The sequence below is a fragment of the Arachis hypogaea genome, chromosome 4 (assembly GCF_003086295.3).
Source record: "Arachis hypogaea cultivar Tifrunner chromosome 4, arahy.Tifrunner.gnm2.J5K5, whole genome shotgun sequence".
Taxonomy (NCBI): domain Eukaryota; kingdom Viridiplantae; phylum Streptophyta; class Magnoliopsida; order Fabales; family Fabaceae; genus Arachis; species Arachis hypogaea.
Genome location: NC_092039.1, coordinates 105,927,097 through 105,999,185, shown reverse-complemented (window position 1 = coordinate 105,999,185; position 72,089 = coordinate 105,927,097). Strand labels below are relative to the sequence as shown.

Below are 72,089 nucleotides of genomic sequence, written 5' to 3'. Positions count from 1 at the left end.
TTGTGCTATGCAACCTATATCCAGTCTCCTCCACAATTATGGAAGAATTTCACTATAGTTAACAGTATTACATACACCAATTTCTTACTCAAGTTCTATCCTAACTTGACATTGGCTATGCTAAATCCTAACTATTCACTCTTAGTGCTAACCCAACTAAGAAAGGGATACCAAACAGGTACAAGATACAAGACACTTAGCCAACCTAAAGAAATAAGAAAAATAACTCTAGGCTTTTCTCTCAAGTGTATCACTCAGCCTTTTTCCACTCATGGCTTTTACTTGAGTTTTCTCACAATGCCTTTTCTCACTAGAAATTACAGAATGATAAACATTGAAAAGTACATTACAATCAGTAAAACATGAAGGAGATTGACTTCATCAGCAGCCTCTTTGCTATGTGCATAACCAGATTCGCAAACCTCAAATACAGTTCTTCAGTATTGGCCGAATGCTTCTTTGAAAGTAAGCATTATCCAAGTAGAGGAACTTCAGAATACTGTTCTCACACTCTGGTTTTCTCTCCTTGCTTCCTGAATGAACATCAAGTTTCTTTTATCTCCTTGCATGTTGCTGGGTTCTTCTTCCAAGGTCAACACCTTGAGCCTTGAGCTTCACCAACCCACAAGTTCACTTTTCCTCTTTAATCCTCAGAGTAGAAACTTTCCTTCTGACGTCCTCATTTTGACCGAAAGCCATAAAATAGCAACCATAGAAATCTTCTCATGGTCAACTTGATCTTAGCCATTGAAAAACTACTTGGTCCCCAAGTATCACTTGTGACCGTAGATGTGAAACAGAATAGGGCAGAGAACAACTTTCCCTTGAATGCCATTTTCGGATAGAGCAGAGAGTTGGGAAGAAGAGATGAGATCTGATGCATGCAAGATGAAATGGGTTACCTTTAACCTAAGCTTAATTTGGTTTGAATTGGGTGATTTGATATCTGCTTTTCTTGTCTAACTTTCTCTTTCTTTCCTCTTCTTTGAATAGCTTAGGAGCTAAGCACTTTCTCTTGCTTCTGTGATTTGACATGGTCAGAGAGAAAAGAACATTGCTTTGGTAAAAGCTAGTGAGAGGGAATGAAGGCTTCAATCTTGTATGAGAAGCTTGGATCAACTTTGAATTGATGGAACGGGCTTGGATCGGGTTTGATTAGTTTGGCCCCGTTGGTTTCTTTGGCTTCTTTCTTTGCTTTTTCTTGGGCTCTTAATTTTGCTTTCAGCCCACCATCTTTGCTGTTTGCTTTATATTCCATTTGGGCTATTAATATTTGGCCTGCAACAATAAACAATTAGTTAATATGTAGATATAAATGATCAACACTTAATTATTTATTTTATCCAAAAATAATGTTTATCATCACTAATTAATTTAGTTAATTTCTTAACTCAACAATATTGATAATATGTTACAATTAAATAACAATAATAATAACAGTAATTTCTTGATTTCCTAAGAAGGTAAGTATTTTTTAATGCATCATCATTTTACAAATAATTTATGTAAATTGAAAAGATATTTTTTTGTATTTATTTAAAACTAATGACATCAGTCGAATAATAATAATAGTAGTAGCAGCAGCAGCGGTAGTTTTTTCTTGATTTCATAAGAAGGTGAGCATTTTTTAACGCATCGTTTTACAAATAATTATGTAAATTGAGAAGAGATTTTTTATTTTTGTGTATTTATATAGAAGTGATGACATCGGTCGAATATATATATTCGACCGATGTCATCACTTCTATATAAATACACAAAAATGAGAAGAGATATATATATAAAAGAGTAATTTAATGTCTAATTTTGTTTTTTAAAATATTTTTATTATATATAATTTATAAAAAAATAATTTTTTTATTTTCATAACTTGTGTCCAAGACCTCTCACCTAAATTATAAATAACTTGTAACTTCAATTAATTTTATTTTTTTAAATTTTAGCACGTATTTAATATAAAAAAAATAATTAGGAGTCCTAACTCATTTTCTAATTTTTAAATAAACAAAGTTTTGAATTATTTTACCTTTTTGATATTTTGAAAAAAGAATATATATATTTAAATTTTTACCTATTTAAATATTAGAAGGATACAAGAAAAATATTGAGTACTACTAGATTTAGTATTGTAGAGTAATGGCAGACCTACTGTCGGAGTTATCGACGGTAACTACGTCGAATTCGTAAGGTTTTTTAATTATCGACGGATTCTGTTTTTTTACGGTAAATTTACCGGTAATTTTTTGAGGAAAAATAAATTAAATTGGCGCGTCCTTTATCATCGGAATAATCCAACGGTAACTCAATTTAGTGAAACGATACATTTTGATAACCTGCAATAGTTTACCGTCGAAATTTTTCGACAGTAAAGGTAGCGTAAATTCAAATCACGAACCCCTTCCCCCTCATTCGAACCCTCACCACCATCCATCTCTTTCTTGCATTTCAGCCGCCGTTGCCGAGATCACCACCGTTGCCACCCCTTCTCCGTCGCCATCAATCCTCAACGCCGATGCCTCCTTTTTCTCATTCTTTCCCTTCCTCTCAGCACCACTGCGGTCCTTTCCTCCTTCTCCTTTCGCCCTTCTCAGCCTATAGCCTACAGCTCCCTGCTCCGGTGGCTCATGACCGCCACCTCTAGCGCTGGCAACAACCCAATGTTGTCGCCTCCCTCCCTCCTTCTTCGTTGCCTTCTGCACCATGCATTCAAGATTCTCTGTTTGAATTTTTTTTTTCAAATCATGTTAGTTAGTTTTAGTTTATTAGATTGGTTTAATTAGTTTAGTTAGTTTAATTTTCTGTTTTAGTGGATTTAGATGATTAGGATAGTTTAGTTTTGATTTATAGGTTTTGAATTGTTGTTGAAAGTGTTTGGAACTATTTTGAGTTTTCTAGTTGAGTTAATGGAGAAATTGGTGTAGAGTTTATTTTATTAATTGTTTGATTGTGTTCATTCACCGTGTTAACTACTATTTTGTTGTTTTTCTATTTTGAACTAATTAGACTGCTGTCTAATGAATTTGTTATCAACGTTGCTGACTTTTGTTTTTGTGTCATTGATGTTGAATTTTGTGAATTGGTGTTGCACAGATTACTTGTTAATGCTAAGTTACGTTGTTGATAAATCCTATTTTTAGGGTTTATCTTGTATGGAATTTGAGGGTTTTATCAATATTTTTTCACACTTATTCATACAAAATGCATGCTTTTGTGTCTCCTTTCTAATTTTGCTTCATGGTTGAAAACATGCCTCTTTGGCCTCAATTATGCCATATTTTAATCCTCTTTTATTTCCATTCGATGCCGCGATTTGTTTGTTAAGTGATTTCAGAGTTTATAGGGCAAGGATGGCCTATAAGAGAAGAAGGAAGCATGCATAAGTGGAAGGAGCATGAAAATTGGAGCTTTGGAGCATTGACATCGACGCGCACGCATGGATGCGTGTTGCTGGGATTGGCACGCGAACAAATTGGCCCATTCGTGTGGCTAAGCAAGAGTTCCATGGATGCGTACGCGTGCTATGCGCGTACGCGTGGATCGCAAAACGCAAGGGAATCACGCGTACGCGTGACACTCGACACGTGACATTTTAAGTGAAATCATGGCTGGCGATTTCACACAAGCTGCAGGGCCCAATCTGAAGGAACTTTGAGGCAAAAGACCCCAAAAGGACCAAGGGAATAAGGGGAAGACACACATTACACATTGTTAGCTAGTTTTGGAGTTTTATGTTTCTAGGGAGAGAAACTTTAGCTTTTCTCTAGGTTTTGGCTTTCTCAATTTGAATTTCACTTGGATCCTTTGGTTAGATCTATTGTTAATTCAATTTTCCTTTGCTTTTTGGTGCACAAAATTGTGATCACACTTTTCACAACTCCGCACAACTGACCAGCAAGTGCACTGGGTCGTCCAAGTAATACCTTACGTGAGTAAAGGTCGATCCCACGGAGATTGACGGCTTGAAGCAAGCTATGGTCATCTTGTAAATCTCAGTCAGGCAGATTCAAATGGTTATGAGGTTTTGATAATTAAAAGATAAATAAAGCGGAAAATAACATAGAGATACTTATGTAATTCATTGGTGGGGATTTCAGATAAGCGTTTGGAGATGCTTTGTTGCTTATGAACCTCTACTTTCCTATTATTTTCATCCAATCATGCGTCTTCCCTTCCATGGGAAGCTGTATGATCCTCTCAGTGAAAATGGTCTGGCTACAGTTTCTGTACGGCTAATCAACTGTCGGATTTCTCGTCTCGAATGAAAAATACCAGGCACAGCTACTGCAGGGCTAATCATCTGTCGATTCTCACTTGTGTCAGAATAGGATCTATTGATCCTTTTGCACACTGTCACTGTGCCCCACAGTCATGAGATTGAAACTCGTCACAGTCATCCCTTCCCAAATCCTACTCGGAATACCACAGACAAGGTTTAGACTTTTCGGATCTCAAGAATGCTGCCAATTGTTTCTAACCTATACCACGAAGGTTCTAATCTCAGATTCGGAGGCTTTTTTGTCAATAGAGATGATGTAAATTGTGGATCAGAGACCCAAGAGAATATACTCTAGCTGTCATCCAATAACTACGTTGAACATCTTGTAGATCACTTGTGGTTGTCAGGCACGCGGATCTTGGCTAAGCGAGTAATGAAGATAGTGGGTGATTGTCACAGCTCACCCCTTTCATTCTGACTTAACTGAATTAAGTACAAGAGTATATCTTGGAGAAGAAGTAGGCGTGAATTGAAAGAAAAACAATAGTACTTGCATTAATTCATGAGGAATAGCAGAGCTCCTCACCTTAATCTATGAGGTGTAGAAACTCTACCGTAGAAGATACATAAGAGAAGAAGGTCTAGGCATGGCCGAATGGCCAGCCTCCCCAGTGGCATAAGATCATTCAAAAGCTCCCTAATACAATAGTAAAAAGTGCTATTTATACTAAACTAGTAACCTAGGTTTACAGAAAATGAGTAGATAGTGCAGAAATCCACTTCCGGGGCCCACTTGGTGTGTGTTTGGGCTGAGCTTTGAAGCTTTCACGTGCATAGGCCATTCTTGGAGTTAAACGCCAGCTTGGATGCCAGTTTGGGTGTTTAACTCCAGTTCTGGTGCCAGTTCCGGCGTTTTACGCCAGAAAAGAGTCTCTGGTGGGTGTTTGGATGCCATTTTGGGCCATAAAATCTCATGCAAAGTATGAACTATTATATATTGCTGGAAAGCCCAAGATGTCTACTTTCCAACGCAATTGAGAGCGCGCCAATTTGATTTCTTTAGCTCCAGAAAATCCACTTCTAGTGAAGGAGGGTCAGAATCCAACAGCATCTGCAGTCCTTTCTCAGCCTCTGAATCAGATTTTTGCTCAAGTCCCTCAATTTCAGCCAGAAAATACTTGAAATCACAAAAAAACATACAAACTCATAATAAAGTCCAGAAATATGATTTTTGCATAAAACTAATAAAATTATACTAAAAAGTAACTAAAACATACTAGAAACTACCTAAAAATAATGCCAAAAAGCGTATAAATTATCTGCTCATCACAACACCAAACTTAAATTGTTGCTTGTCCCCAAGCAACTAAAAACAAAATAGGATTAAAAGAAGAGAATATACAATAAATTCCAAAACATCAATGAAGCTTAGTTCCAATTAGATGAGCGGGACTAGTAGCTTTTTTGCTTCTGAACAGTTTTGGCATCTCACTTTATCCTTTGAAGTTTAGAATGATTGGCATCCATAGGAACTCAGAATTCAGATAGTGTTATTGATTTTCCTAGTTCAGTATGTTGATTATTGAACACAGCTACTTTATAAGTCTTGGTCGTGACCCTAAGCATCTTGTATTACCACCGGATACATAAATGTCACAGACACATAACTGGGTGAACCTTTTCAGATTGTGACTCATCTTTGCTAGAGTCCCCAGTTAGAGGTGCCCAGAGTTCTTAAGCACACTCTTTTGCTTTGGATAATGACTTTAACCACTCAGTCCCAAGCTTTTCACTTGGACCTTCATGACACAAGCACATGGTTAGGGGCAGCTTGATTTAGCCGCTTAGGTCGGGATTTTATTCCATTGGGCCCTCCTATCCACTGATGCTCAAAGCCTTGGATCCTCTTTACCCTTGCCTTTTAGTTTAATGGGTTACTGGCTTTTTCTGCTTGCTTTTTTCTTTTCTTTTCTTTTTTTCTTTATTTTTTTCGCAAGCTTTGTGTTCTTCACTACTTTTTCTTGCTTCAATAATCAATTTTATGATTTTTTAGATTATCAATAACATTTTTCTTTTTTCATTATTCTTTCAAGAGCTAACAATTTTAACATTCATAAACTTTACTATAAAAAATATGCACTGTTCAAGCATTCATTTAGAAAACAAAAAGTATTGCCACCACATCAAAATAATTAAACTAATTTCAAGATAGAATTCAAAATTCATGTACTTCTTGTTCTTTTGCAAATAGAAACATTTTTTTATTTAAGAAAGGTGAATGATTCATGGAGCACTCATAGCTTTAAGACATAGACACTAGACACTAATGATCATGTAATAAAGACACAAACATAGACAAAACATCAAGCATAGGAAACCAAAAAATAGAAAAATAAGAACAAGGAAATTAAAGAATGGGTCCACCTTAGTGATGGCGGCTAGTTCTTCCTCTTGAAGATCCTATGGAGTGCTTGAGCTCCTCAATATCTCTTCCTTGCCTTTGTTGCTCCTCCCTCATAGCTCTTTGGTCCTCTCTAATTTCATGGAAGATAATGGAGTACTCTTGGTGCTCCATCCTTAGTTGCTCCATATTAAAACTCAAATCTCCTAAAGAGGTGTTGAGTTGCTTCCAATAGTTGTGTGGAGAAAAATGTATCCCTTAGGCATCTCAGGGATTTCTTGATGAGGGACTTCCTCATGTTCTTGTTGAGGTCCATGAGTGGGCTCTCTTGTTTGCTCCATCCTCTTTTTAGTGATGGGCTTGTCCTCTTCAATGAGGATGTCTTCCTCTATGACAATTCCGGCTGAATTGCATAGGTGACAGATGAGATAAGGAAAGGCTAACCTTGCCAAAGTGGAAGGCTTGTCAGCCACCTTGTATAGTTCTAGAGGTATGATCTCATGAACCTCCACTTCCTCTCCAATCATGATACTATGGATCATGATAGCCTGATCTACAGTTACTTCAGACTGGTTGCTAGTGGGAATGATAGAGCGTTGGATGAACTCTAACTATCCTCTAGCCATAGGTTTGAGGTCAAGCCTTCTCAGTTGAACCGGCTTGCCTTTGGAGTCTCTCTTCCATTGGGCTCCTTCCACACAGATGTCCATGAGGACTTGGTCCAACCTTTGATCAAAGTTGACCCTTCTTGTGAAAGGATGAAGATCTCCTTGCATCATTGGCAAGTTGAATGCCAACCTTACGGTTTTCGGACTGAAATCCAAGTATTTCCCCCGAACCACTGTGAGCCAATTCTTTGGGTTCGGGTTCACACTTTGATCATGGTTCTTAGTGATCCATGCATTAGCATAGAACTCTTAAACCAGTAAGATTCCAACTTGTTGGATGGGGTTGGTGAGTACTTCCCAACCTCTTTTTCGAATCTCTTGTCGAATCTCCAGATATTCGCTCTTTTTGAGCTTGAAGGGGACCTGAAGGATCACTTTTTTCTTGGCCACAACTTCATAGAAGTGGTCTTGATGAACCTTTGAGATGAATATCTCCATCTCCCATGACTCGGAGGTGGAAGCAATTGCCTTCCCTTTCCTCTTTCTAGAAGTTTCTCCAGTCTTAGGTGTCATTAATGGTTATGGAAAAACAAAAAGCAATACTTTTTCCCACACCAAACTTAAAAGGTTTGCTCGTCCTCGAGCAAAAGAAGAAAGAAAGGAGGAGAAGAAGAAGAAATGAAAGAGATGGAGGTGTATGAGTGGTTCGGCCAAGGGGGGTTGGGAGTGTTTGTGATGTGTAAAAATAAAGGAGTAAGGAGGGGTATTTATAGGGTAAGGGGGAGAGGGAATTCATGTGATAGGGGTTAGGTTTGGGAGGGAAATGGTTCAAATTTGAGTGGGTGTGGGTAGGTGAGTTGTATGATGGAAAATAATGGATGGATGTGAGTGGTGAAGAGATTATAGGGAAGAGAGTAGGATTTGATAGGTGGATGGTGTTTGGGGAAGAGTGTTATAGAAAGGTGTGAAGAGGAATGAGAGTGAGTTGTGGTAGGCAGAGATCCTGTGGGGTCCACAGATCCTGAGGTGTCAAGAATTTCTCATTTCTGCACTTTTCTGGCGTTTAAATGCCCTCTGTGTGGTATTTCTGACGTTAAACACCAGGCTGACGCCCCTTTCTGGTGTTAAACGCTAGTCTGGCTGCCAGTTCTGACGTTTAACGCCCAAAATGCTGCCAGATTGGGCGTTAAACGCCCATTCTGCTACCCTTACTGGCGTTTAACGCCAGCCAAATACCAGACATCCTTTTCTGGTGTTAAACGCCAGTCTGCCTGCCATTTCTGGCGTTTAACGCCCAGAATGCTGCCAGACTAGGCGTTAAACGGCCATTCTGCTATCCTTACTAGCATTTAAACGCCAGTAAACTCGTCTTCCAGGGTGTGCTATTTTTTTATGCTGTTTTTGATTCATGCTTTAATTCTGCAGCCGTTTTTGTGACTCCACATGATCATCAACCTAAAGAAGACATATAATAACAATGGAAAATAAAAAAGTAATTAATATAGATAAATAAAATTGGGTTGCCTCCCAATAAGCTCTTCTTTAATGTCAATAGCTTGACAGGAAGCTCTTACAGAGCTTCACAGATGCTCAGAGCATGGTTGTGGCCTCCCAACACCAAACTTAGAAGTTGAGTGTGGGGGCTCTATCTGACTCTGTATTGAGAGAAGCTTTTCATGATTCTTCTCCATGTTTACAGAAGAATATCCTTGAGTCTTAAACACAAGGTAGTCCTCATTCAATTGAAGGACTAACTTTCCTCTGTCCACATCAATCACAGCCCTTATTGTGGCTAGGAAGGGTCTTCCAAAGATAATGAATTCATCCTCATCCTTCCTAGTGTCTAGGATTATGAAGTCAGCAGGGACGTAAAGGCCTTCAACCTTCACTAAGACATCCTCTACAAGTCCATAAGCCTGTTTCATTGATTTGTCTGCTATCTCTAATGAGATTCTTGTAGCTTGTACCTCAAAGATCCATAGTTTCTCCATTACAGAGAGTGGCATGAGGTTGATACCTGACCCCAAGTCACACAGAGCCTTTTCAAAGGTCATGGTGCCTATGGTGCAAGGTATTAAGAACTTTTTGGGATTAGGTTTCTTTTGAGGCAATGTCTGCTGAATCCATGTATTCATTCATTAATGAGCAATGGAGGTTCATCCTTCCAAGTCTCATTACCAAATAACTTGGCATTTAGCTTCATGATTGCTCCTAGATACTGAGCAACTTGCTCTTCAACAGTGTCTTCGTCCTCTTCAGAGGAAGAATATTCATCAGAGCTCATGAATGACAATAGTAAGTTCAGTGGAATCTCTATGGTCTCTGTTTGAGCCTCAGATTCTTTTGGTTCCTCAATAGGAAACTCCTTATTGGTCAGTGGACGTCCCCTGAGGTCTTCCTCACTAGGAATCACTGCCTTTTTACTCTCTCCTGGTTGGCCATTTTGGTTATAGTTATGGCCTTGCACTCTCTTTTGGGATTCTCTTCTGTATTACTTGGGAGAGTACTAGGAGGAGTTTCAATAACTCTTTTACTCAGCTAACCCACTTGTGCCTCCAAATTTCTGATGGAGGACCTTGTTTCATTCATGAAACTGAGAGTGGTCTTAGATAGATCAGAGACTATGTTTGCTAATCTAGAGAGGCTCTGCTCAGAATTCTCTGTCTGTTGCTGAGAAGATGATGGAAAAGGTTTTCTATTGCCAAACCTATTTCTCCCACCATTATTATTGTTGAAGCCTTGTTGAGGCTTCTGTTGATCCTTCCATGAGAAATTTGGATGATTCCTCCATGAAGGATTATAGGTGTTTCCATATAATTCTCCCATGTAATTCACCTCTTCCATTGCAAGATTCTTAGGGTCATAAGCTTCTCCTTCAGAGGAGGCTTCTTTAACACTGCTGGATGCAGCTTGCAATCTAGTCAGATTTTGAGAAATCATATTAACTTGCTGAGTCAATATTTTGTTCTGAGCCAATATGGCATTCAGAGTATTAATCTCATGAACTCCTTTCTTCTGAGTCATCCCATTATTCACAGGATTTCTTTTAGAAGTGTACATGAACTGGTTATTTGCAACCATCTCAATGAGTTCCTGGGCTTCTACAGGGGATTTCAGATGAAGAGATTCACCAGCAGAATGGTCCAATGACATCTTGGACAATTCAGACAGACCATCATAGAATATACATATGATGCTCCAATCTGGAAGCATGTTAGAAGGACACCTTTTGGTTAATTACTTGTATCTTTCCCAAGCTTCATAGAGGGATTCACTTTTCTTCTGTTTGAAGGTTTGGACTTCCACTCTAAGCTTGCAAATCTTTTGAGGTGGAAAGAATTTGGTCAAGAAAGCATTGACCAACTTGTCCCAAGAGTTCAGGCTTTCTCTAGGTTGTGAGTCCAACCATGTTCTAGCTCTGTCTCTTACAGCAAAGGGGAAAAGCATAAGTCTGTAGACCTTGGGATCAACCCCATTGGTCTTGACAGTATCACAGATCTGCAAGAATTCAGCTAAGAACTGATGAGGATCTTTCGATGGAAGTCCATGAAACTTGCAATTCTGCTGCATTAGAGAAACTAATTGAGGCTTAAGCTCACAGTTGTTTGCTCCAATGGCAGGAATTGAGATGCTTCTTCCATAGAAGTTGGAAGTTAGTGCAGTATAGTCACTAAGCATCTTCCTTGCATCTCTTGCATTGTTGTTGGGTTCGGCTGTCATGTCTGCTTCTTCTTCGAAATTCTCTAAAAGGTCCTCTCTAGAGTGTTGTGCTTTAACTTCTCTTAACTTCTTCTTCAGAGTCCTTTCAGGTTCAGGATTAGCTTCAACAAGAATGTTTTTATCCCTGTTTCTGCTCATATGAAAAAGAATAGAACAAAAGGGAGTAGTGAAATCTTCTATATCACAGTATAGAGACTCCTTGATGTGTCAGAGGAAAAGGAGTAGAAGAATGAGAAGAAGAAAGATGTGAGTCCGAAAAATTTTTTTTAGATGAGTGGAGGAGGAATGTTAGCAATTAAATAAAATAAATAGAAAGAGATGAGAGAGAAAGAGTTTTTGAAAATTTAAAAGAAATAACATAAAATTAGAATTTAAAACAATTAGTTAATTAAAAAGATTTTCGAAAAAGGGGTTAGTGATTTTCGAAAATTGGAAGTGAAAAGTAGTTAGGTGGTTTTGAAAAAGATAAGAAATAGTAATTAGTTGAAAAAGATTTGAAAATAATTTTGAAAAGATAAGAAGTTAGAAAAAGATTTTGAAATCAAAATTTAAAAAGATATGATTGAAAAAGATTTGATTGAAAAAGATATGGTTTTAAAAAGATATGATTGAAAAAGATTTGATTTCTAAAATTGATGACTTGACTAACAAGAAACTAAAGGATATGATTCTAAAATTCTAAGATTGAACCTTTCTTAACAAGAAAGTAACAAACTTGCAATTTTTTGAAACAAAACATTAATTGTTAGCAAGGATTTTTGAAAATGTGGAAAGATAAGATTTTAAAATTATGATTTAAAATATAAAAATTTGAAAAAAAATTGAATTTGAAATGAAATTACCTCCCCCGTGTCATCCTGGCGTTAAACGCCCAGGATGCTATCCATTCTGGCGTTTAACGCCCAGAATGCTACCTCTTTGGGCATTTAATGCCTAGCCAGATATCCTGGCTGGCGTTTAACCCCAGAATTCCTTCCTTACTAGGCATTTTTCTAAATGCCCAGCTTTTTCTCTGTGATTCCTCTGCTGTATATTCTGAATCTTCATTTCTCTGTATTATTTACTTGAAAAGAGATATTTTTATTTTTTTTGAATTTTTAATGAGGAGAAAGAAAAACAACAAAATAACACAAAACTTGAAAAATTAAGATCAGAACAAGTAATGCATGCAAGAACACTTTGAATGTCAAGATGAACACCAAGAATACTTTGAAGATCATGATGAACATCAAGAACATATTTTTTAAATTTTTTTAGAAAAGAAAGACATACAAGACACCAAACTTAGAAATTTTTAATGTTTAGACACTATGGATTTGAAAAGGCATATGAAAAACAGGAAAAGACACAAAACAGGAGAATTTAAAGATCAGAACAAGAAAAATCATCAAGAACAACTTGAAGATCAATGAAGAACACAATGCATGAATTTTTTTCGAAAACTTGAGAAAATTTGAAAACATTCAATTGATATTAAACTTAGAATTTGACACTAGACTCAAACAAGAAACACAAAAATTTTTTTGTTTTTTTTTGTTTTATTAATTTTTTTGTATATATTATTTTTTTTCGAAAATAAAAATAAAAAGAAAGCTTAAACATAAAATAAAATTACCTATTCTAAGCAACAAGATGAACCGTCAGTTGTCCACACTCAAACAATCCCCGACAATGGCACCAAAAACTTGGTGCACGAAATTGTGATCATACTTTTCACAACTCCGCACAACTAACCAGCAAGTGCACTGGGTCGTACAAGTAATACCTTACGTGAGTAAGGATCGATCCCACGGAGATTGACAGCTTGAAGCAAGCTATGGTCATCTTGCAAATCTCAGTCAGGCGGATTCAAATGGTTATGAGGTTTTGATAATTAAAAGATAAATAAAGTGGAAAATAACATAGAGATACTTATGTAATTCATTGGTGGGGATTTCAGATAAGCGTTTGGAGATGCTTTGTTGCTTCTGAACCTCTGCTTTCCTATTGTCTTCATCCAATCATGCGTCCTCCCTTCCATGGCAAGCTGTATGATCCTCTCAGTGAAAATGGTCCGGCTACGGTTTCTGTACGGCTAATCAACTGTCGGATTTCTCGTCTCGGATGAAAAATACCAGGCACAGCTACCGCAGGGCTAATCATCTGTCGGTTCTCACTTGTGTCGGAATAGGATCCATTGATCCTTTTGCACACTGTCACTGCGCCCAACAGTCGTGAGTTTAAAGCTCGTCATAGTCATCCCTTCCCAGATCCTACTCGGAATATGATAAACCCATATTTTATGATATATTTTGTGCCTAATTTAAGTGATTTATTCAATCCTTCACTCACTTATTCATATAAATTGCATGATTTTACTTTCCCTTTCTTATTATGAGATATATGTGAAAAACATGTTTCCTATGCTTTAAAAATAATAATTTTAATTTTCCTTCATTATCATTCGATGCCGTGATTCATGTGTTGAGTAATTTTAGATCTTCTAAGGCAGGAATGACTTAAAGGATGGAAAGGAAATATGCAAAAATGGAAGGAAATCATAAAGCGGAGTTTTTGAAGAAACTGGCAGCGACGCGATCGCATGAGCGACGCAGCCACATGCCAGCGCGAAATGGGAGTGACGCAACCGCGTGATTGACGCGATCGCAGGCCATAAGGGAAATGTAAATGATGCGGACGCATGACTGAAGCGACCGCGTGACAAGGAAAACTCAAAATGACGCGACCGCATGACCCACGCGGACGCATGACAGAGGCCACGCACCAGAAATTACAGAAAACGCTCCCAACGATTTTTGAAGCCCCTTTTGGCCCAAATCCAAATCTAGAAGGCGCAGATCAGAGGTTATAAAGTGGGGGAATGCATCCGTTAGAAAGAGAATCTCCAAGTAGTTACTATTGATGAATTAGATCTAGTTTGGAGGGAGAGGTTCTCTCCTCTCTCTTCTAGGATTTAGAATTAGGATTTTTTTTGCTTTCAGGATTATCTCTTTTCATCAGGTTCCATATTCCTTTTTATTTATCTTCTCAATTTAATTTATGAATTCTCCTATGTTACAGATTATTCTTTGAATTAATGTTATTTGAGGTATTTCAGTTTATTATTACTCTCTTTTATTTATGTTACTGTTGCTTCCAATCCGAAGACATTTTTATTCCAGTAGATTTACTTTTCTCCTTTTGGTCTTGGTTAAGAAATCAATAACTCATGAGTTATTAGACTTAACGTGATCGATAATTGCTATCTTTGCTAATTAGCTTGAACTTCAATAATCCCAATCTTTTTCTAGGAATTAACTAGGATTTGAAGATCAAACTAATTAGTCACTTGACCTTCCCTTGCACTAGCAAAGGTTAACTAAGTAGAATTAAGATTCAATTTTCATCATCATTGATAAGGATAACTAGGATAGGACTTCCAATTTCTCATACCTTGCCAAAAGTTTATTTTACAGTTATTTATTTATTTTACAGTCTTTTATTTATTTTTTTAATTGCAATTTAAATGACTTGTTCCTCATCTTTAAAACCCCGATTTATAATCTTCATAACCAATAATAAAAACATACCTCCCTACAATTCCTTGAGAAGACGACCCGATGTTTAAATACTCGGTTATCAATTTATTTAGGGGTTTGTTACTTGTGACAACCAAAACGTTTGTACGAAGGTATTTTCTGTTGGTTTAGAATCTATACTCACAACGTGACTATATTTTATAAAATTCTTTACTAGCAAAAATCCTAACGTCAGAATACCACAGACAAGGTTTAGACTTTCCGGATCTCAGGAATACTGCCAATTGTTTCTAGCGTATACCACAAAGGTTCTAATCTCAGATTCGGATGCTCTGTTGTCAGTAGAGATGATGCGAATCGCGGATCAGAGACCCAAGATAATATACTCCGGCTGTCGTCCAATGACTACGTTGAACATCATGTAGACCGCTTGTGGTTGTCAGGCCCGCGGATCTTGGCTAAGCGAGTAATGAAGATAGTGGGTGATTGTCGCGGGTCACCCCTTCATTCTAACTTAATTGAATTAAGTACGAGAGTATATGTTGGAGAAGAAGTAGGTGTGAATTGAAAGAAAAACAATAGTACTTGCATTAATTCATGAGGAACAGCAGAGCTCCTCACCTTAATCTATGAGGTGTAGAAACTCCACCGTAAAAGATACATAAGAGAAGAAGGTCTAGGCATGGCCAAATGGCCAGCCTCCCTAGTGGCCTAAGATCATTCAAAAGCTCCCTAATATAATAGTAAAAAGTGCTATTTATACTAAACTAGTGACCTATGTTTACAGAAAATGAGTAGATAGTGCAGAAATCCACTTCCGGGGCCCACTTGGTATGTGTTTGGGCTGAGCTTTGAAACTTTCACATGCATAGGCTATTATTGGAATTAAACGCCAGCTTGGATGCCAGTTTGGGCGTTTAACTCCAGTTTTGGTGCCAGTTCCGGCGTTTTACGCCAGAAAAGGGTCTCTGGTGGGCGTTTGGACGCCAGTTTGGGCCATTAAATATCAGGCAAAGTATGGACAATTATATATTGCTGGAAAGCCCAAGATGTCTACTTTCCAAACGCAGTTAAGAGCGCGCCAATTGGTCTTCTGTAGCTCTAGAAAATCCACTTCGAATGCAGGAGGGTCAGAATCCAACAGCATCTACAGTCCTTTCTCAACCTCTGAATCAGATTTTTGCTCAGGTCCCTCAATTTCAGCCAGAAAATACCTGAAATAAAAAAAATACACAAACTCATAGTAAAGTCCAGAAATATATTTTTTTTTATAAAAACTAATAAAATATACTAAAAAGTAACTAAAACATACTAGAAACTACCTAAAAACAATGCCAAAAAGCATATAAATTATCCACTCATCACTTTGATTTGTAGATCTAATTCTTCTACTCTCAATTTAGTGATCTTGTTGCTCTAGTTATTTTAGATCTTGGATTTGGATCTTGTTACTTTGATTTCTATTAATGCATTGAGGAATTTCATGTTCATTGTTGTTAATTGCTTGATTGCTATTAGTTGTTTCTCTTAGATAACTTTGATTTGAATTTCTTCTCAATTTCACAATGTCTTTCAATTTTGTTAACCAAGTGTTTGATGAATTTTCAACTATAGTTATGGAAAGACTTTTCACTCTTGGCTTGGGGGTTGGGTAATTGGAGACGCTTGAATTGTCAAATGTCTTTTGTTGATTTGTAATTGGAAATTGCTAGTTGATTTGTATGCCACTAAAGCTAGTCTTTCCTTAGGATTTGACTAGGACTTGTGGACTCAAATTGATTATCTCCACTTGACTTGTCTTCATAGTTAGAGGCCGACTAAGTAGAGTAATAACCAATTATTGTCACAATTGATGGAGATTATAATGATAGGACTTCCAATTCTCACCCCTAGCCAAGGCTTTTACATTGATTGATTGTCATTCACCTTTATTAGCTTGATTTCTTGATATCTTGTTCCAATTGCTAATTGCTCATTGTTTCAATTCATGCTCATCTACTTTTCTTGTACTCAACTCCAAAACACCAAGAGAACTCCTAACCAATGATGTGCATCTTAGAGCTACTCCTAGGGAGAACGACTCGGGATCCTACTCCTGGTTATTGATTTGAATTGTGGTGACACATTTTCTAAATCTGATGTGAGGATTGCGTGTTAGTTTAGACTATACTCACAACGAGATTTTATTGGTAATTTTTATACCGACACAAAAACCTTCGCATCAGTTGTTTATGACTTTGGTTGCCAAACGTTTGTAAATATGCCTCAAAAAGCTTTTTATTGAAAATTTAGGTCAATCTCTTGAAATCATTGCTTGTTCTCCTCTTGTTTTGACTATTTGCATTGATGGAATTTGATTTTTTTTATTGATTTGAGGTTTCTTACCTAATATTGATACACATTACCTTATGGAATTTGATTTGTTTAATTTTAGTTTAATTTAGTTTAAGTTTGATTAGAATTTCAATTTTAATTTTCAATCAATTTCAAAGTTAGTTCAGTTTTGTTTTCTAATCTTAGTAGATTTGGTTTTCAATTTTGAATTGTTGAAGTGTTTAGAATTGTGTAATTTTGTTAATTGCTGCGTTGATGACTGTTTTGTTGAGAAATTATTGTTGAGATTGTTTGATAATTTGATATTTGCAGACATATCAACATGTAGAGGTGCTGCAGATCAAAGTATTGGTTGTGGTCGTAGCTGTGGTCAGGGCAGAGGGAGGATTTCTTCCGGTATCTCTGGAACTTCTGGCTCCTCTTCCTCTAATCTAACCACCCTGGTGACGCCACATGTTACGGGTTTAGCGGACCAGCCGTTCATCATGGTCCCTAACCCCCAACTATGTGCCTCCATCTACGGCGATGACGCCGTCTCCTACCGCTCAGTAACCTGCATCCACATTAATGTCGTTTCTACCGATGGATATCGCGGCCTCAGAGTCTAGCCATGGCAGTAAGCCAACAGCTGTTGCCCCACCACCACCTCCCATTGTACGATTGAAGATTTGGCCTGATGGCGATACGGGGTAAGTATCAAATTGACGAGTCTTATGTATTTTCTGTTTATAAACTGAAAGTGCCTGAAAATTGATTCTAGTTTAGCAGATTTAGGTTTGTATGATGGCTTATGTTTTTAAGTTTCCATGATTGTGGTTAACTTTGTTGCTAAAAGTTCATGATAATTGATTCCTATATAGTGGATTTAGGTTTATTTGGTTGCCTGTTTAGTGTTTCTTGTTTCAATGATTATGGTTGTTGCTGAAAGTTCCTGAAAATAGACTCCTTCTTAGTGGATTTAGGTTAATTTGGTTGGCTGTCTTGTGTTTTAAGTTGCAATGATTATGATTAACTTTGTTGCTAAAAATTCTTGATAATTGATTCTTGTTTTGTGGATTTAGGTTTATTTAGTTGCCTGTTTAGTGTTTCTTGTTTCAATGATTATGGTTGTTGCTAAAAATTCCTGAAAATAGATTATTTTTTAGTGGATTTAGGTTGATTTGGTTGGCTGGCTTGTGTTTTTAAGTTTCAATGATCATGATTATTTTTTTGCTAAAAATTCCTGATAATTAATTCATGTCTAGTGGATTTCTGTTTATTTGGTTGCCTGTTTAGTGTTTCTTGTTTCAATGATTATAGTTGTTGTTGAAAGTTCTTGAAAATATATTATTTTTAGTGGATTTAGGTTGATTTGGTTGGCTGACTTGTGTTTTTAAGTTTCAATGATTATGATTAACTTTATTGATGAAAGTTCCTACTAATTTATTCTTGTCTAGTGGATTTAGGTTGATTCTTGTTTGTGGGTTGTTAGATTTACGTCGAACAATGCATGTACTCAGGAGATGACCAATGTCATGAAGCTGATGTAGGACCATCCCTGGCCCAATTACACGAAGATTCCCGCTGAGACAAGGGAGCAATGACTTCAGAAATGGGCGGTAATTAATATTTTTTATGTTCAAATCTTTTTAGCTAGTTTATATATTCTATCTTGCTTAACTAATTTTAAAGTTTCTTTGTTGCAGATGCACTTTAGGTGGGACGTTGAGTACGACCTTACCATCAGGAAGATATTCGACCATAGAATGGGTCCGTGGCTCCAGCAGATGCTGGATGATATTCGTCACGGGCAGGACCATCGGACACAATGGCTCCGATAGGACATAAAGAAGGCTCTGTTTATTCATTTGGAGACCGATGAGTGGTTCTGGCATCAGCGTCTTACCAACAGAGTTAATAGGGCTTCGGCCAGGTCGTCCAAGTATACTGACAGCTCAGCTACCTTCATGAAGACGAAGGTCAGACTGGTATGTAAAGTGACTTTAATTTTGTTAAAAACTTAGTTATATTATTCTGCATATCAATACTAGGCATCCTAATCATATTATTTCAATGCAACATCTGTAGTCGAAGTCACTGGGTCACGAGGCGACATTGGTGGAGACGTTCAAGTACACCCACATGCTGAGTGAGAACAAAGAGACATTTGCTGATTAGCGTTCTTAGGACCAATATGTGAGAAAACTTAAATCTGATTATCTTCTGCTATAAAATTATTAGAGATTAGCTGTATATCTGTCGGTATACTAATCACAATAACGTGTGTTAATTACACAGGAGTCCTACACACAGAGACTAGAGGCCGCGACTCAGTAGTCTCAGCAAGGTGGGGATGACGCCGTCAATGGGTCTGCAGTTGCAGTCGTCGAACCCGATACTATTTGGCATGAGACCGCCTCAGTGCCGTACAAGATGCCCGTATACAAGATGGGATTGTTCTTAGTCAGCAGCCTCTGCACATCCACGTTGAGGCCATCGTCATGCTAAGCTCCACCATCAGTCGAGCCTTCAAGCTCAAGGAAGGCGTGGATTTGAGGCTGTAGGTGCTGGAGCTCCAATGCAGTCTTCAGCAGCAGGCTCATGAACTTAGCGATTATCAGGAGAGGTATCAGGAGATCCTCAATCGCGTGATATCTACGGATGAGCTCAGGTTGGAGTGGAGGGAGTCAATAGATCAGATGTAGCGTATGGAGGCTCAGATGGAGGTGTACCAGTCGTAGATGCGCGCCGCTGGCATCGACCTTGCTGGTGGCAGCGGTCCTGCTGGTGGCATATGGACATCACCGCCTTCTGCGCCGGTGACGTAAGGCCACAAGACCGATGACGATGATTACCTAGATCTATAGTTATTAGTTTTTCGTTTTATTATTTCATTGTATTTATTTGATGTACTTGACTTTTTATTTATTTGAACATTGTATTATTTATTTTAAATAAAAGTTTTTCATTATTTATGAATGGACCATGATGAGCGGATATTTTATACGCTTTTTGGGGGTAATTTCATGTAGATTTTAGTATGTTTTAGTTAGTTTTTAGTATAATTTAATTTATTTTTAGGCAAAATTTATATTTTGGACTCTACTATGAGTTTGTGTATTTTTCTGTAATTTCAGGTATTTTCTGGCTGAAATTGAGGGAGCTGAGCAAAAATCTCATTTAGGCTAAAAAAGGACTGCTGATGTTGTTGGATTCTTACCTCCCTGTACTCGGAATGGATTTTTTGGAGCTACAGGAGTCCAATTGGCGCGCTCTCAATTAGGCTGGAAAGTAGACATCCAGGGCTTTCCAGCAATATATAATAGTCCATACTTTGCACGAAGATAGATGATGTAAAATGGCGTTTAACGCCAGTTCCATGTTGCAGTCTGGCGTTTAGCGCCAGAAACAGGTTGCAAGTTGGAGTTCAACGCCAGAAACAGGTTACAACCTGGCGTTCAACTCCAGAAACAGCCCAGGCACGTGAGAAGCTTAAGTCTCAGCCCCAACACACACCAAGTGGGCCCCAGAAGTAGATTTCTGCACCAATTATCTTAGTTACTCATTTTCTGTAAACCTAGGTTATTAGTTTAGTATTTAAACAACTTTTAGAGACTTATTTTGGATCTCATGACATTTTTAGATCTGAATTTTATACTCTTTGACGGCATGAGTCTCTAAACTCCATTGTTGGGGGTGAGGAGCTCTGCAACGTCTCGATGAATTAATGCAATTATTTCTGTTTTTCCATTCAAACATGCGTGTTCCTATCTAAGATGTTCATTCGCGCTTAACTATGGAGAAGGTGGTGATCCGTGATGAGCGAATAATTTGTACGCTTTTTGGCATTGTTTTTAGTATGTTTTTGGTATGATATAGTTAGTTTTTAGTATATTTTTATTAGTTTTTAGTTAAAATTCACTTTTCTGGACTTTACTATGAGTTTGTGTGTTTTTCTATGATTTCAGGTATTTTCTGGCTGAAATTGAGGGGCCTGAGCAAAAATCTGATTCAGAGACTAAAAAGGACTGCAGATGCTGTTGGATTCTGACCTCCCTGCACTCGAAGTGGATTTTCTGGAGCTATAGAAGCCCAATTGGCGCGCTCTCAACGGCGTTCGAAAGTAGACATCCTGGGCTTTCCAGCAATATATGATAGTCCATACTTTGCCCAAGATTTGATGGCCCAAACCGGCGTTCAAAGTCACCCTCAGAAATCCCAGCGTTAAACGCTGGAACTGGCACCCAAATGGGAGTTAAATGCCCAAACTGGCACTAAAGCTGGCGTTTAACTCCAAGAGGAGTCTCTACACGAAAATGCTTCAATGCTCAGCCCAAGCACACACCAAGTGGGCCCGAAAGTGGATTTTTATGTCATTTACTCATCTCTGTACACCCTAGGCTACTAGTTCTCTATAAGTAGAACCTTTTACTATTGTATTTTCATCTTTTGATCACTCTAGATCTCTAGATCATCTTTGGACACCTAGTTCTTAGATCATTGGGAGGCTGGCCTCACGGCCATGCCTAGACCTTATACTTATGTATTTTCAACGGTGGAGTTTCTACACACCATAGATTAAGGTGTGGAGCTCTGCTGTACCTCGAGTATTAATGCAATTACTATTGTTCTTCCATTCGATTCCGCTTGTTCTTGTTCTAAGATATCACTTGTTCTTCAACTTGATGAATGTGATGATCCGTGACACTCATCATCATTCTCACCTATGAACGTGTGACTGACAACTACCTCCGTTCTACCTTCGATTGGGTGAATATCTCTTGGATTCCTGATTGCACGATGCATGGTTGATCGCCTGACAACCGAGTGCTCGCCTGACAACCGAGCCAACCATTCCGTGAGATCAGAGTCTTCGTGGTATAGGCTAGAACTGATGGCGGCATTCAAGAGAATCCGGAAGGTCTAACCTTGTTTGTGGTATTCTGAGTAGGATTCAATGATTGAATGACTGTGACGTGCTTCAAACTCCTAGCAGGCGGGGCGTTAGTGACAGACGCAAAAGAATCGCTGGATTCTATTCTGGCCTGACCGAGAACCGACAGATGATTAGCCATGCTGTGACAGAGCATAGGAACATTTTCACTGAGAGGATGGGAGGTAGCCACTGACAACGGTGAAACCCTACATAAGCTTGCCATGGAAAGGAGTAAGAAGGATTGGATGAAGACAGTAGGAAAGCAGAGAGACGAAAGGGAAGGCATCTTCATGCGCTTATCTGAAGTTCCTACCAATGAATTACATAAGTATCTCTATCTCTATCTTTATGTTTTTATGCGTTCATCACCATATCCATTTGAGTTTGCCTGACTAAGATTTATAAGATGACCATAGCTTGCTTCATACTAACAATCTCCGTGGGATCGACCCTTACTTGCGTAAGGTTTATTACTTGGACGACCCAGTGCACTTGCTGGTTAGTTGTGCGAAGTTGTGTAATGCCATGGTATTGAACACCAAGTTTTTGGGGTTCATGACCGGGGATTATGAGAGTTGTGAAAAGTATTGTTCACAATTTCGCGCACCAAGTTTTTGGCGCCGTTGCCGGGGATTGTTCAGTTTGGACAACTGACGGTTCATCTTGTTGCTTAGATTAGGTATTTTTTTCTTCAGAGTTCTTAAGAATGAATTCTAGTGTTTTAAGGTGATGCTCTTATCATCACCAAAGCTGATTGATCTTCATCAATTTAGCTCTTGAATGCAATGTTCTGCTGAAGCTTGGCTGACCATGTCTAATTCCTTTAGACTGAAGCTTTAGACTAACATTGCATGATTCCTGGAATTCTCATTAAGAATTTTGATACCTTTTTCCACTTTATTTTCGAAAAAAAGCACAAAAAAAAATTTACAAAATCATAAAAACCAAAAATATTTTATGTTTCTTGTTTGAGTCTAGAGTATCATTTTAAGTTTGGTGTCAATTGCATACATTCATTCATGTGTCTTAAGGATCTTCAAGTAATTCCTGATGATTTCTTACTCTGATCTTTGAATTCTTTTGACTTGAGTGTTTATGTGTCTCATTAGTGTCAGCAGTATACAAACTGCTAAGTTTGGTGTCTTGCATGCATTGTTATTTGATTTTAGTTGCATTTTGATTATTCTTCATTATCAAAAATCCAAAAATATTTTTAATTTGTGTCTTTTCAAGTCAATAATACAGAGAATTGAAGATTCAGAACATTCTGTAGAGGAATTGCACAGAAAAAGCTGGGCGTTTAAAACGCCCAGTAAGGAAGACAGACTGGCGTTTAAACGCCAGCCAGGGTACCTGTCTGGGCGTTTAACGCCCAAAAGGGTAGATTTTTGGGCGTTAAACACCAGAATGTGCACCATTCTGGGCGTTTAACGCCAGGATGGCACAAGAGGGAAGATTCTGTTTTTTAATGCAATTTTTTCAGGTTTTCAAAGTTTTTCAAAATCAAATCTTTTTCAAATCATATCTTTTCAATCATATGCTTTCAAAATCAATTTCTTTCCTTTTTCAAAGATACTTGCTATCAATTAATGATTTGATTCAACATTTCAAGTATGTTGCCTTTTCTGTTGAGAAAGGTTTAATGTTTGAATCATACCTTTTCTTGATAGCCAAGTCATTAATTTTCAAAATCAAATCTTTTAAAATGTTTTTCAAATCATATCTTCTTAACCACATCTTTTTCAAAATAATTTTCAATCAAATCTTTTTGATTTCTAATTTCAAAATCTTTTTCAAAAATCACTTGATTTCTTTTCCACTCTTGGTTTTCGAAAATCAATTAGTGTTTTTCAAAATGTTTTCAAAATCTTTTACTTAATTTTCGAAAATTGCTTCCCTTCTTCTCACATCCTTCTATTTATGGACTAACACTATTCCTTAATGCAAAATTCGAACTCCATCTCCTTTGATAAGTTCGAATTTTCTACTTCTGTCTTCTACTTTCCTTTTCCTCTGACACCTCAAGGAATCTCTATACTGTGACATAGAGGATTCCATATTTTCTTGTTTTCTTCTCTTTCTTATAAGCAGGAGCAAAGACAAAAGCATTCTTGTTGAGGCTGACCCTGAACCTGAAAGGACCTTGAAGAGAAAGCTAAGAGAAGCCAAAGCACAACTCTCTTTAGAGGATCTGACCGAATCCTTCAAAGAAGAAGAACTCATGGCAGCCGAAAACAATAACAATGCCAACAATGCAAGGAAGGTGCTGGGTGACTTTACTGCACCTACTCCCGACTTCTATGGGAGAAGCATCTCTATCCCTGCCATTAGAGCAAACAACGTTGAGCTTAAGCCTCAATTAGTTTCTCTAATGCAACAGAATTGCAAGTTCCATGGACTTCCATTGGAAGATCCTTATCAATTTTTAGCTGAATTCTTGCAAATCTGTGATACTGTCAAGACTAATGGGGTTGACCCTGAGGTCTACAGACTTATGCTATTCCCTTTTTCTGTAAGGGACAGAGCTAGAACATGGTTGGATTCTCAACCTAAAGAAAGCCTGGACTCTTGGGAAAAGCTAGTCAATGCCTTCTTGGCAAAGTTCTTTCCACCTCAAAAATTGAGTAAGCTTAGAGTGGAAGTCCAAACCTTCAGACAGAAGGAAGGAGAATCCCTCTATGAAGCTTGGGAAAGATACAAACAATTAATCAGAAAGTGTCCTTCTGATATGCTTTCTGAATGGAGCATCATATGTATTTTCTATGATGGTCTCTCTGAACTATCCAAGATGTCTTTGGATAGCTCTGCAAAAGGATCTCTTCATCTGAAGAAGACGCCTACTGAAGCTCAAGAACTGATTGAAATGGTTGTAAATAACCAATTCATGTACACTTCTGAAAGAAATCCTGTGAACAATGGGACTAGTCAGAAGAAAGGAGTTCTTGAGATTGACACTCTGAATGCCATATTGGCTCAGAATAAAATATTGACTCAACAAGTCAATATGATTTCTCAAAGTCTGTCTGGAATGCAAAATGCACCAAGCAGTACTAAGGAGGCTTCATCTGAGGAAGAAGCCTATGATCCTGAGAACCCTTCAATGGAAGAGGTGAATTACATGGGAGAACTCTATGGAAACACCTATAATCCTTCATGGAGAAATCATCCAAATTTCTCATGGAAAGATCAACAGAGACCTCAACAAGGTTTCAACAACAATAATGGTGGAAGAAACAGGTTTAGCAATAGCAAGCCTTTTCCATCATCTTCTCAGCAACAGACAGAGAGTTCTAAGCAGAATAACTCTGACTTAGCAACCATGGTCTCTGATCTGATCAAAACCACTCAAAGTTTCATGACTGAAACAAGGTCCTCCTTTAGAAATTTGGAGGGACAAGTGGGTCAGCTGAGCAAGAAAATTACTAAACTCCCTCCTAGTACTCTTCCAAGCAATACAGAAGAAAATCCAAAAGGAGAGTGCAAGGCCATCAACATGGCCGAATTTTGGGAGCAGGAAGAGGCAGTGAACGCCACTGAGGAAGGCCTCACTGGGCGTCCACTGGCCTCCAACGAGTTCCCCAATGAGGAACCATGGGAATCTGAGGCTCAAACTGAGATCATAGAGATTCCATTGGACTTACTTCTGCCGTTCATGAGCTCTGATGAGTATTCTTCCTCTGAAGAGGATGAGTATGTCACTAAGGAGCAAGTTGCTAAATACCTTGGAGCAATCATGAAGCTAAATGACAAGTTATTTGGAAATGAGACTTGGGAGGATGAACCCCCTTTGCTCACCAAAGAACTGGATGACTTGTCTAGGCAGAAACTGCCTCAAAAGAGACAGGATCCTGGGAAGTTTTCAATACCTTGTACCATAGGCACCATGACCTTCAAGAAGGCCTTGTGTGACTTAGGGTCAAGTGTAAACCTCATGCCTCTCTCTGTAATGGAGAAGTTAGGGATCTCTGAGGTACAAGCTGCAAAAATCTCACTAGAGATGGCAGACAACTCAAGAAAACAAGCCCATGGACTTGTAGAGGATGTTCTGGTTAAAGTTGAAGACCATTACATCCCTACTGATTTCATAGTCCTAGAGACTAGGAAGTGTATGGATGAATCCATCATCCTTGGCAGACCCTTCCTAGCCACAGCAAGGGCTGTGATTGATGTTGATAGAGGAGAGTTGATCATTCAAGTGAATGAAGAGTCCTTGGTGTTTAAGGCCCAAGGATACCCCTCTGTCATCATGGAGAGGAAGCATGAAGAGCTTCCCTCAAAACAGAGCAGAACAGAGCCCCCACAGTCAAACTCTAAGTTTGGTGTTGGGAGGCCACAACCAAACTCTAAGTTTGGTGTTGAACCCCCACATTCAAACTCTAAGTTTGGTGTTGGGAGGTTCCAACATGATTCTGAGCATTTTTGAGGCTCCATGAGAGCCCTCTGTCAAGCTACTGACATTAAAGAAGCGCTTGTTGGGAGGCAACCCAATGTTATGTTTTACATATTTTTCTTTTGTTATTTTATCTTTTTTGTAGGTTGATGATCATGAGAAGTCACAAAATTAATGAAAAAAGCAAAAACAGAATGAAAAACAGGAAGAAAAACAGCACACCCTGGAGGACGCACCCACTGGCGTTTAAACGCCAGTGAGGTTAGCTGTTGGGCGTTTAACGCCCAGTCTGGCACCATTCTGGGCGTTTAACGCCAGAAAGGGGCACCAGACTGGCGTTAAACGCCAGAAATGGGCAAGAAGCTGGCGTTAAACGCCAGAAATGGGCACCAGCCCGGCGTTTAACGCCAGAATTGGCACAAAACGAGATTTTGCTTGCCATTTGGTGCAGGGATGACTTTTCCTTGACACCTCAGCATCTGTGGACCCCACAGGATCCCCACCTACCCTACCACTCTCTCTCTCTTCTTCACCCATTCACCAATCACCTCAACACCTCTTCCCCAAAAACCCTTCACCTATCAAATCCCATCTTTCTCTTCACCACTCACATCCATCCTTCATAAAACCCCACCTACCTCACCATTCAAATTCAAACCACTTTCCCACCCAAACCCACCCTCAAATGGCCGAACCTACCCCTCCCCCTCTCCTATATAAACCCATCTTCACTCCTTCATTTTCACACAACCTAAACACCACTTCTTCCCCTTCTTGGCCGAAAACAAAAGCCATTCCCATCTCCTTCATTTCTTCTTCTTCTACTCTCTTCTTTCTTAATTTGCTCGAGGACGAGCAAACCTTTTAAGTTTGGTGTGGTAAAAGCATTGCTTTTTGTTTTTCCATAACCATTTATGGCATCCAAGGCCGGAGAACCCTCTAGAAAGAGGAAAGGGAAGGCAAAAGCTTTCACCTCCGAGTCATGGGAGATGGATAGATTCATCTCAAGGGTGCATCAAGACCATTTCTATGAAGTTGTGGCCTTGAAGAAGGTGATCCCCGAGGTCCCTTTTTCACTCAAAAAGGGTGAATATCCGGAGATCCGACATGAGATCCGAAGAAGAGGTTGGGAAGTTCTTACCAACCCCATTCAACAAGTCGGAATCTTGATGGTTCAAGAGTTCTATGCCAATGCATGGATCACCAAGAACCATGACCAAAGTGTGAACCCGGATCCAAAGAATTATCTTACTATGGTTCGGGGGAAATACTTGGATTTTAGTCCGGAAAGTGTAAGGTTGGCATTCAATTTGCCTATGATGCAAGGAGATGAACATCCTTACACTAGAAGGGTCAACTTTGATCAAAGGTTGGACCAAGTCCTCACAGTCATATGTGAAGAGGGCGCCCAATGGAAGAGAGATTCAAGAGGGAAGCCGGTTCAATTGAGAAGGCATGACCTCAAACCCGTGGCTAGAGGATGGTTAGAGTTTATACAACGCTCAATCATTCCCACTAGCAACCGATCCGAAGTTACCATTAGACCGGGCTATCATGATCCATAGCATCATGATTGGAGAAGAAATAGAGGTCCATGAGGTTATAGCCCAAGAACTCTATAAGGTGGCGGACAAGTCCTCTACCTTGGCAAGGTTAGCCTTTCCTCATCTCATCTGTCACCTCTGTTATTCAGTTGGAGTTGACATAGAGGGAAACACCCCCATTGATGAGGACAAGCCCATCACTAAGAAGAGGATGGAGCACACAAGAGACCCCACTCATCATGAGATCCCTGAGATTCCTCAAGGGATGCACTTTCCTCCACAAAACTATTGGGAGCAACTGAACACCTCCCTAGGAGAATTGAGTTCCAACATGGGACAACTAAGGGTGGAGCACCAAGAACACTCCATCATCCTCCATGAAATTAGAGAAGATCAAAGAATCATGAGGGAGGAGCAACAAAGACAAGGAAGAGACATTGAGGAGCTCAAGCACTCCATAGGATCTTCAAGAGGAAGAAAGAGCCGCCATCACTAAGGTGGACCCGTTCCTTGATTTCCTTGTTCTTTATTCTTCTGTTTTTCGAATTTTATGTGCTTATGTTTATCCATGTTTGTGTCTTGAGATCATTAGTGTCTTAGTTTCTATGCCTTAAAGTTATGAATGTCCTATGAATCCATCACCTTTCTTGAATACAAACGTGCTTAATTGAAAAGGAAAGAATTGCATGAATTTTGAATTTTATAACAGTTTAATTATTTTGATGTGGTGGCAATATTTTTGTTTTCTGAATGTATGCTTAAATAGTGCATATGTATCTTGAATTTGTGGTTCATAAATGTTGGCTCTTGAAAGAATGATGAAAAAGGAGACATGTTACTGAGGATCTGAAAAATCATTAAAATGATTCTTGAAGCAAGAAAAAGCATTTCTATTCAAAAAAAAAAAATTTCGAAAAAAAAAGAGAAAAAGAAAAAGAGAAATAAAGTTGTGATCCAAGGCAATAAGAGTGTGCTTAAGAACCCTGGACACCTCTAGTTGGGGACTCTAGCAAAGCTGAGTCACAATCTGAAAAGGTTCACCTAATTATGTGTCTGTGGCATGTATGTATCCGGTGGTAATACTGGAAGACAGAGTGCTTTGGGCCACAGCCAAGACTCAATAAGTAGCTGTGTTCAAGAATCATCATACTCTACTAGGAGAATCAATAACACTATCTGGATTCTAAGTTCCTAAAGAAGCCAATCATTCTGAATTTCAAAGGATAGAGTGAGATGCCAAAACTGTTCAGAGGCAAAAAGCTAAAAGCCCCGCTCATCTGATTAATACTGATCTTCATAGATGTTTTTGGAATTCATTGCATATTCTCTTCTTTTTATCTTATTTGATTTTCAGTTGCTTGAGGACAAGCAACAAATTAAGTTTGGTGTTGTGATGAGCGGATAATTTGTACGCTTTTTGGCATTGTTTTTAGTATGTTTTTGGTATGATATAGTTAGTTTTTAGTATATTTTTATTAGTTTTTAGTTAAAATTCACTTTTCTGGACTTTACTATGAGTTTGTGTGTTTTTCTGTGATTTCAGGTATTTTCTGGCTGAAATTGAGGGGCCTGAGCAAAAATCTGATTCAGAGACTAAAAAGGACTGCAGATGCTGTTGGATTCTGACCTCCCTGCACTCGACGTGGATTTTCTGGAGCTACAGAAGCCCAATTGGCGCGCTCTCAACGGCGTTGGAAATTAGACATCCTGGGCTTTCCAGCAATATATGATAGTCCATACTTTGCCCAAGATTTGATGGCCCAAACCGGCGTTCAAAGTCACCCTCAGAAATCCCAGCGTTAAACGCTGGAACTAGCACCCAAATGGGAGTTAAACGCCCAAACTGGCACTAAAGCTGGCGTTTAACTCCAAGAGGAGTCTCTACACGAAAATATTTCAATGCTCAGCCCAAGCACACATCAAGTGGGCCCGGAAGTGGATTTTTATGTCATTTACTCATCTCTGTACACCCTAGGCTACTAGTTCTCTATAAGTAGGACCTTTTACTATTGTATTTTCATCTTTTGATCACTCTAGATCTCTAGATCATCTTTGGACACCTAGTTCTTAGATCATTGGGAGGCTGGCCTCACGGCCATGCCTAGACCTTATACTTATGTATTTTCAACGGTGGAGTTTCTACACACCATAGATTAAGGTGTGGAGCTCTGCTGTACCTCGAGTATTAATGCAATTACTATTGTTCTTCCATTCAATTCCGCTTGTTCTTGTTCTAAGATATCACTTGTTCTTCAACTTGATGAATGTGATGATCCGTGACACTCATCATCATTCTCACCTATGAACGTGTGACTGACAACCACCTCCGTTCTACCTTCGATTGGGTGAATATCTCTTGGATTCCTGATTGCACGATGCATGGTTGATCGCCTGACAACCGAGTGCTCGCCTAACAACCGAGCCAACCATTCCGTGAGATCAGAGTCTTCGTGGTATAGGCTAGAACTGATGGCGGCATTCAAGAGAATCCGGAAGGTCTAACCTTGTCTGTGGTATTCTGAGTAGGATTCAATGATTGAATGACTGTGATGTGCTTCAAACTCCTAGCAGGCGGGGCGTTAGTGACAGACGCAAAAGAATCGCTGGATTCTATTCCGGCCTGACCGAGAACCGACAGATGATTAGCCATGCTGTGACAGAGCATAGGAACATTTTCACTGAGAGGATGGGAGGTAGCCACTGACAACGGTGAAACCCTACATAAGCTTGCCATGGAAAGGAGTAAGAAGGATTGGATGAAGACAGTAGGAAAGCAGAGAGATGGAAGGGAAGGCATCTTCATGCGCTTATCTGAAGTTCCTACCAATGAATTACATAAGTATCTCTATCTCTATCTTTATGTTTTTATGCGTTCATCACCATATCCATTTGAGTTTGCCTGACTAAGATTTACAAGATGACCATAGCTTGCTTCATACTAACAATCTCCGTGGGATCGACCCTTACTCGTGTAAGGTTTATTACTTGGACGACCCAGTGCACTTGCTGGTTAGTTGTGCGAAGTTGTGTAATGCCATGGTATTGAACACCAAGTTTTGGGGTTCATGACCGGGGATTATGAGAGTTGTGAAAAGTATTGTTCACAATTTCGCGCACCAATCCGTGACACTTATCACCTTCCACAATCCATGGATGTGTGTCTGACAACCATCTTTGTTCTACATCAGATTGAATGAGTATCTCTTAGATTTCTTAATCAGAATCTTCGTGGTATAAGCTAGAATTGATGGCGGCATTCATGAGAATCCGGAAAGTCTAAACCTTGTCTATGGTATTCCGAGTAGGATTCTGGGATTGGATGACTGTGATGAGCTTCAAACTCGTGAGTGTTGGGCGTGAGGACAAACGGAAAAGAATCAATGGATTCTATTCCGACATGATCGAGAACCAACAGCTGATTAGCCGTACTATGACAGAGCATTTGGACCATTTTCACTGAGAGGATAGGAAGTAGCCATTGACAACGGTGACACCCTACATAGAGCTTGCCATGGAAGGAACTTTGCACTTTTGCATGAGAGGAAACATTATGTTACAGGAATTCAGAAGACAAAGCATCTCCAAAACTCCAACATATTCTCCATTATTGCACAACAAGTAATTATTTCACGCTCTTTTATTTTTTAGTAATTCAAACTGATAATTATAATTGATCTCCTGACTAAGAATAATAAAATAACCATAGCTTGCTTTAAGCCAACAATCTCCGTGGGATCGACCCTTACTCACGTAAGGTATTACTTGGACGACCGAGTGCACTTGCTGGTTAGTTGTGCGGATTGCAAAAGTGTGATTGCAATTTTGTGCACCAAGTTTTTGGCACCGTTGCCGGGGATTGTTTGAGTTTGAATAACTAAAGGTTTATTTGGCTGCTTAGATTAGGAATAGAGTATTGATGCTATAAAGTCATTAAATTTGAGTCCTTTAATTTCTCTTCAAAAATTTTTCAAAAATATTATTTTTCCTTAATAATTTTTAATTTTTCGTGAGTTAGTGTCTTGTTCTAAGTTTGGTGTCAATTGCATATTTTATATTTTCCTTTTAAATTTTCAAATTTGTGTTCTTTGATCTTTAAGTTGTTCTTGTTTATTTTTCTTGTTTGATTTTTAGTTTTTCTTGTTCTATGTCTTTTCTTGTTTTTCTTGTTCTTTTCCAAAGCATTAGTCTTCCAAATATATATATATATATATATATATATATATATATATATATATATATATATATATATATATATATATATATATATACCTCTTCAAAACAAGTGTTACCTTTACTGCCCAATTGGCTAGAGCATTGGTCTATGTTCTTAGTAATTGGGTATCTTCTTTTTAAAATCTTTTTCAAAAATATTTTTTCTTTGATTGAATCTTGTGCCAAACTTTAAATTTGGTGTTTTATTGTTAATCTTTTTATAATTTTCGAAAATTTTATTGAAGTTTTCTAAAAATTTTAAGTTTGGTGTTCTTTCTTTTGTTCTTATTGTTCTTTTGAATCTTCAAAGTGTTCTTGAGTCTTCTTTGTGTTTTGATCTTAAAATTTTTAAGTTTGGTGTTCCTTGGTGTTTTTCCTCCAAAATTTTCGAAAACAAGGAGGATTAGATCTAAAAATTTTAAGTCTTGTGTCTTTTGTGTGTTTTTCTCTTTCATCATAAAATTCAGAATTCAATTTCAAAAATATCCTAACCACTTTCTCTCTCCTCATTTTTTCGAAAGTTTTCAAATAATAATAATAATAATAATAATAATAATAATAATAATAATAATAATAATAATAATAATAATAATAATAATAATAATAATAATAATAATAATAATAATTTTTTTATTTTTATTTTTTTATTTCAAAAATTTATTTCTTTTTATTTATTATTTTATTTTTTATTTTATTTTATTTTGTTATTTCGGAAATTAATTTTTTTTATATAATAAAACAAATAAAATTTAAATCCACATTACCTCCTTTACTCTAACATGGACCTAAGTGGAAATGAACAGTCCAGAAGGACTCTGGGGTCATATGCTAACCCCACTACTGCTTCATATGGGAGTAGTATCTGTATACCCTCCATCGGAGTCGGTAGTTTTGAGTTGAATCCTCAGCTCATCATCATGGTGCAGCATAGTTGACAGTATTTCGGTCTTCCACAAGAAGAACCTACAGAGTTTCTGGCACAGTTTTTACAAATTGCTGACACAGTACATGATAAGGAGGTAGATCAGGATGTCTACAGGCTATTACTGTTCCCATTTACTGTAAAAGACCAAGCTAAGAGGTGGTTAAGTAACCAACCTAAGGACAGCATAAAGACATGGAAACAGTTGTCAGAAAAATTCCTGAATCACTATTTTCCTCCAAAACGGATGACACAGCTAAGGCTGAGCATCCAAGGCTTCAAACAAGGAGATAATGAATCTCTTTATGATGCTTGGGAGAGATACAGAGAGATGCTAAGAAAATGCCCCTCTGAAATGTTTTCAGAGTGGGTGCAGTTAGACATCTTCTACTATGTGCTTACAGAAAGAGCTCAGATTTCTCTAGACCACTCAGCTGGTGGATCTATACACATGAGAAAGACAATAGAAGAAGCTCAAGAGCTCATTGATACAGTTGCCAGAAATCAGCATCTGTACATAAGCAGTGAACCTTCCATGAAAGAAGAGGCTAAAACAGTAACTGCTAAACTGAGTCCTACAGAACAAGTTACTGAATTCAATCAGCAACTGGATTTTCTAACAAAACAGCTAGCCAAATTCAAGGAAATACTACAATAAACAAGAATGACTAATATGAATATGGAAGTACAGTTGAAGCAAACAGAACAACAGTTATCAAAACAAATAACAGAAGAGTGCCAAGCAGTTCAATTAAGAAGTGGAAAAAAATTAAATACCTCACTTCAAGATAGCAGGAAGCCAAGAAATGAGCAAACTAACCAAAATCCCTCTAAGGACAGTAAGAGCCCAGAGAGGAATAATTCTGGCGCTCAAACGCCAGAGAATGGGTGGAAAGCTGGCGTTGAACGCCCAAACCATGCTCAGTCCTGGCGTTCAACGCCAGAAACAAGAAAGGATTTAGCGTTGAACGCCCAAAGGGAGCACAGTTCTGGCATTCAGACACTAGAAACAAGTAAGGAGTTGGCGTCTAACGCCACTCCAGCTTCCATCGCTGGCATTCAAATGCCAGTGGGGGATCAGACACATACAAGTACTGATAATAACCCATCTAAAAAGGCTTCTCAACCCACATCTGTAGGCAATAAACCTGCAGCAACTAAGGTTGAGGAATACAAATCCAAATGCATTATCCTCAAAAACTCTGCCAAGCAGAATAGGATAAGCAATTTGCCCGCTTTGCAGACTATCTCAGGACTCTTGAAATAAAGATTCCGTTTGCAGAGGCACTTGAGCAAATACCCTCTTATGCTAAGTTTATGAAAGAGATCTTAAGTCATAAGAAGGATTGGAGGAAAACTGAAAAAAGTTTACCTCACTGAAGAATGCAGTGCAGTCATTCTGAAAAGCTTACCTGAGAAGCTCAAAGATCCCGGAAGCTTTATGATACCATGCACATTAGAGGGTACTTGTACCAAGCAAGCCCTATGTGATCTTGGGGCAAGTATCAACCTAATATCTGCATCTACTATCAAAAAGCTTGGTTTGACTGAAGAAGTCAAACCAACCCAGATATGTCTCCAACTTGCTGATGGCTCCATTAAATACCCATCAGGCGTGATTGAAGACATGATTGTCAAGGTTGGGCCATTTGCCTTTCCTACTGACTTTGTGGTGCTGGAAATGGAGGAGCACAAGAGTGCAACTCTCATTCTAGGAAGACCTTTCCTAGCAACTGGCCGAACCCTTATTGACGTCCAAAAAAGGGAAGTAACCCTGAGAGTCAATGAAGATGAGTTCAAGTTGAATGTTGTCAAAGCTATGCAGCATCCAGACACTCCAAATGACTGCATGAGCATTGATATTATTGACTCTCTGGTAAAAGAGATAATATAACTGAGAGTCTCGAATCAGAATTGGAGGATATCTTTAAAAATGTTCAGCCTGATCTGGAGGAATCAGAGAGAATAATAGAACCTCTAAAAATCCCTCAGGAAGAGGAGAAACCTCCTAAACCCGAGCTCAAACCATTACCACCATCCTTGAAATATGCATTTCTGGGAGAAGGTGATACCTTTCCTATAATCATAAGCTCTACCTTAGAGCCACAGGAAGAGGAAGCACTAATTCAAGTTCTAAAGACACACAAGACAGCTCTTGGGTGGTCCATCAGTGATCTTAAGGGCATTAGCCCAGCCAGATGCATGCACAAGATCTTATTGGAGGGTGACGCTAAGCCAGTGGTTCAACCACAAAGGCGGCTGAATCCAGTGCAGAAGAAGGTCACTAAATTACTATAGGCTAGGATTATTTATCCTATTTCTGATAGCCCCTGGGTAAGTCCTGTCCAAGTCGTCCCTAAGAAGGGTGGCATGACAGTGGTTCATAATGAAAAAAATGAACTGGTTCCTACAAGAACAGTTACAGGGTGGCGTATGTGTATTGATTACAGAAGACTCAATACAGCTACCAGAAATGATGATTTTCCTTTACCATTCATAGACCAGATGCTAGAAAGACTAACAGATCATGAATAGTACTGCTTCCTGGATGGATATTCAGGTTATAATCAAATTGCAGTAGATCCCCAGGATCAAGAGAAAATAGCATTCACATGTCCATCTGGAGTATTTGCATACAGAAGGATGCCATTTGGTCTGTGCAATGCACCTGCAACCTTTCAAAGGTGCATGCTCTCAATTTTCTCTAATATGGTGGAAAAATTTCTGGAAGTCTTCATGGATGACTTTTCAGTATTTGGAGACTCATTCAGCTCCTGTCTTGACCATCTAGCACTTGTTCTAAAGAGGTGCCAAGAGACTAACCTGGTTTTAAACTGGGAGAAATGTCACTTTATGGTGACTGAAGGAATTGTCCTTGGACACAAAATTTCGAACAAGGGAATAGAAGTGGATCAAGCTAAGGTAGAGGTAATTGAAAAATTACCACCACTAGCCAATGTTAAGGCAATCAGAAGCTTTTTGGGGGCATGCAGGATTTTATAAGAGGTTTATAAGGGATTTTTCAAAAATCACCAAACCTCTAAGTAATCTGCTAGCTGCTGACACGCTATTTATCTTTGATAATGAGTGTCTGCAGGCGTTTGAGACTCTGAAAGCTAAGCTGGTCACAGCACCAGCCATCTCTGCACCAGACTGGACATTACCTTTTGAATTAATGTGTGATGCCAGTGACCATATCATTGGTGCAGTGTTGGGACAAAGGCATGACAAGCTTTTGCACGTCATTTATTATGCCAGTCATGTTCTATGACGCACAGAAGAACTACACAACCACAGAAAAAGAGCTACTTGTAGTGGTTTATGCCATTGACAAGTTTAGACCCTATTTAGTAGGATCAAAAGTGATTGTGTACACTGACCATGCTGCTCTTAAATATCTACTCACAAAGCAGGATTCAAAACCCAGACTCATCAGATGGGTGTTACTTCTGCAAGAGTTTGATATAGAAATAAGAGATAGAAAATGGACAAAGAACCAAGTAGCAGATCACCTGTCCCGAATAGAACCAGTAGAAGGGGCATCCCTCCCTCTTATTGAGATCTCTAAAAACTTTCCGGATGAGCAACTCTTTGCCATCCAGGAAGTGCCATGGTTTTCAGACATTGCAAACTACAAGGCAGTGAGGTTTATACCCAAAGAGTACAGTAGGCAGCAATCAAAGAAATTGATCACAGATGCAAAGTACTATCTTTGGGATGAACCATATCTCTTCAAGAGATATGCAGACGGAGTAATCCGTAGATGTGTGCCTAAAGAAGAAGCACAGAAGATCCTCTGGCACTGCCATGGATCACATGATGGAGGACATTTTGGAAGTGAGTGAACAGCCACAAGAGTCCTCCAATGCGGCTTCTACTGGCCTACTCTCTATAAAGACTCCCGAGTGTTTGTACTTAACTGTGACAGTTGCCAAAGATCTGGCAATCTGCCTCTCAGTTATGCCATGCCTCAACAAGGGATCTTGGAGATTGAGTTGTTTGATGTATGGGGTATTGACTTCATGGGGCCTTTCCCACCATCATACTCAAACACTTATATTCTAGTGGCAGTGGATTATGTATCCAAATGGGTGGAAGCTATTACAACACCCACTAATGACACTAAGACAGTGCTAAAATTCCTCCAGAAACACATCTTCAGCAGATTTAGTACCCCTAGAGTATTGATCAGTGATGGGGGTACTCATTTCTGCAATAAACAGCTTTACTCTACTTTGGTTCGTTATGGAGTTAGCCACAGGGTAGCCACTCTATATCATCCACAGACAAATGGGCAAGCTGAAGTCTCTAACAAAGAACTTAAAAGAATCCTGGAACAGACTGTAATTAACCGTAGAAGGGATTGGGCAAGAAGCTTGGATGATGCTCTGTGGGCATACAGAACAGCATTCAAGACTCCCATAGGAACTTCTCCATACCAGCTTATGTATGGAAAAGCCTGTCACTTGCCAGTGAAACTGGAACATAAGGCCTACTGGGCAACCAGGTTCCTAAACCTTAATGCCAAGTTAGCTGGAGAAAAACGTTTGCTCCAGTTAAATGAGTTAGAGGAATTCAGACTCAATGCTTTCGAAAATGCAAAAATTTACAAGGAGAAAGCAAAAAGATGGCATGATAAGAAACTGTCATCCATAGTCTTTGAGACAGGGCAAAAAGTTCTGCTATTTAATTTTAGACTCAGATTATTCCCCGGGAAATTGAAATCCCGGTGGAGAGGACCATATGTGATTACAAGTGTGTCACCATATGGATACGTAGAGCTTTAGGATAATGATTCCAAAAAAAAGTTCATTGTTAATGGACAGAGAGTCAAACATTATCTTGAAGGCAATTTTGAGCAAGAATGCTCAAAACTGAGACTTGATTAAAGCTCAGTAATTGTCCAGCTAAAGACAATAAAGAAGCGCTTGCTGGGAGGCAACCTAGCCATTTACAAAGTTTATTTGATAATTAATTGATTTTTACAGGTATATGTCAATTATCTTCAAGGTAAAATAGCAATTCCTTGAGCTCACAGAGTTATAGAAGGATTCAAAGGATAAAAATAGCAAAAAGAAGTTCACTAGTGCGAAAACACCAGTAAGAGCTGTTTTGGGCGTTCAATGCCAGAAAGAAGCATCTTCTGGGCGTTGAACGCCAGAAAGAAGCACCTTCTGGGCGTTGAACGCTAGAAAGAAGCACCTTCTGGGTGTTCAACGCCAGATTTACAGCGTCCTAGGCATTCAGAAAAATGTCCAGTGACAAAGGAGTTCCTGGCGTTCAACGCCAGAAAGAAGCAACAGCTGGGCGTTGAATACCCAGGAGAAGCTGCACATGGGCGTTAAACGCCCAAAACATGCAGCGTTTGGGCGTTTAACGCCAAGATGGTGGGGAGGAGGTAATTTTATTTTTACTTCACAAAATTTTTTAAATTTTTTACGTTTCAAATCATGATTTCTTGCATAAACATGTTACAAACTCTCATCCTTTAATTCCAAAAATTTTAATCCTAATTTCTAAAATCCCTTTTTTAAAAATATCAAATGTATCTTAATCCATAAACACAAATCTTTTTCCAATCCAATCCAACTCTTTTTCAAATCTTTTTCAACTCATCATATCTTGTGAATTTCAAAATTGCCTCTCCCTCTATTCCTCTCCTTTCCTTTCTTTTGCTTGAGGACAAGCAAACCTCTAAGTTTGGTGTTGAGATTTGCCATGATCACTGAGCTAAAACTCATCAAGATCATGGCACAAAGGGAACAGGAAGAGCAACGATGTGACTTGAAGGAACTGAAGCTTCAGAAATTATCTTTTGAAGGATCAAGCACCCCATAGACTAGAGGAACACCCACTTCCCAAAATAAAGGTTGTTGAGTCCTAATCTTTGCCTTAACTCTGTGATAACTGTTCTTATTATGAATTTACCTTAGAAGCTACATATTAGTAGTAGTAATTAGTATCTCTATTTTGACGTTATTTCCAATTAAGTTATAATTTATTTTTCTCATCATCATCAAACATGAATAAAATAGTAGATTTTTAGAATAAAGAGGCAATTTAATTTTTTCGAGTTCTTAATAACGAAAATTCTAATTATTTATATGTGGTGGCAATACTTTTTGTCTTCTGAATGAATGCTTGAACAGTGCATATTTTTATATTGAATTTTATGAATGTTAAAATTGTTGGCTCCTGAAAGAATGATGAACAAGAGAAATGTTATTGATAATCTGAAAAATCATGAAATTGATTCTTAAAGCAAGAAAAAGCAGTGAAAAACAAGCTTGCAAAAAAAAAAAAAGCAAAAGAGGTAGAAAAAGCCAATAGCCCTTTAAACCAAAAGGCAAGGGTGAAAAGGATCCAAGGCTTTGAGCATCAATGGATAGGAGGGGCCCAAGGAAATAAATCCAGGCCTAAGCGGCTAAATCAAGCTGTCCCTAACCATGTGCTTGTGGCATGTAGGTCCAAGTGAAAGGCTTGAGACTAAGTGGTTAAAGTCGTAATTCAAAGCAAAAGTGTAACACCCTACCATACAGAGTCTTATGCTTAAGTCATAATTCAGAGATGGCAAGGTATTACGACCTCTAAAATAAAAATTTAGTACGTATAGTAGTATGAATGATTGATTATAACTAGGAGCCTTTGTAGAAAAAAAAGGGGTAAACAAAAATCGCAACTCGAAAACGCAACACTTCGATCGATAACATAACGAACAAGGATAACCAACGCGTGATTATATATATACAAAGGAGTGTCAAAAACAGGAATATCAAGACTCAAAATCCGGCTGCGAAGATAACTGGTCCGAGCATAGCAATATATACATATGATAAAAATAAGGAAAACCCCAAAGGAAACCCAAAGGGACACAAATACATAAAACCTATTCTCCAAAATCTCCCATAAGAGGAGTCATCACAGTTTGTATTATTTAATGGAGATAAAAGTATCTAAGCAAAACATATAAACCAAAACATAGCCCCGAGAACAAAGGATCTTCGCAAATCTCGAAGTCTCCAGCATGCCTCAGCGGAAAACCTCACGTCCTGCATCTGAAAACCACAAAATCCGCATGGGTGAGAACCAGAGGTCCCCAGCATGGTAACAGCTTCCACATATATAATACATAATAATGGAGGAAAGCCAAAGGCAATCCTAGAACTTCCTCCAGATAATTCAAAGCTTATAAACAAGCTAAACCATATAAGGGTATCTGACTAAAGATCCTTCAGTCTAACTAATACTTCCCTTTCCAATTCCTTCTCACCTCCCAACCACCAGCAGGAGTATAATGTAGCAAACACAATTATATCAGACAAGAAATATACAAATAGGGACAAATAAGGCAGTTAGACAATTAGCAAGTAATATGCAGTCAAATAGGCAATCTCAAACAATTCATATAGTATGCATATGATGAATGCCTGTCCCTAGTGGCTGATGATATCATCTGTCGGTTATAGAGCCAACCCGACAAGTCCTGGCAGTTAACCATTGGACTGTCCCTCTGTCGTGTCTCCCCAACTTGAGTCATACTCAAAGTAAACTTGATCATAATCATGATCCATATCCATCACCCTCACTGGTGAATATTTATCCATCACCATCACTGGTGAATATTTATCCATCACCATCACTCGTGAATATTTTTGGGGGTGAGCTCGTCCGGGAATTTCACAGTGCCCGGCCACCCTGACGACATAGGGTCAAAAGAGCTTCAAGTCTCGACCTGGAGCACATGGTGGCTAGCCACTGCTTTCTCCCAGGGAAACTCTCATCTCCGATAATGGAAGTGCAACATTCACAATTCATTCAACAGCATATATATGCATTTATACATAGCCATAATCATGGCTCCGCCGTAACACGGCAATAATCCAGCCATCCGGCTCACGGTTAAATCCATAACCAGCCGTTTCATCAACAATTACAGCCTTTCGGCCCATGGCATAACAAGCACTTCCACCACCATCCTCCGCATCTCACATAATCATGCTTGATCCTCATTGATCATCCATTTTCCCCTTGCTTCACTCGCAAGTTACCACATTCACTAGCCTTTCTTCTCATAGCTAGACATATCATAATGATTTAAGATATAAGTGGTGAGATCAGAGGCTTAGAAGTATGAGATTTGGCTTTTAAAACTCAAAAATCAACTTTGGGATGAAAATAGGTCCACGCGTACGCGCACCCCACGCACACGCGTGGATGGCCTCGAAAACTCATCGACGCGTAAGCGTCATGCACGCTAACGCGTGGATTGAAAACTATCCAAACGACGCGCACGCGTCAACCACGCGTACGCGTGGGTACTCTCGTGCCCCAGGCACAAAACTGGCACAGTTCTGGCATAACTCTCTGGAAAATGGCTGGGCATTGGGTGCAGCACATCGGCGCGCCCGCGCACATCACGCGCACGCGTGGATGGCGCTTTCGAGAAGAACAGCACGTACGCGCCAAGTGCGCCTACGCGCGGGGGGTCATTCTGCTAAAAATTTTTCTAAGTTAAAAGCTGCAGAATTCACAGTTTTAAACCCCAATCTTCCAACGGACATAACTTCCTCATTTTAAATCATTTTTCACCCGTTCTTCGAACGGCATGGACATCCCGGATCCAATTTCATTTCTAAATAGATTTGGCACAAAACAGAGATTCGTAGTCCAAGTTATGTCCCGTCAAAGTATGCCCAAAAACCATGTTTTTCATAAAAACCACAAAGTGCCATTTTCAAACAGGCCATTTTCAACTCTTTTCAAAATCAATCAACACATGCCAATTTCATGCCTTTTCTTTGAAATCAATCAATATATATCAAATTCAATATCAAGCCTCCTCAACTCACACATTGACACATTACCATAAATTACAAAATCACTATCTCATCATTTTAACCCACTTCACCCAAGTGGCTCAAACTCAAACATATTGACATATCATATACTCTTCCTCATGCCAATTCTCAACAACACCAATTCCAATAAATCATCATGGTATACAATTAATATCATACTCACCATCAACATGGTTCAACCCACAATTCAACCATAACTAATCATCAAGCATATATCACAACATGCATATTTCTCATACATCATACCATCAAGGCATCATTAATCATCATCACATATATGACCACATCATATATCTCAATCATTCAACAACATCAACCATTCAACGCCTATCTTAGGGCCTCTAGCCTAAGTATTTCCTACCACATTACATATTAGATACGGGAAACCGAAACCATACCTTAGCCGATTTCCCAAGCTCAACCGGAGCACTTCCAAACCACTTATCCACAAGCTCTCAAGGCCTCAATACCTCCAAGAACAGATTTTTTACCACCAAATCCCTTTTTCAAGCTTTTCAAAATCACCAATCAAGCTCCAATATTCACATATACACAACCTAAGTCACAATCATCATACCCATACACAACATCTCAATACCCAAACATCATAGAACAACAAAATTACACTAGGGTTGAGAATCTTACCACACCCAAGGTCCAAGGAGACAAGATTAACCTTCTCCTTCAAGAGAGTTGGGTCCTATAACATCAAAGAGCCCAAAATCTCAACATTTTTGCTCATAAAACTCGAAAACAAGGCTGGAATTTCGAAGAGCAAAACGTGGCTTACCTCAAGATTAATTGTATGGGTTTTGTAGAGCTCTCCGCGGTGAACGCGTGGCCGCAAACAGAGCGGCAATCGGAGCTCTAGATCAAAAGTTATGGTGGTTTGAAGATCAAGTGAGAGAAAGAACTTGAGAGAGTGTTCTTCCCTCCATGGCCTCCATTTTCAGCATGTGAGTGTGTAGTGTGTTTAGTGAGGAGAGAGAATGCTGAAAACTAGGGTTTTGGTTTAGTTATGTTGGGCCAAGGGCCCACTTTGGGTCCGGTTGGCCCGGTTTGGCCCGTTCGGTCCAATCTTGGCCCGAATTCTATAAAATTTGTACCAAAATTCTCATCTCAATCTCCTCTATCATATTTAGCCACAAAAAATCATATTTTGGGCTTTCTAGAATAAATTCTCATTTATAGGCTAATTAGCCATTAATTAGCCGGGTTTTACAAAAAGAGTGTGCTTAAGAACTCTGGACACCTCTAATTGGGGCCTCTAGCAAAGCTAAGTCACAATCTAAAAAGGTTCACCCAGTTATGTGTCTGTGGTATTTATGTATCCGGTGGTAATGCTGGAAAACAAAGTGCCTAGGGCCACGGCCAAGACTCATAAAGTATATGTGTTCAAGAATCAACATACTAAACTAGGAGAATCAATAATACTATCTGAATTCTGAGTTCCTATGGATGCCAATCATTCTGAATTTCAAAGGATAAAGTGACATGCCAAAACTGTTCAGAAGCAAAAAGCTACTAGCCCCGCTCATCTAATTAGAATCTGAGCTTCACTTAAAACTCTGAGATATTATTGCTTCTTAATTTCTTTTTATCCTATTTTATTTATCTAGTTGCTTGGGGACAAGCAACAGTTTAAGTTTGGTGTTGTGATGAGTGGATATTTTATACGTTTTTTGGGGGGTAATTTCATGTAGATTTTAGTATGTTTTAGTTAGTTTTTAGTATAATTTTATTTATTTTTAGGTAAAATTCATATTTCTGGACTCTACTATGAGTTTGTGTGTTTTTCTGTAATTTCAGGTATTTTCTGGCTGAAATTGAGGGAGCTGAGCAAAAATCTGATTTAGGCTGAAAAAGGACTGCTGATGTTGTTGGATTCTGACCTCCCTGCACTCGGAATGGATTGTTTGGAGCTACAGAACTCCAATTGGCGCGCTCTCAATTGGGATGGAAAGTAGACATCCAGGGCTTTCCAGCAATATATAATAGTCCATACTTTGTGCGAAGATAGATGACGTAAAATGGCGTTCAACGCCAGTTCTATGTTGCAGTCTGGCGTTCAGCGCCAGAAACAGGTTGCAAGTTGGAGTTCAACGCCAGAAACAGGTTACAACCTAGCGTTCAACTTCAAAAACAGCCCAGGCACGTGAGAAGCTTAAGTCTCAACCCCATCACACACCAAGTGGGCCCCAAAAGTGGATTTCTGCACCAATTATCTTAGTTTACTTATTTTCTGTAAACCTAGGTTATTAGTTTAGTATTTAAACAACTTTTAGAGACTTATTTTGGATCTCATAACATTTTTAGATCTGAATTTTATACTCTTTGACGGCATGAGTCTCTAAACTCCATTGTTGGGGGTGAGGAGCTCTGCAACGTCTCGATGAATTAATGCAATTATTTCTATTTTTCCATTCAAACATGCGTGTTCCTATCTAAGATGTTCATTCGCGCTTAACTATGGAGAAGGTGGTGATCCGTGACACTTATCACCTTTCTCAATCCGTGAACGTGTGTCTGACAACCACCTCCGTTCTACATTAGATTGAATGAGTATCTCTTAGATTCCTTAATAAGAATCTTCATGGTATATGCTAGAATTGATGGCGGCATTCATGAGAATCCGAAAAGTCTAAACCTTATCTGTGGTATTCCGAGTAGGATTCTGGGATTGGATGACTGTGACGAGCTTCAAACTCGCGAGTGTTGGGCGTGATGACAAACGCAAAAGAATCAATGGATTCTATTCCGACATGATCGAGAACCAACAGCTGATTAGCCGTGCTGTGACAGAGCATTTGGACCATTTTCACTGAGAGGATGGGAAGTAGTCATTGACAATGGTGACACCCTACATAGAGCTTGCCATGGAAGGAACTTTGCACTTTTGCATGAGAGGAAACATTATATTACAGGAATTCAGAAGACAAAGCATCTCCAAAACTCTAACATATTCTCCATTATTGCACAACAAGTAATTATTTCACGCTCTTTTATTTTTTAGTAATTCAAACTGATAATTATAATTGATCTCTTGACTAAGAATAATAAAATAACCATAACTTGCTTCAAGCCAACAATCTCCGTGGAATCGACCCTTACTCACGTAAGGTATTACTTGGACGACCCAGTGCACTTGCTAGTTAGTTGTGCGGATTGCAATTTCGTGCACCAGACCACTAATTGTGTGAATACAAATTTATATTTAAAATAAAAATTGACCGTTTATTTCAAATTTAAAAAAAATAAATAAAAATTGACATTACTGTCGAAATTATCGTAGGAATAATCCGATGGTAATAGTGCACGAAACATTTTTTTGGCACTAATAACACGTTAAAAGAATCTGCCGGTATCTAATTAGTTTTCCGAGCCAATATCCGTTGTAATTTCTAATATTAATTACCATTGGACGAAAAAATTCTGATAATAAACATTTATCGACAAGATTTATACCGTTTGATTGTTTCTGACGATAAATTCGAAGATAATTAAATTATCCGTCAAATTTTATATATTTTTTCGACGGTATTCAACATTTTTTTTTATAGTATAAATTAGAACTTTTAATCATCACTCTTTAATATAGAAAAAAGGATCAATAGACACGTTAGTGTCCGTTGAACATATCTATTGATATATATTCATATATATATATATATATATATATATATATATATATATATATATATATATATATATATATATATATATATATATAATTCACTTGATTTATATGTTAAATACAAATCAATTAACACCTTATACAGCATATTTTGCTACAAATACATAAGTTTGTCTGGACACACTCTCTTAACTTTTTACATACTCTTATAAATGATTACAACATGTGTTATTCTGATGCATATTTTAAAAATTAGTTTTATTACCATAATTTAAAATGTTACAACTCAATTGATTTTATATGTATAGAAATGATCCAATCATGAAAATTTCTCTAGTAAAATAAAAAGAGTGGAATTGTGATAGATGAAGAAGAATAGACAAAGTTTAGAAAAGAATGAAAAATAAAGATAAAAAGAATGAATATATTCTCATATCGTCTCTAATTGTATGTTAATAAATAAAACTATGTTAATATATTTATTATTTAAGGATGGCCATCCGTTTAACTTTCCGCCCAACTTTGGTTTCTTTCAGGTCATAAGGCACTTTTAATAGATTTCAAAGCTTTATAAATTGCAAGTAAAGTTAATTATGGTGTAAAATTTAATTTACCAACTTTGTTTGAAAAGTAACATGTATGCTTTTCCTTTATTGATCTCTCTCAAAGAATTTTCAAACGACACATATATTGTTTACATCAATGTCAGCTGACCCATTACATTATTAATGTAAAGCTTGGTAATTGGGGAGCTGTCACGCCATGGAAAATCCTATATAGCTTCATTGTTCTATTGTTTTGATTTGATATGGTTTGGGTGATTATTGAGGTGTATGGATTAAGAAATAAAGAGCAGAGTGATAACTTAGTTTCTTAGAAAGAAATTTTATGCTGGATAAATCTGCTCTTGAAGAATGGAAAGTATTAAAGAGAGAGTTTTATTAGATAGACAATAATTTTTGTAAATAATGTGAACAATGAATTTTAGAATTGGTCCAATAAAGTAAAAAAATACTCAACTTTTAAATTATCTTCTAAATCCTAATATTAGGATAATCATTCGCAATTCCGGACACCTAATGAATTGAACATCCACTAATTATTAATTGTGTATGAGTAAATCGAATCAAAATAAATAATCATCCAATTAAAAATAATGAACATAATCATATGCATATCTATTGAATTGAACATTCGATATATCTATTATTCACATTGTTTAGTATTCTCGTTATCTACCTATACTTTTCTTTAAAGAGATTATTGAAGTTTGATAGTTTGCTTTTGTTAGACATATCAAGTTCTTCTAAAAAACTATTTGATGCCATTAGTAAACAGAAATTAATTTATCTAATTTTAAAATTTTGAAGAAATAATATATTTAATTTTAAAGTTTAGAAAGACTAACATATACATTAATTACTAGTTCTCATAAAGAAATTGAATTTAAATTTAGAACTAATATTATAAATCAGGTATGCTATATAGACAAGCCTTTTTGACTTACAAGTTTTACAAGTTGACACAAACTCAACAAAATACACGTGCATTACACTCCCACATTAAAAGTAAATACACGTACGTTACTCAACCACTTCCTGTTTCCAAAGCGTGCTACTCACCATTATGAATGACTCTTCTTCTTCTTCCTCGATGAAAACCAATACCGTCATTTTTCTTCGCGTTTCTGCTCCTCTTCCTCTTCTTCCTCCTTCTTCTCCTCCTTCTTTGTGTTTGTCCTCCTTTTTCTTCGCGTGTTTCATCTTCATTGTCGTGTTTCTCCTCCTTCTTCTTTTGATTTTGCAACATTATGTATTTTTTTCTTCTTTGTTTGATTTTTCCTCCCAAAAAGAATTATGAGAATATGAAATAAGAAGATGAAGAAGAAGAAGCAGTAAAAGATGAAGAGGAGGAAGAGGAAGAGTTCTGAATTATTCAGAACTCATCAGAATAAAAATACACCCAAATATCTTCATTTTACACCCAAATATCTTCGTATTACACTAAAATATCTTCGTTTTTACACCCAAATTTGCTGCAGATACAGAAATGAGTTATGTTACGTGTACACAAAAATCAGCCATCAAAGTCAGCAAAGACTGCAAAATATACCACAGAAGGGCTACAAAATACACCCAAAATACACCATATTAAAACAAGCATAAACTATATATAGAATGCAAATACAACTATAAAACCATCATAAAAAATAACAAAAACCAGATTCATGAATCATAACTAAACAGAAATTAAAACAATTCAATTAAAAGAATAAGACAATTCACCCTCCGTCAGATGAAAAGTTATAAACTGTAAATACACCCAAGCTTTTATAAAAATATACCCAAATATTCTTGATCTACACCCGAACGTCTGATATAAAATGGACAAGATTATATTAATTCTAATCAGAACTAGTACATTAAATTCAATTTAAACAAGGAAGAATTAACAACAAATTAAATTTCAAGGGCAAGGTTCACACACTGGTTCATATGATAATCTAAAGTTGAATTATCCATTATTTTCAAAAACGATTTCAGAGATTGATGTTAAAAAACAATAAAAATCGAGAATAACGAAAAAAGAAAATAGAGAGAGAAAAACACGTAAATGAAAAAGGAGAAATAGAAGGCAAGAAATTCGAAAAAGGAAACGGAATCCTTTCAAAAATTAAAAATCTGTTAGAGGTGCGTGAAACATATGTGCATAACAAGCGCGTTTAAGCGTAATATCAATTATAGAACTTGTAAAATTTGTATAGCAAAATCACTTGTAGGTAGAGATTAATCCATTATAAATTCCACCCAAGATACTTTTACTCCATTTATTTCTGTTTTTTTTTCTCCAAATTAAACAAATAAATATCTATAACTAATGACGTCAAGTGATTTTTAACAGAAATTTGACTTGTCCAACAAAAATAAACGTCAAAGATCCATTAGATGCTTTTTATTTTTTAAAGGCAAATTTGTTTGATGTAAATTTTTAAATGACTAATTATTAAATTGCCACTTTACTATAAATACCCACAAAAATAAACTATAAACGAAATTACTAAATTGAACATTAGATATTAACTGGCACATTATTGTTTGATAATATGGATTTTGTTTATTAAAAATTATAAAAAAAAATGGTTGTTAAAAAATTTCCATTGTATTTTAATTTTTATATATATTTAACGAGTGCCAAGAGCCCAAGACAAAGTATCTTGGCTAAATATGGTTGTGAGTTGTGACTTGTGACGATGGTCGGAGGAAGACATAAATGCGATGATGGATCAGAGAATGTCGAGCACATGCATAGGGTAAGCACTTTTAGTAGCTAGAAGGACAATAGTGTTCAGTGTTGACATTTCTCTATTTATGAGTAACCAACAATGGCTTGCTAGAAGTAAAAAATAATCATTGTCAGAAGTCAGAAACATTATTATCACTTCATTCTAAGGGTTTTACTTTAATCTCAACTGTTCTATTTAATCAATTAGTTAAAACTATTATTTTCTCTAATCATAGTATCATACTTACACACGTATATCTCTTAAATTTGATATTTATAAATAAATTCTTTAATATTATGAATTTTTTTATTCTTTAAAATTTTTAATTAACTCGATCAAATTAGTTGAATTATTATTTTTTTTATCAGATAGATTTGACAATCCTTAATCTTAGACTTTACATTACAAACACACTCACACGCCCAACATTAAAAAATTTCACTACTGGGTCTATCCCAAGTCATATTAAGAGGCACAAAATTTTGTCACTTGAACTAAATTTCAACTGCGATTTATTTTCTTAAAATATTATAATACTACAGTTTTGATATGAAATTAAAGGCCCAAAACACTTTTGTTTTTTCAGAAAACACACAGTTTGTAAATAAAGCGATCCAATAAAGAGCCCCAACTACAAAAGATTTAGTCTATACAAACTAAGATAGTCCATGACCAGAAAAAAAAGGATACAAATACTTTGACAAAAAAAGGGATACAAATAGGTTGAATTTTTTACTTATCAACTATTTTTCTAAAATTATTTACCAAATTGCCACTTTTGCAAATGAAAAAGTATAGAAAACAATATTTTTTTTAACAACATAAATAATAAATTAAAAAAAGTTAATCTTAATTTTAAAATTTAAATTTTAAATTAATTAAATTTATTCATATGTTAATGAATTTTAGATATAATCTATTATCATCATTTTTGTTGTTTATCTAGTAAAATTGTTTTCAAATATATTACCTAATTGCCATTCTTTTACGTGGTTGACTTGAAGGAGCCGAATTGACTCGTAAACTTAACCAAAAAACGCTGAACAAAGGGCTAGCAAAGTGGAAAACACTGACCTGGATGGTGCCTCCCAGAAAGAATATGCTGACGTGGAAGGAGGCGTGGATAGGTTTATTTGACACCACATGTGAAGGAGGCATGGACCAATTTGGCACCTCCATGTTAGAAGCGTTGGGCGCTTTAGCAACCCCATCCCCGCGCTAAATAAACAAACCAGACTATCATTTTTTTTCTCTCTCCATCATTTTACTTCAAATTTATATTCTCTCTCTAGAGTTTTTCTCTCAACTATCTCTTTAATCACATTCTGGTTAGTTATTCTTTTTTGTATGCACTATTTTATTTTCAGTTATAATTGTTTGCAATAGTATAAGACCTATTTATTAGGGTGAGTATGTGTATGTTAGTAGAAATTTAGTAGACATATGGTCATATTATTTTGTCTTATTTGTCCTCATAATACCTATTTTGTGGTTGATATTATTTAGGACATTATTGATAGGTCCACTTATTATGTTAATTCATTATAATGGTCAGCTAATAGATGATGAGAGCATAGAGAACAATGATCTCTACGACGGTTCAAAGTTGAAGGCCATTAATATTAAGAGTTCATTTACCTTAGATATTCTTAAGAATTGGAGAGAATGTTACGGAGGCTCCCAACACTGTAAACACTCATTCATCTCAAATTTTAGCTGAGAGAATTTCTGATACATCTATACCTAAAAAGCATGAGACACTGTTTTGAATCTAGTAATCCTTTAATGAAAGATAAACAATTGAATGCAGAAATGGGGAGGAAGACATGGAAGCCACCCAAACGCCTCCTATTATGCTGGACATGGAGGTTGCACCCCAGTAAGTCCAAGTTGTTGTGCCACCCAACTCTTAATTTTTTTATATTAATTGGGATGTCATGAGTCATGACTTTTCAGAAATGAGAAGAGAAGCACAATAGACTCCAAAGACAGAGTTAAAAGTGGAGTTAAAGTGACAAACAAAGAAGCAGGTAAAACAGACTTTTCGAGACTATTCAATTAAGAGACATCAACCTTTTAGGATGGAGGATACTTACTCAAAGAGACTGATTGTAAAGTGTCCAAAGTTTTGTAATAGTTGCAATTGGAGGGTACGAGATATATGTAGTAAGGGGTCAGGATCTTGGGAGATTAAGTTGTACAACAGACCTCACACATATGTTAATGCTACAATTCCATAATATCATGATAAATTAAGCTCTACATTGATTTGTTGTACTGCTTTAGAAATGGTTAGAGTTAAACCTGAGGTTCCTATGAAGTTGATTATTGAGAGAATTCAGGATGAGTAAGGATATAATGTTTCTTATAGGAAAGCTTACATGGTAAAATGAAATGGCGATTCTGAAGGTTAGTTTTTGGTGATTGGGACCAGTCATACAACTTGCTTTCTAGCTAGATAGATAGAGGCGATGAAAATATGCATGCCAGGCACAATTGTGTTACTTCAAATTGGTGATTTTGTTTACAGCATCTGTAGTGATCCTTTTTTTTTTTGGACTTGTGTGTAGTGATCCTTTAAGGCAGGTGTTAAAAGAATGTTTTGGGATTGATGGGTTTAGGTTTTGTAAGCCCATTATACAAATAGATGACACTCATTTATATAGTAAGTATGACCATATGATATTAATTGCAACTACTCAAGATGGGATATATGAATCTTTTGCTACTAGCATTTGTCCTTGTGGATGGTGAGACTAAAGTTTCATGGTCATTGTTCTTAGCTTTTTTCTGATATCTAATCGACGTAAGAGCATCAAAGTAGGATGTCTAATATGGGCTCAAAGAAGATTATCCTTGAGGTGGATTCAAAATTTGTTGTGGACATGCTTAAAAGGACAACAAACTTGAAGGAGCAACCTGAAGCTATTGTGAGGAAAACTAGGATGACTCATACATTCAAGGAAAGTAATAAAGAGGCTGATTGCATATCAAATGAAAATTTAAAAGCTAAACCATATTATCATTTTATTGATTAATTTAGTCCTAAATTTATAATTATATTTGCTTATGACTATAGAAGGAATGTCTTATTCTGATTAATTTTTGTTCTGTAATTTTATTCGATGAATCTTTAGTCCTGTTTAAATATAAAAAAATGTTGAATAAATTAACATTAATTAACAAGAAAGTCTAGGGCAAGTGCTTTCATTAAAATTTTGTTATTATTTAACCAGTAAAAAAAATGAATAATTTTACATCATTAAAAATATTAATAATAATTAATTAAATACTACAAATTACAAAACCTAATGAGTTCCTAATACTTCTCTTAACTAATCTTATATGACATCAAGAGCACGTCTAAAACCTAGTCCTAGGCCATAAGCAAGAGTTAATTTGGCTTAGACAGTTTGACTAGTAATACCGATTAAATCAATAATATAATAATCCAATGCGGTAATGAAATCGAGTGTTGAGTTGATTTTGATTAGAAAATATATTTTATTCCATTCGTATTTATATAATAAAGAAGAAGAGATGAGTATTGCAAAATGAATATTCAAAACATAACATGTTTTCACATTTTTATTTTCATTCGTCCACATTGTGGAAAGAGTTTGAATGCCCTAACTAGGTTTTAAGTTTCTGTCAACTCTTGACTACTTCAACTTATGAAAAATCTATTGCAGTAACCTCGTCTACATACTCCCTTTCTTTCGGAGCATAACACGAATGACCTGTTTATTAGCATAGGTTGCAACTATCATTTTAATCGTTATTTTAGCATGACATTGTAGTGTATTTTTTATTTTAGCTGAAATTTGTTTCAGTTATTTCATTAAAATGTTTGCAAACTTTTTAATAATCAAATAAGAATTACGGAGAAACGAAACACGATATCACATATAAACAAGATGATTTTTCCTAATAGGCGCTGTTAAAAAATTGATATGTGTTATATAGAAATAAGTAAATAATCATTTATAAGCTTCTTTTATGATATAGTATCAAACTTTCTATAATTAAAAGATCTAAAATTCTATCTTTATTTAAAAAAAAAGCATAAAATAATTAAAAGATAAAAAAATATAAAAACTCAATCATATTAAAAAAAACTCTTAAAAAATATGTTAAAAATATAACAATTTATATATTTTTTATTTTAAAAAAAATGACATCAAAACAAAATATCATATCGTTTAAAATGGTAAAGCATTTATTTTATTGAGACATTTTGTGTCTTAGTGTTGTATATATTATATTTTTAATGAAATATTTTTTTATCACAATTGGTAATATTATATATAATTAAAAATAAATTAGAATTCTTTAAAGAGAATAAATATATTGATTATCGAATATGGTTGAAGCCATAGTTTAGAAATCAAAAGAAGCCATAACTTGAAGCGATAAAAGAAGAGAATAATGACTACTAATTAATCAATTATATATATATATATATATATATATATATATATATATATATATATATATATATATATATTTGTTATTACTATCTACATCTGGCAGAATTTTAGACAGTCTATTGCAAGAAGCCAAGAAATTAAAGCTTTGCTCAGGCTAGACGCTTCAACATGGTTTGGAACTTGGCTAGTTATAGAAGTCAATAAGGTAAGGTGGACTCTCTATCTGCACCATCCATCAAACATCATGAGTCCAAAATATCAAATGTGAACATCAAGCCAGCGAAGCCACTTAATAATGCAATTTTAATTTGTTATACGAAATTCCAAGGAGATTTTTATAAGATATTTTTTCTATGTACATATATATACATGGCTTGTTAGTTTTCTGACTCTTTGTTTTTGCTGGACCTCTTGTCTTGCTCCACCTTTTAATTTTGAGCTTGACATGTTTACTAATAAAAAACAAGAACAAAATTTTAATACCACTTTCATATTGTGGAATTGTAGCAAAGAGGAAAAAAAAAAACAATATACTATATACAAACATTTCACGTTATTAACATAATATCTAAAAAAATTATATTCAAATAGTGTATTGTAAGTCTAATTAGATAATTGTATCATTGTCTAATTCTATAATTTAAATTTGTAATTTTGAGATTAAAAAAATTATTAAAAATATAATTATATATATATATATATATATTTTATCAACTTAATCTTTTTTTAAAAAAATACTTTCATAATATAATATCAGATCTTTTATGATAAAAAGATTTAGAATATAATCTTCGTTAAACTTTAAAAAAATTTGTATAAGGCAAATAAAAATAAAAGGTAGGCCTAGGTAAAATTCATACAAACTCAGAAAATTAATTAGACATGTTAAAGATATAATTATTATATTTTATCCTATAAATTTAAGCTTTAAGAAAATGATTTCATAATAGAAACAACTCAATTGTTCTAAAATTCTTTTGTTACTATAAGAAAAATATTTTTAGTGAAAAACTTTTAGTGATAATAATATAATGAGTTAATGACTTTGGTATATCTTATCTAAGTTATGTTTTTATAACAATTATATGTTTACTATAGTATTAAATGTTATAATAGTAATTATATTCTTTTTACAACTATTAAAAATGTCTTTAGCGGCTGCTAAAATTTTTTAATAATAAAGTATGAAACGGCTAATGTTTAATTGTTGACAAATATATTAACAGCTAAAAATAAAATAAATAATCAACAAAAGTAATTTTTTTAATAGTGTTCATGACGTGTCGTAATAAAAAAAATCATATAATTGTACACAAAAATTCTATGAATAGTGAAGAACTAGATAAGAACATTAAGCTGAAGACTCAAAAGGAATACTACTTTGGCGCTGTTGTGCAACTCAGCATATCAGTGATTCCCTTTTGGTAAATATAAAATACATGCATGGCGGCAACGGTGATCTCAGTTATCAACTCTGATTATTGTGTTCCTAATTCTATCAAACTAAATATTGATATGGATAAGGGAGTCGCATACATCAACGATGAAGTCATTTTTCGTGTTAAAGAACCTTCTATCTCACTTCGCGATCGCCGTGCTGTTTGTGATGTTTCTGGGAACCCCATTTTCACTCTGCAGAAAAAGGTTTAATTTTCTATCTTTGCTTTTATGCATGTCACCGGCTGTAGTCACAAAATCAACCAATATATGATTAAAAGAAATTTTAGGCCAACAAATTATTTTTGTAACTAAATCTACTCATTTTTTTATGTCTCTTCTCTTTCTCCTGGTCTTCTTCAAGTAAAATTTCTCGTTATAATCCTTAAGCTACTTTTTAGTTTTTTGATAAAAAATAAAAACAATATATCAAGGTTTTCATCAGATTGGTTATTAGTACCAATAATGTCACATGAATACAAAATATTAGTTACTATAGAGAAATAAATATTTATTATTTATAAAAAAATTAATTATACTGATATAAAAAATTGATTATTATGTTATGATAACTGTGATTACTCTGCCAGTCAATTATTTTGTTAGAAAGTATGTCACACTTATAAAATATACACAGATATGGCTTGATTTTTTTTTTTTTTTTTTTGTGCATTGAGTATTATTTATAGAGTTTAATAAAACTACTCGGTTATCCAATTAGATCGATGTGTTTAAATGATTTTTTAACTTGTAAATTTAAACATTAGCTATTTTTATTGATGCCAAAATTCACTACTAATTTTGTGAGGAATACTATTTGCGCAGCTAATAACGTTGCATGGGCGATGGGAAGTTTTCAAGGGAGCTAGTACAGATTCCGGTGATTTGGTCCTTTCAGCAAAGAGATCGTCGATATTAGTTCCACACAAGAAGAATATTGATCTTGATGTCTTTCTTGCTAAGAATACCGAAGAAATTGTTTGGGACTTTAAGGTTTCTGCTGGAGCTAACAAAAAAACTGCCGATATTTCTGCTCGTGGATCTTCTACCATTCTTGCAAAGGTAATAAAATTTTTTAAAACAGCAGTGCTAGAGCCAAAATATTTTTAAATTTGTAGCGACTAATTAACCACAATTAATATATCTAATAGTATAAAATTATATATTCTTTTTTTGATAATTAAATATTAATTAAATTTTAATGAAAGTACTGTTTCTCATCCTCAAATATGTTGATTGATTTCATTTTAGTCTAATAAGTTTATATGCATGTCTAGATTTAATTTATAGTGTTTATAGCGTTAATAAAAAAAATAATAATTTTTTATAACTTCCTTTCTTTTCAGGGGTGGATTCTTGTAGTTTAATTATAAATGTTATTAGTTACCAAAAACAAATGTTATTATCTTTTATAAAGTATTGATTCTCAACTTCTCATCTTAAAAAAAACAACCATATTATATATATCATCAAATAAAAATCAATATTAAATATATATTAAAATATAAAATATATAATAAAAATAAATTAAATAATATATATAACTACATAATAACTGATTTAGTAATTGATTTTAATATGTAATAGTATTTTTGTAATAAAAAGCATTATTAGCACCAATTGAGTTACGGTATTGAATAATATTTTTCACGTTACAAATTTTATTAACCTTATTTATAATAAATATTATAATATCCCTACGTTATTAACAGCATATCTACCAATTTTTAGTAATTTTTTATTTATAATTATGTTTAATGAAAGTGTCTAATAAAAATATTTTTTTTATTGTTGTGTCTAATGAAAGTATCTTTATAGATGTATTTTTTAGATGTGTCTTTTTATACATGTGTTTAAAATATAATAATTAATTATTATTGACAATAAATTGATAGATAGTATATTAATACCCTATACTTTTTCTAAATATTATTTTTCTAAAATATTTGTGAGTGCATATGAACGTAGATGAAAAATAATCGTGGCATGTTTGAAGTAGAGGTTCAACCGAATGTGGACTATGGCTTCATCATGGCACTGCTAATGATGGTTGACGAGATAGATCATTTAAAGTCTGGTCATAATAATCATAATACAACTGAGGTTGCAGCGGAGGCTTTCGGAGAAGCGTCGGCTCTAATTGCCATTGATGCGGCTGTGACCACGGATGGCGATGACGTAACTGCAGATCAGCCATAATAATAATAATAATAATAATAATAATATCATAATTAGTTTAGTTTGTTAGAGTAAGGTATGTTTGTTAGGGCGGTAGGTTAAGTTTGATAGTTTCTATTCACTTGTATTTGCTTTTGAGAATAATCTATTTATATTTATGTGAACAATATTTGTTCCGTGATCAGATTATACCTTTCATTTGTTATTATTGTATATTTAAGTTACTTCTTGATGGAAGTCTATATTCAAAAACTTCTAGACAAAGAGCTTCTATGTTATTCCTGCATGTTTTTCCTTTTTTATTTAGCTACTCTGTTATTAGTTAGTAGAAATTATGTCTGGCTCTGCTAGTTGTTTCCGTTGTATATATAACCTATCACTTGTATATTATCGATAATATTAGAGAGATATATAAAAAAAACATAAATTTACTTTATTTAGTATTTATTAATTTTAATAATAATTAATGAATATTAAATAAAATAAATTTTAATTTTTTTTATTAATTTTTTTATTATTAAATATTTTTGTGTATATTATATTCTGTTATTATATGCTCTCAATAATCAACAGAATTTGTTGCCTCTGATTTTATTGGGTGAAAGAGTGGCATGACAAGCTCTCAAATCGACTTCTTCTTGTTGAGGAGAGTCGACCGAAAATTTTGCATTAACTGTAAAATTATTCCGGGAGAGAGTTTGACAACACAACATAGGGTGCTCGTCATGGATTTTCGCATTGAGCAAAAGTTGAGGAAAAGACATCATACGAAGAATCCAAGGACGAGGTGGTGGCGGATGAAATGTGAGGAATAAAAAAGCTTCCTAAGACGGGTAGGAGAAGAGGCAAAGTGGGATGGGAATGGAAGCGCGGAAGAGATGTGGAGGGAGATGGCAGAAGTTATTAGAAGAACAGCGAAAGAAAGTTTTGGTGAATCTAAAGGAATAGGACCAAGAGACAAGGAGTCCTGGTGGTGGAATGCGAGTATACAAGAAAAGATAAAGATAAAAAGGGAATGCTTTAAAGAGTGGTCTTTATGCCGCAATGCAGATAACTGGGAAAAATATAAGGCGGCTAAGAAAGAGACAAAAGTGGCTGTAAGTGAAGCAAGAACAATAGCATATGAGGGTCTCTACCAGTTTTTGGGCACGAAAGAAGGAGAAAAAGGTATATATAGAATCGCAAAGAGCCGGGAAAGAAGAACGAGAGATTTGGATCAGGTTAAGTGCATAAAGGATAAGGATGGAGAGGTGTTGGCTCAAGAGGAGAAGATTAATGAAAGGTGGAAGAGCTACTTCTACGAGTTATTTAATGAGGGACAGAAAACTCTTCCGAGCTTTGGTCGATTATGTACAAGGGAAGAAGATCAAAACTTTGACTACTATCGAAGGATTCGAGACTTCGAGGTAAAAGAAGCTCTAAAGCAGATGAAAAACGGTAGGGCAGTAGGACCTGATAATATCCCGATTGAGGTTTGGAAGGTTCTTGGAGAAAAAGGCATCAACTGGTTAACCAATCTTTTTAATGAGATTTTAGGGTCAAAGAAGATGCCTGATGAGTGGAGAAAGAGCACCTTGGTACCTATCTACAAGAATAAGGGGGATATACAAAGTTGCGGAAACTATAGAGGGATTAAGCTTATGAGTCATACTATGAAGTTATGGGAAAGGGTGATAGAACGGAGGTTGAGAAAAGAGACACAAGTAACAGAGAACCAATTTGGATTTATGCCAGGCAGATCTACCACTGAAGCGATATACCTATTAAGAAGGATGATGGAGAGGTATCGTAATAATAAAAGGGATCTACATATGGTGTTTATTGATTTGGAAAAAGCGTATGATAGGGTACCAAGGGAGGTCTTATGGAAGGTTTTAGAAAAGAGGAGAGTAAGGATCGCATATATTCGGGCAATTAAAGACATGTATGATGGGGCCACAACTAGTGTGAAGACTCAAGGTGGTGCGACAGAGGAATTTTCTATTGGTATAGGATTACACCAGGGATCATCCTTAAGTCCATACCTTTTCACATTAGTCTTGGAAGTACTCACAGAGCACATCCAAGAGCCTGTGCCATGGTGCATACTTTTTGCCGATGATATCGTCCTTATGGGAGAGTCAAGAGAAGACCTAAATAAGAAGTTGGAGTTATGGAGAGAAGCTTTAGAAGTGTGTGGTCTGCGCATAAGCCGTAGCAAGACGGAATATATGGAATGTAAGTTCAGTCTGAGAAGGGAAAACCCCAATATAGAGGTGAAGATTGGAGAAAACATCCTACGAAAAGTTAAAAGTTTTAAGTATCTAGGGTGCATCATACAAGATAATGGAGAAATTGAACAGGATGTAAATCATAGGATCCAAGCAGGTTGGTCAAAATGGCGGAGTGCATCTGATTTTATATGCGACAAAAAAGTGCCTTTAAAACTTAAAGGTAAATTCTATCGCACCGCTATAAGACCGGCCATGCTGTATGGTACGGAGTGTTGGGCGGCTAAAGGGGAGCACGGACATAAGTTGAGTGTGGCAGAGATGAAGATGTTGAGATGGATGAGTGGCCATACGCGATTGGATAAAATAAGGAATGAAGATATAAGGGAGAGAGTTGGAGTAGCACCCATTGTGGAAAAGATGGTTGAATCACGTCTCAGGTGGTTTGGACATGTGAGAAGAAGACCGATAGAACATCCAGTCAGGAGGGTGGATGAGATGGAAGATGGACAAAGGACGAAAGGCAGAGGAAGACCTAAGAAGACCATCCATGAGGTGGTCAAACGAGATCTACATGTAAACGGTCTCTCTGTAGACATGATACATGATAGAGCATAATGGCGTCATTTGATTCATGTAGCCGACCCCACTTAGTGGGACAAGGCTTTATTGTTGTTGTTGTTGTTTTGTTGATTTTATTGGGTTAGATAAAACCTCTGTTATAGTAACTAAGTAGTTGTATATTTAATTGGTTAGAGAAATTGATATGGCAAGTTAGTTATTGTACCAGAAAAGGAAGAGTTAGTTAGAGTAGAAGGTTAGTTAGTATTGAATACTTGCAGGATGTGTAAACAAACTTTGTAAGAAAGGTTCATAGAAATGTAGTATAATGACCTGAAGTTTCTCTCTTCAGTCATCGTTCTTCATAGCAATGTGTTTCGTGAAGTTCTTATATACTAACTCTTTGGAACTTACCAATTTTAACATAGTATGATGAGCGTGGATAGAGAGTTAGGTTATTGAAGGATCGAGCTTTGAAAGAGAAACGGAAATTGAATATTTTTTGAAGAATGATTTCTATAATTTTCTTCTTTCCTTAACCATTCTTTCTTCTCGTCTCTTCTTGCCTTCTTTCTTGAATACACATGAAAGAGTTTGACGAAAATTTGATTGTTTCATGAATCATATTATTCGGTGAAAATAAGGATTCTGATTAAAAATTCAGAGAGAATGATCCGGATATACATCATCTCAAAGATCCATTGATATAAGTGACGTCATGGCTTTTAAAGGAAATCCATTCTCCTCTGTTGATATTCAAGTTCTTGCGCAGCTCATGAATCAATTAAACCTGCTGCAACAATCAAATTCGACAAGAAATTCAGCAAATCCAACGTTGGATTTCACAAATCCATATTTTCTTCACCCTAGAAAAGTCCAGGTTCAACCTTGATTTCAACAATTCTTGGAGCCTACAATTACCAGACATGGGAAAGAGCAATATGGAGGGCACTGAGGTCCAAGACCAAAGAGAAATTTGTTGACAGAATCATCAGGAGACTAGCTGAGGATGATGCACTCCTTGAAGCTTGAGAGTGATGCAATAATTGCGTAGTTTCTTGGATCAACCAGTCCTTAAACCCAGACATTGCTCAGAGTGTTGTATGGATTGATTCAGCAGAAGAATTATGGAACAAATTGAAGCACATGTATGATCAAGGAGAATAAATTTAGATTAAATAAAAAATTAAATTTAATCATATGATAAATTAATTTATTTTAATTAATAATATTATGACATATAACAAGAAATAACTTACCTTTTAAAATGAAAAAGATTTGGTAGAATTTACCATATATATATATATATATATATATATATATATATATATATATATATATATATATATATATATATATGTGTGTGTGTGTGGTAAATAGATAAAGATTCTCTTTGACAAATAATTAAATATTTATTTACAAAAATATATTTTTTATTTTTATTAATTTTTTAAAATAAATTATATACACTTTTTCAATCTTTCAACACAAAACTCTTTATCATAAAATGATCCTAAATGATCATATTGTAATAAATTTAATTATTTTACTATAAAATATTTTATTATTCTAATAATAGATTATTTTGTTAGAAATTAAAGATACCTAAAGTAAAATACATAATATTAGTGGCTGTTATATTCATTGATAGTTTTGCGTTAACAAAGTGCTGAGTTGATGATCTTATTAACTGTTACTATTGTCTATAGCAACCTATTAATTAACAACTTGTTGATATGGTCATGTGTTCCAACTGAAACGAAGCCTGAGTTTCGACGTTAAGCAAGCATTGAGCAGGAATTATCCAGAAAATTATTTTGATAAATTCTAAACAAGTTTTGACTAACCTTGGCAAGAAGGGTAGACGATCCATGAGCACAAATATCGCAAGACCTTTTCTCAGCACCAGCGCAAACCTTAAAGTCCCACACACTTTCTTTGGTATTTTTAGCCAGATACACATTAAGATCAATATTCTTCTTTTCTGGGATTAAAAATGTTGATCGCTTCGCTGAAAACAGCAAATCACTGGAATTTGTGCTTTGGCCTTTGAAAACTCTCCATCTATCATGCATCGATATTATCTGCAAAAATAATACATCATAGTTACATGGAACACAATACGACTTGATACAGAAACAAACAAATATATAATACCGTTATATGTAAAATATTTTATGTGAAAAATATACGTATCACGTTTCAATACACAAATGAATTAATATGTGGGATTACTATTTAATTAGTGAATTCATGTAAATATGTAATAGATTTGATGAATAAGTACTATTTTAAATATATAATTGTGTAAAACTATATGGTAGATATAACAAAAGATCATTTTTGAGAAGATTGAACTATTGAAGTAAACTATATATTGCTAAAATATAGAAAATATATATATAGCTGATGAATTTTGAAGGAGCTTTTATGTCTAAAAATTTTGAAATAAACCTTCTTTGATAGAGTGAAAACAGGGTTTCCAGAAACATCGTATATAACACGACGGTCCTCGAGTGAGAAAGAAGGTTCATGAATACGAAAAATGACTTCGTTGTTGATGTATGCGACACCCTTGTCAGTTTCAATCTTTATATTGATAGGAGCAGGTTTGCAATATTTAGTGTTGATAATTGAGATGAGCTCAGTTCCCATTTTTGTATCAAAAGGGAAGAATTACTGTGATGATGAGTAGTGCGTAAATCCTTTTGATTTGAGTGTACAATAATGTTCTTACCAGTTTGTTATTAAATATTACTTGCTAAACGGTAATAGTCCAAAATAGTGTCACATTCAAGGAAATTGAATGGAAATCCGGGTATAATAGGCACTTTTTATTTTTTATATTGGATTAATAATGATATATTTTTAAATTGTGGATTGCTGTGGCATTTTTTTTGAAATGTTGAATGATTTAATTTAGATAGTAAAAATCAAATTATCTGATTTTTTAAAAGTATAAAAATTGAACGTCCAAATTTTTGGTACAAAAATTGAATCCTCTAATTTTTGTACATTTATGTTTAAAAAATTAAAAGAATTTGAAGTACATGAATCACAAGTCCAAATTGTGTTTAAAAATTAAAAAATATTTGAGGTAAGCAAATTGGAAAATTTGATTTGTGCTCAATTTTTTTTAATTTTTTAAAATACAAATCGGAGGGTCTGATTTGTGTATCTGTTATAGTTTTAAAAATTATAAAAAAAATATAATGTTAAAGTATATCTATCACTCATTTGTGTATAAATTCAAACGTTTTTATTTATAGAGTAATAACGTGAGAAAATTATTAGTATAAATTTTAAAATATAGATAAAATATAAATTAATTAAGATAGATCTAAACATTAATAAACATATGTCGAATTTTATTTTTTAAATTGATCAAAATTATATTTTTAATGCTGTTGTATTATTTTAAAAATGATATTTTTATACCTATAAAAATTAAATTTTTTATAATTACAGGTATTCGTATTTCGTTTATAATGTAAACGAAATACGTTTAAAATTATTTCGTTTACATTGTAAATAAAATGCATGAAATACGTCAACTTTCACATATTACGAATGTACGCGTAATTTATGTTTAAAAATTTTCACATATTTCGTTTACAGCGTAAATAAAATACATTTAAAATTATTTCGTTTACACCATAAACGAAATAAGTAATACGATACAATTTCGTAAAAATGTTACAAATTTTTTATATCCGTAAATAATACATTTATTTAATTTATATATAAAAAAATTCCTAAATTTTTTCAATAAGGCTCCACATTCAAGTAATTTAACCAAGTACATCTAAATCTTTTAGATTCACACGCTGATGCTACGTCTTCTTCTTCTTCCTCTTTTTCTTCTTGTTTCAAATTTACGCATGCACATTCTTCTCCACCTTAATGCTACGTCATCTTCTTCTTCTCCTTATTTTTCATTTTTTTTTCAATTTTGTTACTGTTGGCACAAACAGCACCTCCTCCTCCTTCTTTTTTTATTGGAATTTCTTTCCCTTTTTCGTTTTCATCCTTCTCCTCTATCATCATCATTATGATCATCATCGTTATCGTCATTGTCTTCTTTTACTACGTATCGTCGTTATGGTTATCGTCGTTATTGTTATCATTATCATCGAACTTTTGTCGTATTGATGACATTGTCTAATCCAAAATTGATTTGGATATATTTTTGTTCAAAGTTGACTTAATCTGTGCTTGTTTTGAAATGAGTTTGTTTGTGTATCGTCATCATTAAGTAATTTCGGTTCATTCGAAATTTAATTTTTGGTTTATTCTAAATGTAATTTCAGTTTATTTTTAAGTAATTTAAGATGCATTTAGTCTCACACAATTAAAAACGCATAATGTTGCAAAATTATTAAGGAGAGGAGGAAAAAAAATGCAACAATAAAAAAATGACGATAAAAAAAAAATATGCGAATACGAAGGAACGCGAAGAAAGAGGAAGAGAATAACGTATCTTGTGCATATAATTATGTTTTTATAGTAAAAATGATTTTTGTTGGTATAAAATCAATTTAGTTAAACTTGAATAATAATAATACTTAGATGTATAGGAGATCTAAAATTTTTTACCCTATAATAGGCCCTACCCTTACGGATATATATTTTAAAAACTGAGTCGCTATCTTATGGAAAAATTTTGGAAGACAATAATATTATTGGCCAATAAAGTCAATACTTGAATAGACTCAATCAACTGTTATAATCTTGAAAAAACTTACTTAAAAGATGGTGACGAAGATTTAATTATTAAAATATTTTTAATAATAAAACTATTAAAAAATTGATATTAATAATATTTAAAAAAAGAATTAATTTTCTTTATAAAAAAATATTACTTTAATTAATTATTTATTTTTTTTAATTTTTATATTAATAATTTTTTTTAAATTTTAGTCATTTTTATTAATTTTGTATTCTTTTATTTTTGTGATCTTTCATCTTTATTTTTATTAGATACAACAATAAAAATTTAATATACAAATCATGCTTGGATACGTTATTGGTGCGAACACCGAACATAAATCAAAAGACAAAAGTCACATGACTCATATGCATGAAATTCTTGGTTCACTCTAGTATATTAATAAAACCATAAGATTTTATAAGAATGATCCATCATTTGGTGTTGTCAATCAAGGTGAAGAATAACTATCCCAAAAAAAAAATTTATTTCTAGGGAACATGTTTAATTTTTCAGTGATGTAAATCTTCATAATAATTTTTATTTTGCTGAGATGTTCATAACTGTTGAGTTTGTATATTAAATTTTTATTTTTAATGAGAAAGAAAAAAATAAAAGATTATATAAATGAAAAAACAAACGAATAAAATAAATGATTATGAAAATGAACAAAATTTTAGGAGAAATAAAAATCATAAATATAAAGATTATAAAAAATAAATAAAAATAATTAAAAATATATTTATTTTTTTTTATAAAAAAGTTTAATTTTTTTAAATATTACAAATATTAATTTTTTTTAATAATTTTGATATTAAAATTTTTTTTTAGTAATTAAATCTTCCTAATGATTATGTAGAGTGAGTAATTTTTCCAATAATCTATTTTAATATTTCGTGATGCTTCACGCTTGTAAATTGTAATAATTGAATCCACAACTTTTCCACTTATTGCTATTACAGTTACATAATCATCTATTATCAGATTTTATTTAATAATGTTATCAATTCTAAGCAATTTTACGTTTTTAAATTCAATCCACCAAATCATTAGTTATACGGATTATTAACAGCAAGAGATGAACATAAAAAGGAATGAAAAGTATTGTAGCTAGAAATTGAAAGTCATTGAATATGTATTATGCAGAGTAGATACAAGGGTATATGGTATATATACACAGCAGATGCAATGTAACTACTATTCTACTAACAACAATTCTAACAAAATCTTAACTACACTATAACTAATTTATAACTGATTTTTTTTTTGTAATTAGTATTTTTTGTAAACACAAGACCATGTGAAATTGTATCTTTGAGGAATCTTAAGATCCTCTTCACTTCCTTTCATTGTTGCAATGTAGGCTCTTGCATAAACTGTGAGACATAATTCACTAAATAAGAAAGATCAGGTCTAGTTGTTGTGAGGTACTGCAACGCCCCCATAATTGACTTATACAACCTGGGATCTTTAAACGATTTTGAGTCATTCTTGTGCATCTTTAGAGAGGCTATCGTAGGAGTTGGCATTGGATTCGCATCAAGCATGTTGGCAGTGGCGGAAATTGAAATAAAAATTTGGGGGAGTCAAATAGAAGATAATAATCAAGATGCTTTTGATATGGACTCATTTAAGATAAGTTCGTCTAATCTTATCTCTTTAATTTGGATGATATTGTTAAATTTAAAACCGTTTTTCAGTGGCTCGTTTTAAAGAATTAAGGTCAAACTCATAGATGCAACTCTTTGAACTTTTGAAGGTTGTATCTCACTTTCTTCGTGATTCATTAAAGTAGAAGAACTATTTACAGGTGTTGATATTGTAAAAATTATATGTTCTCCTTTTTTAATATTAGCCTTCCCCTTAAAAATGCATCAATTCTTTGATTTTTCATGATTATTTTATATAAAAATATGTAAAATATGTAAAAAAGAAATTAGAAGAATAAATATTAAAATTTATAATATTTATTGAATTTTTTTATCAATTTATACAAATACAATAATATCAATATTTATTGAATATTCTAATATTTTTTTATCATATAAAGAATTAAATTAAATAAACAGTAAAATATAAAATAATATTAAGTTACACAAATAAAAAATACCTAATTTTTTATATTTGAGTTCAAAGGTAGAAAGAGTGTTACTTATTAAATAGAGTAGAGCTGCGAAATGCGAATACATTCAGTTCAATCCAAATCCAATAAGATTTGAATGTTTAAAACTAAAAACTATTATGCAATAAAAATAAGAGATGAAGATTGAACTTTGATATTTTAAGTCATAATAAAATATTTGAGCCAATTGAACTATTTTTTATTTTTTAAAAAATTACTACTAATTTTTTTAACAAAAGTTTGGAGCCCCTTATCTTAACTAAGCTCCCCCAGCATGTTGGCTCTCTAATAATTCAATAGTGTATTTTTCTTGTGATAAATACATTACCATCTTGCTGATATGCTGCTTCAAGACCTAAGAAATAATTAAACTTTCCAAGATCCTTCAAATGAAAACTGGGCTTAATTTAACATTGAGTTCTTCAATTTCTTGAGCATTGTTTTCTGTCACAACAATGTTCAAAAAAAAGAGAGATATCTGACTTTGTATTAGTAAATCCAAACCTCTGTAGAGTGGTTTTAAGTGTCATGAACCAAGCTATTGGAGCTTGTTTTAGGACATATAGGGCACGATTTAGTTTACATGCCAAAGATTTATCAAAATGTTCATAGTCTTGTACTTGTTTCATGAAAACTTGCTCTTGAAGAATGCCATTCAGAAAGACATTATTAAAATTGAATTGCCTCATTACCCAACCTTGAGTAATAACAATTGTTAACACAATTCGAACTATAGATGGTCTAATGACTAGTGAGTGGATTTGATCATCGTCTACTCCTTCAATTTGATGAAATCCCTTACCAACTAGCAGATATGGGTTTGCTAGTTAGATTGTCAGTATGAAATAATTCATTATAAGGGAAGTGATTTTCGTTAAAATAGACATATCTTGATAGAAAAACTCTTTCAGTCTTTGACATACACTTGTATCCATGATGGCCATTATCATAGCTAAGAAAGAGACACTTTTCTGATTTATACTCTAATTTGTGCATATTATAAGGCCTTAAAAAGGGAAAACAACTGCAACAAAAAATCTTTAGAAGTTTATAATCAGGTTTCTTATTGTATAACTTTTCAAAAGGTGAAAGAAAATTGAGATGCAGTAGGTAATCTATTTAAAAGATAAATAACAATAGTAAAAGAGTCTTCCTAAAATATCATAGGTAGAGTGGCAGTAGCTAGAAGTGAAAGGCATATCTCAACAATGCTTCTGTGTCTTCTCTTAACAGTTCCTCGTTGATGATAGTTATATGGACAAGACATTCTATGTCTTATACCATGTTGCTATAAAAATGTAGTGAAGGCCTTGGATAAATTCCATACCATGATTAATGCTTGATACATGTTAGTAAGTAAAAACAAATAAGAATACTTTGTATATAGATTCACAAAATAGATGTATAACCTATAGCTAGATCTAGAATTCATTAGAGATGGACCCCATATTTCTAAAGGAGCAGAATATGAGGTTTCAGTAGTATAAAAAGAAAAAGCATGCATTTTTCCTTTAGAGCAACTTTCACAAACAATGGTATTACATCTTTTAGTGTTAGGGTGTGTCCATGTTTTAAAACACAAAGCACAGTGACAAATGCTGAGTGGCCTAAACGCTTTCATATTTTCTTATTCTGCCTCACTAACTGAAAAGTTTTCCAATTGAGACATGACACTTGTGATATAGCCACTGTAATCTTCTGGGAGTCCATCAAGGATGGCTTGTACATGATTATATTTTCTTGCATTTAATAACTAATTGCAAAAAGTGAATCTACTAAGTTATAGATTCTTGCTAGATAATCAGTAATTGTACCTGTCTTTCTTACTTATTTCAATTGTGACTTCAAGTTTTGCACTCTTGCTTTTGAAATTATAATCGTCCATGCTTCTGAGAATCTTGCACAGTTAAGAACCTTGTTCTTGAATTGTGTGCTCACTGAAAAGTATTGTAGCTTGTGAGCTAAGAAACTGAATGAGTCAGTGAATGTGAATTATGTAGAGTAGATACAAGGGTATATATACACAACAGATCCAATGTAACTACTAACAACCATTCTAACAAATTAAACTCTTAACTACACTCTAACTAACTTATAACTGATTTTCTTTTATACCCCTAATAGAGATGATGTAATTTCTAAAATGTAAGAGGAATGCATTAAGAATTTGTTATTTGTTTTTATTTTCCTCTCTCAACCCAGTACCTCAAAAATCAATCTACTACATATCTGAACTCTATTTAACCGTTTATCATGTGCCGATCAATGGATTATTGGATGTATTTCGTGAAATTTAAACTTCTAACATTTGTTTAAGTGGACGAGTGAACTACCATTCAATCAACCTAAGTTGACCAAGAACTAATTTGTTACAGATCAGAACTCTACATAAGGATTTATCCCTCACTAATAAGTTACTACATGTAAAAGTCAAAATTTAAACTCTTAACACATATTTAAACAGACAAGTAAACTAACTACTCTACCAATTTAAATTAGTTTCCATGAGTCATTTGTGAATATACAATAACAACAAGCTGCAATGAGTGATAGACATTTTTCATCTATTGGTTTTAATTATCAATTTATCTACTTCTCTTTTTATTTGATTTTATCACTCAAAATCAATTCCAGTTACTTTTCTTTTTCTCTCATCACCGTAGCTTTATATACATGATTCAATTTAAAACTTATTGTATATCTATATTTGTGCACATGTTTTAAATGATATTTAAATATTAATTTTCTAAATAAATCTTTACTTTTCTCTAAGATGTGTATGTGTTCATTTTGGTTTCAATTAAGATATTTTTTAAGAAAAAAACTAATACATGCTAGATACTTTAATTTGCCTGTTATGCATTGTTAATTTTTTTATAAATTATATATAAATAATTGGTGTCAAAGGGACAATAATGAAAATAGTTTTGCTTTTTAAGCAAATATCTGTTGTATTAAAAAAATACTTAGTCATAGCATTGTATCATTGTACATGTATTGATTATATAAAAAAATTATTATACATATTGTTACGCTCCAGTCCAGCTGGGCACAATGACCGATCCGACCCGTGGGTCATCCGATCTGTGCGGTCGGGTCAGCGCGCATAACCCGTCTGGTCTGTAACTCGGACACGCAATTCCGTTACCAGTTGCATGATAGCTGTGGGAAACGAAGCTTCCAGGAAGGAGGCCTCCTCCTGTGGGGTCCACCTTACTGACAGGGTATATAAGGAGAGGGTCCTATTCCTCCTCCAAGGTACGTCACCATAACTCTTACCCTCATAATCACCTCCACGTTTTCTGACTTGAGCGTTGGAATGTCCTTGCAGGTACCACTCCCCTCGTATCACCAAGAACTCGTGAAGTCGGCTACGTCCGCAACATGCTCCACAAACCCAGGTCAAGGCTGATCCCCATCTTCCTACTCAGGAGACACCCCTGACCCGTCCGGATCCCGAGCAACCGAACACATATTTAATGTAATATCTATAATTTCACACATACATATAAAATTGCTTAAAAAGATACTTTAAGAAATACTTTGAAATAAACAGCTATTCTTAAACAAAAAATGCTAATAAAGTGTTACGTCCTCTTCTCTTCTTATAGATGGCACAAACTTGGGATACGCAGGAATGAAAACCCTAACTAACTGATGGCAGAATTACACGAATCATAGAATTCTAAATAAGTGGTTAAGATCATGGTGCAATGGTAATTAATTTTTTCTTCATAAGTAATTATAGTCGGATTTAAAATTTGTCCAAGACCAAGTAGTGAATAAAAATTCTTAAATCTTATTTCTCCAAAGAAAGTGGATGGACTTGAAATTAGAGGTTCCCTTTGTGTGATATATATTTGGCGATGAAACTCTAATTCCAGTAAGAGCTATAATGCTAGAGATGACTATCTTTGACTTTTGAGATGTTCTTATAATTGGAATTGGCTCTAGCACTCAAAATTTTCAGAGAAGATAAAATTTACGGTCTAACTTTGTATCCATTAAGCTTTACCTATGGCTATTTTTCATGCTAGAAGGGGTCTAACGAACTATGATATATATCTGCCCCATCAGGTGTTATGAGGATAGAGAGACTGTATTGCATGCCCTTTTTAATTGCAAGAAAGTGAAAGCATATCAGAGAGATGGCTCGGAATGCAAATAGTTGGAGCAGATGCCAAAGAAATTTTATTGTCTGAAAAATTTTCTGATCTTCGCAGACTTATGCTGGATCTGGAGACACAGAAATGATATTTTCAATCCAATAGATGCCTGTCTGATGAGAAAGTAGTTACTAAAGCTAGAAATTTGGCACAAGAGAAATACAACTTCAATAAATTGTAAACCTCCTCTTGAGGGAACTCAAGTATATTCTGAGATGGGTAAAGCGGGTTATGGATGCATCATCAGGAGTTCTGCGGGGACGTGAGTAAAGGCTTGTACTAGATCCTTGCCGTTTTGAAGTATCTTCCACTGTGAGCTCTTTGTGTTACGGAGGGGTTTCATCTTGGCGTGGGAGTGCGGCTTAAGGATATTATCGAGACAGATTTTTTAGAGATCTTTAGAATTGCTCCAAGAGTAGTGCTAGGGTCACCAAATTTTTAATTTTTGAGCCTGCAAACAATCAGCATTGGTATTTTTCATCAGCATATAGAAAACGTGAATACACGCTCATTACCTCACACGCTCTTTTTCTTCGCAAAATTCCACACACTCTCTCTCGATACTCTTGTAGTGTGCCCTCTTTCTTGTTCTCAACATAAATTAGCCTTCTTGAGTTCGCTGTCTATCGCCAATAGCGTCTTCAATAGTTGCAGCGTTACTCTTTGTGGTAGCATCTTTCAGCTCTCTATACATTTTCTTCGTTTTTACTAATGCATTATGCTTCTGCAAGGTTAAAATTTGTATTACTGAAAATATTTAATGTGAAGGTTAATTAGTTTTCATTTTTGTTCATTATTGCTTTCTGCAACTCTTTACTTTTCGCTTTGATTTCTAGTGTATCTGAGTTTTGACATATGTTTTATATGCAGTAAACTAACTGAAAAAACTGCATCAGGAAGTTGGATTCTACAACCAAAACAGACTGACTTAGCATCATTGTAATATTGATCTCTTTGTTTAACTCAAATTTGAATTGTCATAGAAATGCTCTTTAAACTTGGCAGCTGTAAACTAACATATATATAGTTCTATTGTGTATTTAATTCTGAGTCTCTATCCTAAATAATCTGTTCATTATTGGTGTTATTATTTTGTATCCATTCAAAACATGCAAAGAAAAACTCATAATTGCACCCAAAAATATGACTCAATGTTTCCTGTCTATTCATGAAAATCTTTAAGTATTCTATAATAAAAAATATCTTTTGATTTTGATTCATATCTTGTTTATGAAACTTAGGTACTTTTAATTTATAAATCTTTGAAAAAATTCATTATGTCATTATCTCAGTTACTTAACTGGTAATTGACTTTTGACAATGGCTATTGTTGGAAGAACTTTGTTGTGGCAATACTGGCAATTGTTATTGATGCGTTATGCTTCTGGTCGAAAATGTACAATTGATTTGTAATGTAATTAGGTTTTTTATTTGTGTTTGTGTTAATAATACATTTTATTGGTTAATCAAGCAATACATCAATTGACTATTAATCTTTTTTGCATCCAATCAATTGACTTATGTGCTTTCATAAAACATGATTAATATATAGTGATTATTTGAAATGAAAAAAGATCCAGATATTAAGATGTCGCGAAGAAGTATAAATACAAAGAAATTTGAAACAAGAACAAGAAGAAAAATGTACAGCAAAAAACTCTTGAAGAACTAGCATCTCGGGTATACTTTGTGTTTATTACTTGCAAAGTTATTGTTTTAGCA

The 72,089-nt window shown here is 35.2% G+C and overlaps 1 protein-coding gene, 3 long non-coding RNA genes and 2 other non-coding genes across 6 annotated transcripts; 3 read left to right on the top strand and 3 right to left on the bottom strand.

Moving 5' to 3' along the window:
* The first annotated feature begins 10,432 nt into the window (after positions 1-10,432).
* On the top strand, positions 10,433-10,540 carry LOC112799214 (small nucleolar RNA R71). The gene has a single exon (XR_003200790.1). It is a non-coding gene; the product is annotated as a small nucleolar RNA R71 (small nucleolar RNA).
* Positions 10,541-24,338: 13,798 nt separating this feature from the next.
* LOC112799370 (small nucleolar RNA R71) lies at positions 24,339-24,446 on the bottom strand. Its single transcript, XR_003200948.1, has one exon. It is a non-coding gene; the product is annotated as a small nucleolar RNA R71 (small nucleolar RNA).
* A 22,206-nt stretch (positions 24,447-46,652) lies between these two features.
* LOC140184470 (uncharacterized) lies at positions 46,653-49,923 on the bottom strand. The gene is made up of 2 exons (XR_011881326.1): positions 49,630-49,923; positions 46,653-47,307 (listed from the first exon to the last, which is right to left on the bottom strand). It is a non-coding gene; the product is annotated as an uncharacterized lncRNA (long non-coding RNA).
* On the top strand, positions 49,748-51,631 carry LOC140184469 (uncharacterized). The gene is made up of 3 exons (XR_011881325.1): positions 49,748-49,883; positions 50,366-50,434; positions 50,512-51,631. It is a non-coding gene; the product is annotated as an uncharacterized lncRNA (long non-coding RNA).
* A 2,560-nt stretch (positions 51,632-54,191) lies between these two features.
* LOC112794373 (protein LURP-one-related 10-like) lies at positions 54,192-56,864 on the top strand. Its single transcript, XM_025836419.3, has 3 exons — positions 54,192-54,629; positions 55,248-55,484; positions 56,391-56,864. The coding sequence occupies exons 1-3, from the start codon at positions 54,429-54,431 to the stop codon at positions 56,619-56,621; spliced, it is 669 nt and encodes a 222-aa protein (XP_025692204.1). The 5' UTR covers positions 54,192-54,428; the 3' UTR covers positions 56,622-56,864.
* A 2,998-nt stretch (positions 56,865-59,862) lies between these two features.
* LOC140184340 (uncharacterized) lies at positions 59,863-60,518 on the bottom strand. Its single transcript, XR_011880794.1, has 2 exons — positions 60,259-60,518; positions 59,863-60,164 (listed from the first exon to the last, which is right to left on the bottom strand). It is a non-coding gene; the product is annotated as an uncharacterized lncRNA (long non-coding RNA).
* Between the last annotated feature and the right edge of the window lie 11,571 nt (positions 60,519-72,089).

Coding starts and splice junctions, on each gene's coding strand:
- LOC112794373 (XM_025836419.3), top strand. CDS start 54,429: ATGGCGGCAACGGTGATCTCAGTTATCAACTCTGATTATTGTGTTCCT. Junction 54,630..55,247: donor TTTTCACTCTGCAGAAAAAG/GTTTAATTTTCT, acceptor CTATTTGCGCAG/CTAATAACGTTGCATGGGCG. Junction 55,485..56,390: donor CTTCTACCATTCTTGCAAAG/GTAATAAAATTT, acceptor ATATGAACGTAG/ATGAAAAATAATCGTGGCAT.